Genomic DNA, 72,089 nt, shown 5'->3' with positions numbered 1-72,089 from the left:
CCCCGAGTATCAATCGGACGAGGCTCGGACCAAGTTGGAAGTTGGGAGTCAAAGCTTAAGCTCCCAACTACTGTCAGAATCGCACCTGCGCTTGGCCAGTCGCAGGTGCGACATTCGCAGATGCGACAGAAGCTCGCATGCGTGGCACTCGCAGATGCGAGATTTCTTCGCAGAAGCGAAAAAGGGAAAAGGGAGGCCATCGTCGCATATGAGGAATTTTGGCGCACCTGCGATCGCGCATGTGCGAAGCAGTGTGCGCAAATGCGAGTTGGCCAAGGCTAGTGAGACTCGCACCTGCGAGGATTTTTCTGCAGATGTGGTACCTCTTCCGCAGGTGCGAAAATCACTGTTGGGCATAATGGTTAAAAATCGGGGCTCAGACATTTTGAGCCCATTTTTCCTCGATTTCCGGGCGATTTCAGTGCTTTTGAGAGGGGGATTTTAACTAGCAATTGGAAGGTAAGTTAATTCTACACCCCTTGAGTTAAATACATAGATTATAGGTAGATTATAACTAGTAAATCTTAGAAATCAAGGGTTTAAGTGAAAAACTTAGATTTTTATAAAAATGAGATTTTAACCACGAAAATAGTTATGGAATTGGATAGAAATTATATGTTTGAATTCTTGAGATTATGGGTAACGTTTTCATCTAAAAATTTCCGGAATCCGGGCACGTGGGCCCATGGTGAATTTTAAATTTTTTTACCATTTTGGATAAGGTAATTTATTTAATAAATAAATTTCGAATCATTTAGCATATATTAATTATTTTGTATAATATTTGGATAGTTTTGGATTTTTCGGCGTCGAATCGAGAATTCAACGCGACGTGGTAATCGGAAAGTGGACTTTGAGACGAGGTAAGTCTCTTGTCTAATCTTGTGAGGAGAAAATTACCCCATAGGGATTAAATTGAATAATTATTGCTAATTGCGGGGGCTACGTACGCACGAGGTGACGAGAGTCTGTGCGTAGCTACTATTAATGCTAAAGTCCGGGTAGTTTAGGACTCAAAATATGAATTACTTGTGTAAATTGTATTCTTTTGTTTAATTAATATTAATTGATATATATGAATATATTGTGAATTGTCAGATAAAGATATTAAAGGATGGAAATCTCATATGCTTGATTTTCTGTTTTAAATTAATTAATTGTTAAAAAAAATTGTTCTTCCTCCCGAATTTATCTTATAATAAATATACTCTCCTTCCGGAGGTATATAATAAAATGTCCTCCTTTCTTGTGGAGCGGGCCGAATGCCTCGGCAGGATAGATGCATCTATGGATCGTGCTACACGTCCCTCGACAGTGTACACGATACTCTGGATCGGGTCGTACGTCCTCGGCAGAAATCGTGCGTAATAATAATAATCACACGATACCTTAATAGCTTATTATATCTTGTGAAGACAATTCATAAATTTGAGAATCCTTGAAATTTAATGAATTATTATGCCTGCTTGTTAAGGAATTAATTATTATTCCTGTAAATGAGATTTAATTGTTAAATTGGAAATTATTTGAATTGAAGGGATTTAATTAATATATTGAGAATTGTTGCATTTGAAGGAATTTGATTATTTCTGCTGGTTAAATAAATTATTGTAAATTCTGTGAATCGTGCTGATTTAAATATTTCACTTGTATTTCAATTATTATTATTGACCCATAGTGAGTGTCAAAGTTGGCCATCTCGTCTCTACCACTTCGAGATTAGGCTTGATACTTATTGGGTACACGTTGTATACGTAGTCATACTACACTTGCTGCACTTAGGCTTCAGCCATTCCTCTAAGTCCAAAACTTGTTCCGCGCCTCGTCCGATTAACACCCGGCCCCCTGGGGCCCCGCCCAAATATACCAACAAGTTTGAATTCATAAAACGGTCTCGCTCGCACCCTCAGAACGCATAAAACAACATCAAAACTAAGAATCACACCCCAAACCAAATTGAATTAACTTATGAACTTCAAGTTCTTCCAACTTACTCCGAACGTGCCAAAACATACTTAAACTACTCGGAATGACACCAAATTTTGCGTGCAGATCTTAAATCACCATACAGAACTATTCACAGGCTCGGAATCCCAAACGGACCTCGATAACACAAAAAATCTAGTCCAAACCAAATTTAAAGAACTTTAAAACCTTCGATGCGTCAACTTCCAATATGAAGCGCCAAAACGCTCCCGGATCATCCAAAACTCGATCCGAACATATGCCCAAGTCCAAAAATATTATACAAACCTATTGGAACCATCAAATCCCGGTTTCGAGGTTGTTTGCTCAAAATGTTGACTCAAGTCAAACTTAACTGTTTTGCCAACTTTAAGAAACCAAGTGTTCCGATTTCAACCTGAACCCTTCCAAATACCGAACTAACTATCCCCGCAAGTCATAAAACAGTAAAAATACATACGGAAAGTCTTATTTAGGGGGACGAGGATCTAGAAGGCAAAACAACCAGTCGGGTCATTACAATTGCGGTGAGAATAAGGAACTTTTCAGACAATTTAACATGAGTACTTCATTTGGATAGTCATTTTTTTGTAAAATGAAGAAACATCTCAACTTATAAGCTCAAAACTGAAAATCCAAAGTATCCAAACCGATTAATCCGAAAATCGAACTTAAAAAATCTGATCCAATCCGAACTTATTTGGATTGGATTTGGATTGTCATTTCTTCGATCCAAAAACCAAAAATCCAAACCGAAATTTTTATATGCAATCTGAATTTCCCAAACGCCCACTCCTAATCTTCTTAATTTGTAATTTTGATAAGAACTTTATGGATATATTAGTCGTGCTAATAGAAAATTTGCTTATCATTAACTTTTTTACTTAACACCTCAACTGTTTAAAACTAATTGTAGCTTTTCTATCAAACCACGTAACTGTTTATTTTAAAATCAGTTTCTATATTTAAAAGTGTTTTTTAACATTTAATGTTTACTTTGAATTAATCCAAGTGACTCCATTATCATGCTTTATTGCAAACTGGTTTTTAATCTCAGCCCATAGGTCTTTGAGTAAACAACAACAACAACCCAGTATAATCCCACTAGTGAGATATGGGGAGGGTAGTGTGTATGCAGACCTTACCCCTACTCTGGGGTAGAGAGGTTGTTTCCGATAGACTCTCGGCTCCCTCCCTCCAAGAATTTCCCACCTTGCTCTTGGGGTGACTCGAACTCACAACCTTTTGGTTGGAAGTGGAGGGTGCTGACCACTAGAGCAACCCACTCTTGTCCCCATAAGTCTTTGAATTATTTATATAGAAAAGAGAAGTCGGTCGACCAGGGGTATATTTGTAATTGTAGCTGATCTTAATTGAATTTTTATTGCTCATAACAGGTAACCTTTCTGACATTCTTCATCTAGAATCCTCCACAGCTAAGTCCTCCAACTTTCTCTCACCTTTACTTTGTCCAATCGTCTTTCATCTTTGCATCTATTTGTTTTCTAATTATTTCACTGCGGTATCCTAATGGTTAATATTTTCTTACCCATAGTTGAAGACAAAGGTGAATTGGTGAGGTATCTGCCAATTTTTTATGTTTACTTGTAATTTTAATTCTTTTCAGTTCTTTCCACTCTTTATGCTTTGACTGATGCAAAGGGACTTGTTCAACATTTTGGACTAACTTTTCTCATTACGTAAATAAAATAGAAGATTGAAGTTTGATTAAATATGGTGAAATCGATGACAGGTTGTGCTCTTGACATCAGTGGTTTAATGAATTAAGAAGTAATTAGACTTCGAATGCAACTGTGTTTCACAATAATGATAAAGTTATGTGCTATTGCTTTCTATATACTTGTGCCGATCAAAGAAAACGCTCAGCTTCGTTCTTGCGGGATGGAGCACTTTTGGAGCTTTCAAACTGCTGAATTAAAATATTAAGGTATAACTCATCAATTGCTGTTTTTTTGAAGTGCTTCTGTGTTTTTATTTCTTTTCTTTATTTATTATATTTAATAAGATAAAGATCGATTCTCTACTAATATTGAAGTGTAGTTCTTTTGAAACTTTGATTTCTTTTGAGGTGTAAAACCGGTGAAGATTTTGATGATCGCTGATTGAAAACTTTAATATATAATCCCCTTTTAGATTTTTGTTTACATTGCTCGATTGCTTTGCACATTGATTTCTCACCTATGCTCTTATAGTCTTGTTCTTTCCCAGACCAAATTTTGTCTTTTCTGTTGTTTCTCTTTTAATTCTTCTTCCTAACCTCCTCTTGAATGAGGTTTGAAGTTGATCCATTGATCCGAAATGATAACTTTTTATTCTTACTTCCTTTATTTTGGTATTTCTATTATTAAAATATTATCCGGAGTTGCATATATAATGTGCTTAATTTGTTGTTATAATCGATGTGGAGTATGTGATTTTAAGATCATATAGGTGATAAATTGATAATTAGTTTTTGAATTATTTTATAGTTTAATCGAAAATAATAATAAGAAAGGGTATTTTCAGCTTGCACCTTTAATGTAATAACATACGTTAACTCTTGTTGATTAAGGCAACATGAAAAGACTATGTAGAAGGTTGTGAGCTTATAAAATACTCACGATATGATTTTTTTAAACTAGATATAGTAGCCCGATCACAGCACGAGCCACATCAGGAATGCCTTTAAAGAAGGATTCTATTATGTCGTGTCCGCATTCATATTGCATATGCTTAAAATTCTTTACTACTAACTTACTAGAAAGGAATCTGCTGCCTCAAGCAAAAGTGGGGAAGAAAATATATATGTTCTTAATATATTGAGTAAGGATTTTAGATTCAAATAATATGTCAAATCGTATGTGCTCAAAACATAAGACTTATCAATTTGGATATATCTTTCTAAATAAGATATCAACTAGGATATTTTTTTCTGTCATTTTTTTCATTCAATTGAAATATATTTCCAAAAATTTTAAGAAAAATACTATAAAGGGCATAGAATTTGGGAAAGTGGACAGTTGACAATTACAATGGTGACAATTATAAGGAATGTATCTGAAAGTTCATGTAGCAAAAGCATGGAGGAAGTCACAGTTCTGGTGCTTTTTATGGACATGGATGAATATGATTCTCTCTTTGAGGTGAATTGCTGCATCTAATAAGAAAAGTTAATATTGATTTATATAAAAGAGCCATATTTCACCGTCTCTTACAAAAGATCATTCAATTCTCTACTTGCTGATTTTTGTTTCTGATGCATTCTAAATTCTTAGGTGTGCAATGATGAAAATGTGTGTCTGGTTTATATGAACAAAAAAACCTTAGGTCAGTCAATATATTCAAGATTTTTATTATGAGATTAATATCGTTACTTTCTGTATTTTAATTGCTCATGCACAAAGATGAAAGGACAAACTTTTTTAGATCAATTGATAGGTTGTGATCAAGTTGAAAGAGTAAACACGTTGGTGGAGCTTTTTCTAAAATGATAAATATAAATTCTCTCCCTACAATATTGTGGTAGTTAACAACCGGAGTTGTTTATAAAGTATGCGATAGAAGTGAGGCATAACTATTCAAGAAAGATTTGAACGCCTAGATTTGTACCTTGGGCAAAGATTGCTCGGGATCTTCTGAGCAAGAACAAAAGCCATAAACAAAAATGAGTTGATAGAAATTAAAAACTTCCTGATCGAGCCAAGTGAGGGCTCACGGAGAGTGTTGAACATTAAGAAGATTTTTTTACTAACTTATTAATTTTTATTTTTTTGTTTTTATGTTATATTATGTATAAAAATATTTATGACATAAATTGGTTTGACTATTGATAATTTTTACCTTAATATGTAAGTTATACTTCAAATGAGAAAATAATAATCTTTTCAGCGAGAACTTTGAAGATTTGATTGTAAGGCCACGAGAAGGAGGAATTTTAGATTTTCTTGGAAATCTTGGACCTTCCGAGTGCCTCATAATGTTTCTAAGTTGATTTTGGTAAATAGTACATGTTGATAAGTGTGAAGGTCAATCTTTTATTTGTCACATTCAGTGCTATATATATATTCATTAGTTTTATCCGCACTTATTTTCATAATTATGACCAATATATGCCTTTTCTTTTGTATGTCGATTCCTTTCAAAGGTTAGTCATAATAAATTATATTTCATCATATTCTATTCGTGATTTATTTGTAGGTTGTGTTTGAGACTTCACTTCAAAAATTGGTGGCTCGATTGAGTTGTTTTTTAGAAAAATACTGGGATGCCTGTGTGTAGGAAATTTAATCAAGTGAGTTTAGAGTGATATTAGAGACACAATATGATATTGTTTATTAGTTAAGTGATTTTGTTTGCAAAAACTTGTTCCTCTTGTGAAAAGTGAATAGTATGACTTTTCACATTTTTGTCTTTGCTCAAATAGAACAAGTTGTATCAAGATGGTATGAATGATACTGATATTATTATCAAGTATATGTATCACTAAAACTGTTGAAACTTTCTAGAACCATAGTCATCTTGCTAATCCAGCGGATTGCAGATTTTTAATTTTGTCAGTGTTAATTTTTGCTGGCCAATTTTTCTTTTTTGATAGAAGGTGTCGTCTTTGGTACTACTATTATTTTACACGATCCAGAAACTTCGATAACGTTTGCATGATTCGATTTGAACAACAGATCCTGACGTGATACATCTTCGTAATGACAATAGAGTGGAAACATGAGTTGATCCATAATGAGTATTAGATTGAAGTTCTCTTAAAGAAGACCGCCAACTCCTATCCTGAAGATAGAAAGCGCCCAGTCCTCTTCTCTTATGTCGAAGTTTAGTGTAGTGTGGTGAGATTTTGCCTCACAGAAAAAGCGGGAGAAAAAAAGGAAGAATTTAGAATCTAAAAATCAAAAGAGATTTTTTACATATTCTCTATCCTTTGTTTCTCATTTAGTCAGTTCGCCAAATAAATATATATTTATCCCAAATTATTGACGTCTTCAATATCATCCATCAATTTATCTTTACCCAGAGCATGAAAACTAATTGCTTAAATTTGTGTTATTTAGTTTTATAGTTTGAGGCAAACTTAGAATATAATATTGACTTTCATGTCGGGCTCGGACTTTGCACGGGCATACCTAACTAGTGTCAAGAATAAATTAAAAAACGTTCTTCAGTAAGATAGATATAAACAAGTGCAACAAGTATAATTATTACAAAAATGGTCACAAAGTAATGAAAACACAAAGTCACAAACTAAAACTAATCCAATAAGGGCCCAATAAACATTTTTTTGTCTATTTGTTGGTTTCACTTATATTTGGAACAAATGATTTTATTGCATCTTATTGATTTACTGAAGTAGTATTAAGGCCAAATACATGTGCGACCCCTTAAATTTGGCTCCAGTTTTTATTTTGACACTTCAACTAAGGCCAGTACCTATTGAACACTCCAACTTATTTAAAAGTGTACCTATTAAACACCTCACTTACTTCCAGTCAAAAAAATAAAGTGTGTGTTAGTCACACATGGATGAGGTGGCAAAGTGACGAATGAGACAAAGACACGTCGCATATGGGTCCAAATAATCTTAAGAATTTTTTTTTTTATTTCCACATAAAATCCCCTCCCCCACCTATGTAGTTCCATCGTCTCTCTGCCCTCCTCTTCCTAGTTCCTCCTCCTTCTTCACCATTCATTGTCAGGTAATGCTCACCTATGTACAGATAAAAACTACTCAATCATTTTCGACCGTAGCTACCATCGACACTGTCTTCACCAAAAATGATGTCGATTTGATATTTGGACGAGGCAGAAAGATAAGAGGACTCACTCAAATATACTGATTTTCCCCCAAATCTATGGTTCTCTTTCCCTTTGAAAACGTAAATGGATATCCCAAGCTTTTCTCAAATTTCTTGGGGTTTTCTCTCTTTTTTTCTTTTCTTTTTCTTTTATGGGTTTTAATTATTTTACGATTTAATTTTTTTTTGTTAACAAAAAATTAAAATCTTATTTTTTGATTGAAATTTGAGAAAAATTCAAGTTCCAATGACTTTTATTGAGGGGAAGAATGTGCATTGTTTAAAATCATTGTGTGTACCTTTGATTCCTCTGTTTATGTTTGACAAAATTGAAGAATCTGGAAGGGAGGTTTTTGTTCTGTGTTAATGGTGATTTTCTCTGTGTATGAGATTTTTTGGTAAAGGTGAGGTGAGACGATTTTTGAGTTTTGGTGAAGCTGGTGGTGCAGCTGTATGTGTTTTGTGTTGTTGAAGATAGTTGTGATTTTTTTAAAAGAAAGACACAGACATTAAAGCTGATGGTTATGGCGTTTTGGGTTCACGCTATTATGTCTTGGTTTTGGTATAAAGAAAAAAATATAATTTTGGTATGAGTTCACTCGCTTTGAGAAAGTGAGAAACACTTGTTTTTGCCATGTCATACTTTGTGTTTAATAGGTACACTTTCAAATAAGTTGGAGTGTTCAATAGGTACTGACCTTAGTTAAAGTGTCAAAGTGGAAATTGGAACCAAGTTTAAAGGCCACACAGCTATTTGGCCTAGTATTAATTTATCATTGTTGCTCCAAAAGTCTGGGCATGCCAGATATATTATCTAATTGAGGTTATTAGTTTATCAAGAATTTAAAGTAAGTTGAAAAAATGTCAATTGATATTCCCCATCGGAGTAGAGATTCAAGCTCATGGTTCATCCATTGATAGTAGTGAATATGCTATTTAATACCATGAATGGGCAAGAAGTCTCTTGTTTGAGCTATGGAAATAAAAAGTTCTAGTAAGAATGGTTTTCCTCTTTATAACTCTTACGCAACATCAATCTGAATTACGGTGCTTTAATGCAGATATTGGACTTTGGGCAGAAAATCAAAAAGAAAATGGTGATATGGAGCTATCAGAACGCTACCGACACCCCAGCCCTTTGGACATGGACTCGCACGCATACACAACATTCATTATGATTAATGGAAAACGAAAGTTGCATTACACTCATCAAAGAAATTGAGTGATGTTGGAGCGAGAAATTTTACTAAGGGATATTAAAATATAAATAAATAAATTACGAAAAAATCAAAGTGATTCAATATATAATATATATAAATAAAAATAAATTTTTGACGTAGTTGAATAGTATAATTTTCTGGCAAATAAATAAAAATCGATACCCCTTAGCTTAAGGCGGCTCCGTCATTGGATCGCCGCATCATGCTTGTCTACGAGGACAACAAGGTGGTAAATTCTAGTTGGGAGTTTATGCTTCAAGATTATGTGACATTTTACTCTCATGCTACATTATTTTCAATTACTAGTAGTTTTTTTTCTGGAACAAACAATAAAAAGAAAAAGAAAAACTAAAAGGTCAAGACGAAAAAGGAAGGAGAAAAAGAGGTTGTTGTGATCTTATGCTCTCAATATAATTAAATTGTTATGTTATGCTAGTCAGTCGTAAATAATCTTTATTGTTTTAATGTTATGGAGTCATAAATGTTTTATTAACAAGCGTGACAATTCGAAATATGCAAGATTCACTTTACAACTAGCCACTATTTTTTTTTTTTTTTTTTTTATAATCTACTTTTTTCTCGTATAATAAAAACAAAATATTTATTTGGTTCTATTTTATGTGATTGAATTTGACTGAAAGTTGTTATATAATATTATTTTAACTAATACTATAATTTATTAGTAATAGTGGAAATTGTAATAAATAATAAATTAGTTTGACAAAAAATTGTGGATTATATATAATAAAGTATATAAGTATTATGATGATGGAAGTAGTTTACCAACAAAAAAAAAACGAAAAAGAGAGTCAACCTGTCTGTTTTGTCCTTCTTAGGAAAATTATTGCTATTGTATGACTTAATACTAAAAACAAACAAGTGACACAAAAATAATTTACAATTCTCCAAATATTTTTCAAGTAAGGCAAATTAAGAAATTTAATTTTTCATTTTTAGATATTTGGGAATGAAAAGGTTGGCCCTGTAATTCCTAAAAGAAAGTGATGTAAAGTCTACAAATGACCAAAATGTTTTACAAAAAGTAACTCAATATAAAAAAAATATAGGAACTTATTATTTGTCGGACGCATGCAAACAAAAAATAAAATAATTAATTATAACATATTTGGAATACATTTTATCTTCTACTATTTTATTCTTATTATTTTAAGTTTGCATTTTAACAACTTGATTCTCAATATTATACTGTAATTGAGTTTGCTCTATTTTCTTTATTTCTTTCACATTCAATGCTCTTCTTATGAAAAAAATATTTATGTACACTAAAACTTTTGTGATTACTTATAGATGAATTTGTAAAAACTTGAATTTGATTCTTTAACAAATTAATCGATTCAAAGACTTATCTTGTTAAGTTAGTTCAAAAAATAATAATTTATCTCAGTATTAGAGAAAATAATTTTTCTTGGTTCAAATTTTTAATATTAGCTCATCCCAATTTTTTAATGTTTGAATATAATAATGTTTTTATCCAATAAAATTCAATATTCGAAGGATTTAGAAAAAGCAATATGAAATTTCAGATAGAAAATTTTTGTTAATTTTAAAGTCTTGAATATTTAAATATAATTAAATTATAACATTTTTGCAACATAATATTTTTAAATAATTAAAAATTGACCATCATGTCATTACAATAAATTTTAAAATTTAGTTATTTTTTATGGCCTTGTTAGAGTGTAAAAGTTTAAATCCCTCGATATGTTTAAGGAAAATGCAAAACATAAAATTTTTAGTATGTAATATATAGGGTTCATATTGGATGCTTACAAATATTCATATCATTTTATTAAAGTTAATGTTATAAAATTATAAAAAATGTATATAAAATATTATCTCCTCCATACCAATTCATGACACATTTTATAGTTGTAGAAAGGGATAATATATACATAATTAATAAAATTAAATAAATATTTAATGCGATTTGATTTTAGTCTTTTATATTAAATATGTAGATTTCGACTTGGGACTTTAAATAAGTTTGATAGAGGGTTTTAATTTTCTGAGCTAGGCAACTATCTTTTTCGCGTAATGTCATGCGTAACGGTTTAAATCACCAATTAAAAGAAACTGAATTTTTTTCTGCTTCTCTCTTTTATGTCAAATAAAATTTACTGCCTTCAAATATTAGAAAATGTCATTCCATCAACCAGATTTAGACAAATCAAGCTAAATTAATTTTCTTGCAAACTTTGTGTGTTCGTTGATTAGTGCAATTTCAGTACTAATAAATCTATAATTATAGTCGTCTATTGTCATTTACCAATTTCTGTATTTTTTGAGATGACCAATAATTGTTTGGTTTGAGTTGTTGTTGTTAAAATAAATATTTTATATCACTAATGAATTCATCATCTTTCAACCCATAAAAAGGCTATTGATTATTAATAAATAGAAATTAATTCTCTTATATATATATATATATATATATATATATATATATATATATATATATATATATATATCGCATATAAACTTATTTTAATCCCGATTCCTCGTCTATCTTCACTTTTAGAATAATAAATAGTACTTGACCAAAAATAAAAAGAAGAATAAATAGTAGTAGTTCTTTTCGTCAAAAAAAGAAGAAGGTAGTTGTTATTCAATTTTTTTCCTTTAATGATTTGAATCCAAATCTAATGCTTAGTGGTAAGATATTAAAACCTGCAAATTTGAATTCCTAAAAAGTAATTTAACGTCTAAATATTAGGACTTCTTACAAAATAGTTTAAATATCAAAGTTTTAATTAATTTTAATATTTAAAATATCAGAAAATTAATTAAATAACTTTTTTTTTCGTATCATGAAATCTACATTTAAAGGGTAAAACGGTGAACGATGTTTTCATAAAGTAAGGTACGCGCTTTGCGCGTGTACTCTATAATAATAAGTGTATAATATTTAAAATTACATAAATATTATTAAACAATGTGTTTAAGTTATGAATTAAATATTACCAGAAAAGAAAAAGAAAATTAAAAAAAAGACCTGAAAATGATGAATATTGATCCTATTTAATAAATAGCTAGCTCAATAAGGAAGAAATCTGGCCCTTTAGAAGTAAGCATATGCCTTATTATGATTACTTAGGAGTTCTTTGGGAATATCTTATGACAATTATTATTATTTGTGTAAATTAATACCGAAAACAAAATATCGAGTTATTTTTTGCGCCAAATAACTTTGTGTGTGTATGTGTGTGTGTGTATATATATATATATATATATATATATAATAGAACCTATCATTTGTTGGGATAATGCAAAAATAAAAAAATTAATTAATGAAAATTTATTCATTATACATTTGTCTTCTACTATTTCATCCTTATTACTTTAAATTTGTATTTTTACCAACTTAACTCTTAATATAATATATAATCGATTTTGCTCTATTTTTAATTACTTTACCATCAATGCTTTTCTTTTGGAAATAAATTTATGTATCCTAGGAATTTTACCAGCTTAACTCTTAATATAGTATATAATCGATTTTGCTCTATTTTTAATTACTTTACCATCAATGCTTTTCTTTTGGAAATAAATTTATGTATCCTAGGAATTTTATCAACCTAAAAACACAATTCTACTTATGTGATGAATTCAAAAAAGAATTAAATTGGATTTTAAGTAGTTAGTTAATTCAAAGACTTAATTATTTATTCTCAATATTAAGAAAAATATTTTTTGATGATTCAAATTCTTAATATTAGCTAATCTCAAGTTTTAAACATTTAATTGTAACTAAAATAATGTTTAAGTGTAACTATATTTTTAAAAGAAGAATCTTATGCTTAAAGGATAGAAGAAATTGATCTAATATTTCACGAAATTCTTTAGTTAATCTTAAAGTTCTAAATAATAGAAAGATAATTAAGGAAGTTGTTAATGTAAAATATATATTTAAAAGGTTAATCAACCAATTATTCATAATAATTAATTCTAAAATTTATACCCATTAAATATTTTCAACTGATATGCCATAATGGAGATTGCATCGAGTCAAAATGTAACCATATGCACACGTTTGGAAAATTTTAGTTGGGGTGGGACTAATAATTCTAAATAATATTTTTTTTACATAGTTTGAATAAGGAAAAATTTGATAATCAAAATTTTAATTAATTTCAAATTCCTAAATATTAGGAGAACACTTATTTTATAATTTTGTCCAATGTGAAATCTACTTTAAAAGGGTAAAAAAGGCGAACGACATTTCGCTAAGGGCCTTCGTACTTTTAATAGAGTACTAGTTTTTGGACACGTGCATATCAATCTGTACAAAATTTTGAAATTGTATAAGTAATAGTAAAAACCCGTGTACAGGGGCGGATGCACTCTTAGTGAAGCGGTATTACGCGACACCGCTTCGTCGAATTTTTTTACTAAATATATATATTAGTACTGTGAGAAACCGGATAAGTAGGAAAAAATGATACCACTTGACATAAATTGTCTCTTGGTGCATTTGTATATGCTTTATTTTGCTCTAATAGGTCAGAGTTTCAAACCTGAACTAGCACATTTTTTTGCAAATATTTGAAAGAGAATATTTTTTGTCTAGAAGTTTAATAATTGAAGTTATTGTTTTTGTACTTCTATAAATTTTGACACCGCTTATAAAAATTCTTGCGTACGCCCCTGCTTGTGTATGATAATTTCCTGAAATTTGAAGGAGAACAAAATACAAATCCAACCTAATGAATGACGAGCCTATTCAACTGATTTACATGTCAAATGAAAAATGAACACATTAAATAATTTATAAGTGACAACTTCAAAAATAAAAAAGCAGTGTAGGTGCAGCACGAATCCATGTGGAAGAATAATGGTAGCGTAATACTGGAATTGAAATTTCTGGTTACTGCCAAAGGGAAATACCAAAGATAGCAATATTTCCCACTAAAACCTTGTAAGGATTGTATTAGTATGTATAAAATGTCTTTTTAAAATACTGTGTCAATATAAAATGAAATGAAGGGAATTCCAAAAAATCTCACTCGTTTAAGAGGCAGTAAATTTCTACGTAGTATAAAACAACAAATGAATCCAACTTTCAAACATCACTGAACTAAAAAACCGTACTAAAACAGCTATAAAACAAGAAATAAAACAACTTTAATTAACCCCGGTCAATGAATATAATTATATGAAGGGACATGATGTACAACATGATCACCTTGTTGACGCCTTAAGAGAAACCACTACTGCTGAAATTGAGAAAAGGATCAATAGGAATTAGCAGGTTCGAGGGTAAATGTTCTTGCTAAATTTACAGGTTAAAATAGGTTTTGATCAATTGCATATGTATTTTGCAATTGTTATTGCTAAAAGATAAATTGAGGAATGAATGAAAGAGACACAAATAAATTAAGTAACCTCAAGCATAACGCACTGCGCAACCTTTGATCTTCGTCAAATTTATAATGAACTCCGTACGTTTATAATAATTATAAAACTCAATTAGCTTTTAGAGCGTGATACATATATAAAAATCTGATGAGATTAGCTTTGGAAAACGTAAAGCCTTCAATTAAATGCATGTACGTACATAGTAAATAAATTGAAAATTCTTATATATTATATTTACTTTAGATCTCCAGAGTCAAGACAAACTATATAGTTTATTTACACACATTAACGTTGAAACAATAATTTAGTTATTAAAGGGTAAAATAGTCTTTCAACTTTTAGTGGGTATTTTCGTAATTCAATCTTGACTTAAAAGTTTCACGCTTATAATATAATACTAATTTTAGTATATGTACGTTGCACGTGTTTACCACGTCAATCAATAAAAATTATATACCCAACACATGAAGTACATAAGTTAAAGAAATTACATAAATAGTTATAAAATAAATATCATAGAAAAAAGAGTAAATTCTTAAAAATGATCACTATTGATCTGATTTAGCTACGCTTAATAAAGATTTCAAAGGATGAGGAGAATTTATTTTATATTTGTTCTAGTATAAAGATATCTTCTTTTTAAAGTCAGTACATTCCGATTTCCTCAATAGTTTAACTAAAAGAATTAAGGAATTAGTAAAGAAAATTTTAACTGAATTCAAAGTTATAATGTTAAGATTTAATTTATCTTTAAGCATAATATTTTGTATCGAAAACTGCCGATGACCAAGGAGAAAGAAGGAAGATATCAAACATATTTAGAACGCAAGAATTGAATCAAACACGAAAAAAGAAATAAAAAACTCACCTAAATATTAACTGTTGGCTTTTGAAAACCAAGTAGGCTATCCTCCCTATAATAACCGATAAAGAATGCAATAGTTGTCCCATAATATGCGTACAAACAAACCCTACATTTTCTTAAAAGACAGAAACTCTATTACGTAATATGAAACGAAGAAACACACCCAAATGCTTAATCAATCATGTCAATACATATAAAAGTTTAAGAAAAATAGAGCTTATTTTGTATTTTAATTAGATATAATACTTGAGCGTCTCTTTTGAAGGAAGTATGCATCGTTTTTTAAGGATAGACAGATGGAGTATTCTGAGTTCATGAGAGTTTAGAAAGGGTATGGGAAGTAGAATTCACTTAGTATTAGAAGGTGAAAACTAAAAGTTAGAGTTTAATTCGGATATTAATGCTGTAAATTTATTCAGCTTATTATTAAAAGAACAAAATTGAAGAAAAAAACAACATCACGACTAAGACTGCCCACTAGAAACCAAAAAATCATGTTGTCTTTGATTTAAAATAGACATTTGAACGTTATTCTTGAGATTTTAGCCTATCACCTATAAAAAATAAAGTGACCTCGAAAATAAATATTCATCTTAATCATAATCAAGATAACAATTCAATTTTTGTCCGCCTAGAACTCTTTTTTTCTTCACTTCCAAGTCGGACACTTTTTCATTCTAGTTTATAGTTCTCCCTCAACCATAAATTTGGCTTCACTTGAAGTTGCAGCAAAGTTATTCAATATAACAAAATGTCTTCTTCTCATTTACTTATGCATAGTTATTCAATATCTCTATGCTGATGGGAGATAACAAATTCAATAAATAGTTGAGATGCGCGAACAAAACATATATATTAGATCGATCAATAAATTTTCTATAGAATCGATCACATGTATGACTTGAAGAAAATCATCAGTATTAACATGATAAAAATCTGGCGTTAATACTTCTCAAATAAATAAACAGCCTTAGAGCTAGACTTACCATAATAATTTGGACTAATTGAACTCAAACTTCCTTGTGAAAGCAAAAAGACGGGCTCGCTCCAATATTTTCTCCAAAAAAGAAAAACTCCATGAATTAATTACAAATATATTATTGAAGTACAAAATTATAAACTTGATCCATTGTTGAAATACATACAAAAATATGGAATAAGTTTGTACAAAGAATTATGGAAGGATATAAATAATTTCAAACTTGGTCCATTCTTGAAATACTGTAATCAATCTCTGCGACAGAATTTATGTGAAACCTCCTTGATTTGTTGGTGTAAGAAAATAAACAAAATTAAAGAATACACCTAAAACTGCAAGAAATTCAAAGTGTCGAAATAGAATTGATTGGTAAAATTTAATAGCAAACAAAGAGCCTCCTAAGCATAAACCTAAAATTTTATAACAAAAAAAAAAATTACTCCTAAACCTAAAAGGAATTCAAAGTTCACGAAATAGGTTGTTTAGTTAAAGTTCAATTACAAATTTGTTATATTATGTAGTTTAAATAAGGAAGAATTTGATACACAAAATATAAGTGATTTTAAAGGTCTAAATATTAGGAAAATATTTAAATAAAGTCCTAAATATTAGTAAAGTAGCTTAAATTATAATTTTGCTTAATGTGAAATATATTTTTAAAGGATAAAAAAAGCGAATAACATTTCGATAGGGGATTCGTGCTTTTAATATAGTATAGATGAATGATAAATTTGATTTAGCATGAAGCTAAACTAATAAGTAAAGACTTTTAAAATTTATTATTTTAAATATATCATAATATTAATATGGTTGTAAATTTCTTAAGACTTATAATGAAAATATATTGTAATATTTGTGTGCCTATAAAAATTTTTTATTAAAGAAAAAACTATATTATTATTTTTGAAATGTACTAGCAAAACTCAATAATGTCAAACAAAGTAATAGGAGTAATAGAATCTATATGGTCAATTGCTCACTTCTATATCAAGAGATATGATGAAATAATAAGATTTCTATCTCGAATTTTGAATAGAAAAACTTTTGGTATAAATAAAAAAATTCAAATTACTCGAGTCAATAAATTAAAAATTTATATAATGGTTAAACCCAATAATATTCAATAAATAGTGAGTTCATTCCGTCTAAAATAAGCCTCTTCACCAACTACTTCCACTAACCTACGCCTTTATGCGTATTATTATTACAATTTTACACACCATGCTCGTGGGGCTCAAACTCACCGCTAATTTCGCCTCTATTTATGGCCAGAAGCCCTACACTTTCTTCCCCACCTTCACTTCCACCACAACCTCCACCTCCACCGCCGTAAATACAAATCATCAGGCGGTGCCGCCGACACTCATCTACCGTTGCCGGAGGATCGCAACTCCGGCGCCGGCGTATCCATTTCCGGCGAAAGTCTTAGGTTTTTCCTGTCTTAGCATGGGCTCTGCATTTCGGCCGTCGTCAGCTCCGTCAAAGTCTGCTAAGTTACTTACATTGCCTACAATTTTGACGATCGGCCGGGTTGCCGCAATCCCTATTCTCGTAACCAGTAAGTTCTGCTGAACGAAACAAAAAGTTATTTTTATTAACCCTAGCTAATGAGAGCGTGCAATGTGGTAAATTTAGTTGTGATATTTGAAATTGCAGTTTAATTGAAGTTGATTTTTTCTCCTTTTCAGTGAGTTCTTATGTTATTGAGCTTTGATTAGTAGAATTGATGCATTTAGATTGACTATTCAACTAAGTACGTATACATCTCACATTAAAGTTACTAAATTTGGCCCTAGGGGCTTTGGTCTAGCGGTAGTGGATTTTCACTAATCAGAGTCAAAATATAAGGAAGTAAATACACGAAAAAGCCAAGGGTATTCAACATATAGTATATATACATTAAGATTGATCTATCAACACAGTGTAATTTCCAGCTTCAGGGTGTCAATTGACTCCCCTTGGACAAGGGTAACTCCGTCCCTGTGACTAGCGGTCAGGCACGGTTAGGCACACATCAGGGCCTCTAACAAAAGCCTGTTTGAAGTGGAGAAGGATAGAGGGTCGGGGCCCATTATCCAGTTTTTAACCTTGCGCCATTGGCTCATTTGTCGATTATAAAAAAAGAGTTACTCAATTTGGTGATATGATTGATTTAGTAACTAATAGAATCTGGTCTTTAGTCTTATTGTATTTAGCTATGGAGAGGAGAGGCACTGATATCCTGCAAATATTCCGTGCGCTAAAAAAATCTAGTTATATCTTTGTGTAATATAATGGTTTAGGAAATTGAATAAGGAAAGAAGACTCTATTTTTCATTTCCCTTTTCTTTGTTGAACTGCTAACTTGCGGAACATGGTGCATACTGCTTAGAGACAAGAGACAAATGATACATCACGAGGGAAACTGTCCCAGACTCTTGATCCAAGCGTTGTATAAAACTTCCCAACATTTGAATAAAGAGAGTGAGAGTTTCAGACATCTGATCATTTAGCATAGTTGTCTTGTTATTAGTCTATTGTATGCTTTTATGTAATGTTTTCTAATGAGGGGCTCATTAGTTTGCTGATCTGTTTCATTACTTAATATAAGAAATTCCTGGATTTTAGTTTCAGTTATTTCCCTTTACACAGCTATTTTACAAATGATGCCATAGCATTCTGTGATTCTTTTTTGTGGGATAGCATAATTTGTTTTCAAATTGATACTCTGTAAAACAAAACTGATTTTGTAAAGCCTTTTCAATATAGCATTCTATGTTGATAGCTGGTGGGGACCAACCGCTACAACAGGTATATTTATTGCTGCAGCAATAACTGATTGGCTTGATGGATACCTTGCTCGCAAGGTACATGCTTGTGCTATTTAATATAATTGTCTCTTCTCGAATTATAAATACTTATATCTCAACTTACAAATTTGGATGGTTTGCCACGTCCAGATGAACTTAGGAACTGCCTTTGGTGCATTTTTAGATCCAGTGGCTGATAAGGTATTTTCTCTTTATTCTTTGGTCCTCATGCATATTGCCTGGAATTTTTACCAGTTTGCTAGCAAAGTTGTTTCGATTATCTATAATGTTTGAGTCACTTCAGCATAATTGCTTGTAATGAAGGTGCAAATGTTCCTGATACAGTTCTTCTTGACTGCAACAGCTAATGGTTGCTGCCACCTTGATCTTGTTGTGCACTAGACCTTTGGAGGCTAGTGTGTTTGGGCCATTGCCATGGTTACTAACTGTACCTTCAATTGCGATAATAGGCAGGGAGGTGAGTGATCAACTGTACTTTTGTTTATTGTTGTATTTCCTTGCACCTGGTATACTTTCACAAAGAAAACTTTAACTCTATGATATTAATACTCATGGGATCAGGAACATTGACATAGTTTGTTTATCTTATAGTAGATAACACCACAATGGAATTGTATTTTCCCTTTTTTACATGGTTTTAGTTGTTGCAATGCACCAGAGAAACATTTTGGATACTGAGTTTCTGGGAGAGTCTTTAAATGCTCCACAAGGTGTTACTAAGATTATATTTATGTTAAAAGTAAGGTACCCTGGCCTTTAGGGAAATTGAAGATGTTAGATGGCCATGAAAACAGTAAGGATCACATGAAGACTTTGATCCTTTTAGCATTCTATGCACCCTATCTGTGGCATCCGATTACGTCGCATGGAAGCATGTCTCATGGTGGTTGTTTTCCACTGCACATTTTAGTTTTTATTTATTTGTTGTTTCTGAGGATGTGGGGAGGCTGGGCGGAGTAGCAGGGGCCATCAGGATGCTCTGAAAGAATAGGAGGTATCTTAGAAAACAAGTTCAAGGCATATAGTGTAAATTTTGATTAGCAATTTCAGCATCTAGTATTGTATAAGTACAAGTTTGAAACCTGAATTCTTAGCTTCTGTAAAAAAAAGTATAGTAGTAACTACAAATCAGTGTTATAACTTATAAGGAAGGGAAAGGAAAATGTTGTCTATCATGAGGTAAATTGTATTAAGTAGTTAATATTACTTTTGAAACTTACTGAAGTAATAGCTTATTTTCAGTCGTACATTCGCCACATATAAGTTTTAGTTGTTCAAAAGATGATATCTTTGCTATAGTTTCCCACATAATTTGGGATCACAGTCCACTATTTTTCAAGAGTTCCATGAAGCTATGGCTCATATCCTTCCGCTGAAATGAAATTTTGGTTATAACTGTGTTTTCCTTTCCTATCTCATTTCTGTTAAGTAAAGTAGGAAATATCATATTCTTAAGTAATGCCGGTGGGTGGATAAATTTCTCTGAATTGCACTAGCGCTAATCAACTTAGATTGGAAAGAGGGGAGGACTTTGTGGAATTTTTTTTTGGGGGGGGGGGGAATATGGAGCCAAATATTAAATAAATTAATTTAATAATTTAATTGATGTTACATATACTTAACACATTTTAAGTCGGTTATGTTTCCTAATGTAATTCTTTTTTTGTTAATGGGAAATATGAGCATAAGCAACAAGAGGGACATTGAGTAACATAATGGAAACTAAACATACTATAATATTGCCATCAACAGAAGTACATTAAAATACCATTACCCAAACAGAACAACAAATAAACAAGAACTAAATATAAACTAGTCAACACTTGGTGCAAGGGATCTAGGAGAAGTGTAGAACTAGCCTGCATTGTCGAGGTGGAGAAGGATGCTACACAACATATTCTTGCTCCTGCAAGGTTTCATTGTTGACACACTGATTGTGATCAAAGAGGAATTCCATGGTTTCGTCCACTATGTTCCTAATAACACCGAGGCATGGAGCTATCTCGCTGATGCCTTAAGCGTCGCTTCTTCTAGGAGGTATTTTTTAGGGTTTAGGGTGATGTGATGGAGAGTGACTTGATCCAATCTCCTTTTTATAGGAGAATGACAGAATTTGAAAAGCTATCACTAATTAATACAAGCGTGTTAGCCATGGGGGTAGATAAGAAGTGCCAGTTAAATTCCCGGTAAAAAGAAAGTTTGGGAAAATATCTCCAAAATAAAAAGAAAGTTTCCACGTCAAAAATTTTCATTTGTTCATGAAAGAAAAAGTTTCCATATTGTTTCTTTGGGTGGAAGAAATTAAATTACCTAATTAATTTTCTAAAACAGACGGAGAAAACTTGAAAATCTATCTAGAAATTCTCATAAACAACTTATTTCACCTAATGAAATTGTAAATTTTAATTTTATTGATTTATCCTAATGAAATATTATGAGGGATAGGAAAGCTATTCTATCTTTTTTGATTCAAAGTTGTGCGAACTATCGTGTCATTAAACACATGAGTCATACAATGTAACTCTAGGAAAGAGTGATAGAGTGTAGACTTAGGAACACGATAAGAGTGACAGAGAATCAATTTGGATTTATGCCAGGTAAATCTACAACAGAGGCTATGTTCTTGCTAAGAGGATTAATGAAAATTTATCGCGAAAGGAAGAAAGATTCACCTAGTATTCATTGACCTAGAGAAAGCATATGATAAAGTACCTGGAAAAGTCCTTTGGTAGGTGATGGAGAAGAAAGAAATTCATATTAAATATATAATTGTCATAAAGGACATGTATGAAGGAGCAGTTACTAGCACGCAAATAGTAGTAGGAGATACAAAAGAGTTTCCTATAACAGTAGGTTTACACCAGGGTTCTGCATTGAGCCCCTATTTATTAACCCCAGTTATGGACGAGCTAACCAACAAAATACAAGAATAGGTCCCATGGTGTATGCTATTTGCTAATGATATTATGCTAATTGACGAAACTAGCGAGGGCGTCAACCAAAAGCTTGAGTTAGGGAGAAACACCTTAAAGAGTAAGGGTTTTAAGATAAGTAGAAGTAAAAACTGAGTACATGCCGTGCAAGTTTAGTTACCATGAGAAAAGCGAAGTTGCGGTTAGACTAGATGGAATGGTAGTGCCAAAATGTATAACAATTTATATATCTAGGCTCGTTATTTCAAGAGAATGAAATGATAGATGAAGATGTTACTCATAGGATTAAAACCGGATGGTTGAAATAGAGAAGTGCTACTGGGGTGTTATGTGATGCAAGGATGCCTACCAAGGTGAAAAGTTAGTTCTCAACTATAAGACCATATATGTTATATGGTAATGTTGGGCGGCTAAAGTTCAACATATCCACAAGATGTGTGTTATAGAAATGCGAATGCTAAGATGGATGTGTGGTCACACAAGATTAGATAAGATTAAAAATGATCACTTCCGCTAGAAGGTGCAAGTAGAACACATGGAGGATAGAATAAGATAGGGTCACTTGAGATGGTTTGGTCATGTCATGCGTTGACTTACAGATGCACCGGTCCGTAGGTGTAAAATCATGGTGGAGGAAGGTGTGAAAAGGGGACGGGGTAGACCTAAAATCACATAGAAGGAAGTTGTTTAGAAAGACCTACAAATCCTTGGAATCAATGCAGACTTTGCTAAAGATAGGGCACAATGGAAGAGAAAAATCCATATAGGTTACCTACTAGTTGGGAATAGGTTTTAGACTTGGTAGAGAACTTTTATTATTATTATAATAATAATAATAATAATAATGATAATAATAATAATAATAATAATAATAATAATTATTATAATAATAAGAAACTAACTAAATAATTTGTTTTATATATATATCTTTTATTTGTATTTTTTTGTTTTATTTTGGTAATGATGATGATGAGTTGAGCTAAATGAAAGGAATGGAGATTCATATACGGCGTAGTTGTAGACTTGTAGTACAATATTTTCCATCCCCTATTAAGTCTTCTTCTTGTTTCGCTGTTAAGAGACGTTGTTCATTGATTCCCATCACAACATAGAACATAAATTTCATTTGAGAATATGAATTTAAACCTTGGGTACTTTTGATGAACCTAATTAATAGTTCACTAGAGATATATTCACCTAGACATTGTTGTTTAGAAAGACCTACAAATCCTTGGAATCAATGCAGACTTTGCTAAAGATAGGGCACAATGGAAGAGAAAAATCCATATAGGTTACCTACTAGTTGGGAATAGGTTTTAGACTTGGTAGAGAACTTTTATTATTATTATTATTATAATAATAATAATAATAATAATAATAATAATAATAATAATTATAATAATAATAATAATATACCTTTTGTTTTTATATATATATATATATATATATATATATATATATATATATATATATCTTTTATTTGTATTTTTTTGTTTTATTTTGGTAATGATGATGATGAGTTGAGCTAAATGAAAGGAATGGAGATTCATATACGGCGTAGTTGTAGACTTGTAGTACAATATTTTCCATCCCCTATTAAGTCTTCTTCTTGTTTCGCTGTTAAGAGACGTTGTTCATTGATTCCCATCACAACATAGAACATAAATTTCATTTGAGAATATGAATTTAAACCTTGGGTACTTTTGATGAACCTAATTAATAGTTCACTAGAGATATATTCACCTAGACATTGTTATCTGGATTTTAGCTTATTAATTTTTTGCGTAGCATACGGCATTCTGATACTCTTTGAGATATATGGGTCCAGATTTAACATGGAGTTTTGCAATAATAATGTAGGACTTATATTGAAGATTCATTTCTTCTTTCTTTTCCAATAAATATATATCATATGATGCTCTTCCTTGTGCGGCTAAAATCTTTTTTAACTGAATTTTGGTTCATTCTCCATCATGGACAAGCGATGAACACTGATCTTTTATTCATTTTGCACATCTTTTTGTAGATAACTATGTCTGCAGTTAGAGAATGGGCAGCTTCTCAGGGTGGTAAACTTTCAGAGGTTCACGATTAACCTATTATTGTTTACTTTAGAGTAATCCACTTCATGATTTAATTACCACAGCAATAAGTAATGAATTTTCCAGGCTGTTGCCGTGAATAACTTGGGGAAGTGGAAAACAGCCACTCAGATGATTGCACTGACCATCCTCCTGGTTACCAGAGATAGCAGGTATCTTTTGTGTTCTAAACTCATGCTAATGTTTGAAGTAACAGGGAATGCTTATTGGAAATTCATCTGATTGTGATTTGACCTCGGTAACTGTCCTCCCTGTAGTTTATCAGGGGCTGAAACTTTCGTTGCTTCCGGTGTGATCTTGCTATATGTTTCAGCATGGCTTGCTGTTTGGTCTCTGGTCGTGTATATGAGAAAGATATGGAAAGTATTGTTGATGTAGAAATTATGGCCATTAATTGCATTTTGGCTCGTGCTACTAGCTGTGGAGGAGCAGGTTGTACACAAGCAGATCCATGATTAGTGCAAGAGGAAGCCGCCTTTTTGGAGCCCTTTGCAGTCACATGTTGAGTGCAACCAAAGTTGCTAACTCAATTCTGACATCCCTCACTTCATAATTCTCCGGTGCATTTGGTTGTGACAGGAAGAGAAATGAAAATGTTGGCTGTGCTCAATGTTTGGTTTTCCACTTCATTCTTTAACCATATTCTTTAGCGAACTTGGAGGCTCAACAGGAATTAGGATCATCAAACTTGTAGAATTTGCTATATGTATAATCTATTCAGGAAAAATAAAATATCAAGTGTTTGTTTGGGTTGAACAGGCATTTCACCGTTCTTTTTGTGAATGCGAAGTTGGGTTCTTATGTCTCCTTTGTGTCAATATTGCCGATGCCATAAAGCACACTACCCATTAAAATATGTATATTATCGCCATGGTGTTTGTTTAGAATAGGTGGGCAGTGTCACTTGAAGTAGACACCTTTATCTTTTTTTTTTAGGTCATTATCCCCGGCAACGACGCAGAATTTTCACTCGTGGGATTACACTGGGTTTGTTGTCGTTTTTATCTCTCTTATCAGAGAGGAAACATTCATGAATCTGGCCGAGTAGGCAGCTGTGGCAGTTGAAATCACTATGCAGTGACTTTTAATTTGTCTAGGTGATTATGATGAGAAGGGAATTCCACTCGACTATACATTTTACACAAGGTTATAGTAGTGGAAGTTACTATATTTTAGTATGAGTAATCCAAGTTTATGAATTAACGAAATAAGCTAAAGTAGGCATAAATGTAAAGAAAGCTTAAAAAGAAGAGGTAAATGCTCGAACGTAAAGTGAAAGTAGTAAATCAATTGAATTGAACTGATAAAAGGGAAAGGGAAAACCAAAATATATTGATGTGCTGTATTTGAGTTCTTCTCACGTTACTGGATTTAAATTCAGCACGTTCTAGATAGATAGATATTCTATCCGGTCCACAATAAGTGACAATTTTACCTTTGACACACCCATTAAGGAAATACGAACTTCTAGAGAAAAAAAGATGTATTCACTAAATTAACCTTAATTAATTGTTATTTCGACATATTGGAATATGTAAATAAGGGTAAATTTTGAAAAAATAAAATTAATTCCTTCTTGATTATGTAAATAAACACTTATTTTGGATCAAAATAAAAATGTAAAATGATCACTTATTGTGGACATGAGGGAGTAGTATTTGAGTAGTTTTATGCTTGATTGATTGTCTTTTTCTGCTTAAGAGGCACGTCCACTAATCAGTATTTATCACATTCGATTGATGTTCATCGTATTTATATACTATTAAACAAGGTATGAGTATTAACTTAATGCAACTCATTGAAAGTAACATTTAGAGAGTAAAGCACAAAGATCCCTAGAATGTTAGATCTCACTATCTCAGACATGATTGAGAAGGCAAATTTATCGTTATCACTATAAATAAGAACCATAATTTCAATTGTGGTAATTAATATTGACATAATAGAAGTAAATGAGTCGATAACATATCTAAATTTTAAACATAGAACATAAAAATACTGTAGTTGTTCCACAACTCCATATGCTGCATACTCTACAGAGAATAACAATATATTATAACATATTAAATTACAATGACAACATATAAAATTATTTATATATAATTTAAATCTCCATTATAATATTCCACCAACAACCCATAGATCTGGTTTGATTTTCGAGTCATAGCCGTCCATGCACGCACTATCATCTTCAATGCATCGATCACTGGTGCACTCTTGTCTGGTTTTAATTTAATTTGTCTGCTTTTAAACGTATAAATTAACCTTATATTATGTCGGAGTTAATTTTCATTAATGCTTAGTTTTGCGCTGTCACGTGATTACTCCTCTGAACACTAAAACTTTAGTCAGCCAGACAGTCAGCCAGTCAGTCTGTGTTCGAAACGAGGTCGTTTGGTTTACATACTACTTATGCGAAAATTATATATAATGAAGGATTATTTATACGGGATTATAATGAAGAGAGATTTTGTGAGGTGATTAATAATTAACGAAGGGATTATTGTGCCGTGATTACTATTATTAAAATTATTATATATGAATTACTAATTTTGAAAGGGTATTTTAATCTTTAAATATCTTAACCCTGCAATACTAATACACATATTCTTGTTTCACATTTTATCATGCATAAAAATTCTCGTATAACTTGATGTATATATGTAATATTTAATACTGCAAACCAAATGCTACATTTGAGTTATGGGGCAATTATTTATGTGGCCAATCGAACACTGCTTTATTTATGCGGAATTTTATGCTGGAATTACGTATGTCGTCATACACCAATGAAACGACCCAAATGAAGATTATTTAGGCCTATCCTTTGTTAAGTCGCTTATAAAACGGAGTCGGTTCAAATCCATAACCCTAATAAAAAATATATATTGGAGAAAACATAAAATATTTTATGAGTAAACAGTTTTTCAAATTAAAGTGCGACAATATAGCGATTTGTACAACTACATTTGTTGTCTAGTGATATCTTCTTATTGTTGTTGTTGGGGTAATATCAGTCAGAAAATATAATCACACTTCAAACATATATTCTTTTACTTATAACTGTGTGAGGTAGGATTAGGTGAAAACCAAATGTAAGACTCTAGAAATAACATAAGAAAAATAAATTATTCAATGTGTGATGTTCTCTCAAGATTTGAGAATCAAATAAAATGGAGAAGAGAATTAAAAAGAAATAATAGTATGATGTTTCTTCACTTCGTTTAAGTGTGGCACACTGGCGAAAGAACACAAATTGAAAGCATCGTTTCGTCATTTGTGAAAGGATTTAAGTTACATATATAAACTTACAATGTAAATATTTTTGACACCAGTAGTTTAGTTTAATTTGTGAAAGTATGTTGTCACCCATTCAGTTTTATCAAATTATCGATTAATACTTATTATAAACATTTATTTTATAATTAACTTATAAGTGATTAAATTGTGTTATTCTGCATATATTTTGTCAAGGACGATAGACAAATAAAATTTCAAATTATGTGCACAAAATGATAGTAACACCATGCACTTTCATCTTTTCGAGGTTGCGTAAAAGAGCTCTCTTTTTGTCTCTTTGCTTAAAAGAGATGGCATTAAATAATCTAAAGAATAAATTTGTCTCTTTTTTTTTCTGTTTTTTTTTAAACTACACGAGGACAGTAACATTATGCCACTGCTGCTTCCATTTCTCTATTTATAGTGATCTCCATTTGTCTTAAGAGTCACATCCGAATAATTCGAAGAGATCAGTGTGAGTTTATTTACAGAGTTAGTGAAAAAAGGATAACAAAATATGGAGAGGAAAATTTCTGGTCTTTTGTTTTGCCTTCTCATTTTGTTCGCCTCACGTAAGTCTTTTCTTTTCGCCTTTCTTTTTTATATGAACTGATATTTAGGAACATACATAGGAACAATGCTTATAATCTTACTTTAAAATGCTTATAATCCTTCGTTTTTTATCTCGACTTAAAGACTAAATTCTGGTCACAGCTTTTTATATCTAATAACACTTCTAATAGAAGAAATTACGTATAGTTTTAGTTTTGAGTTTAAGTTCCGGACATTGACAATGTATAGATTTTTAGGATATGTAATCCTAAAAATAAGACAATTTATCTACTACAATAGATAAATGTGATGTGATGTGTAAAAATTATATACAATGACGATGTATATTACATAAACTCTAAATTGTTTATGCTATCATGCATGTTAAGTTGACGTATAATAACATATAACTATTCGTAACAAATCTTATACGACGACATGAAAAATAAAGTAACAACCGTCTATAACTGGTTAAATATAGTGTAAAATATGAGTACACTGTCTTCGGCGTATAAAATTTAAATCTTTATTTGTATGGGTGCAGAAATGGCGATCCCACGAGTGGAGGGAAGAGTGTGCATCTCGCAAAGCCATAAGTACAAAGGGCCTTGCCTAGGTGACCATAACTGCGCTGAGGTGTGCCGTGGCGAAGGTTTCACCGGCGGGGACTGCATTGGCTGGCAAAGAAAGTGCTTTTGCACTAGGTCTTGTTAATTAATTAAGTGCCATTTTCATGGCACTTAATTAGTTCACTATCCTTAATTCTCTGCCTTTTGTTTTTTGGTAATAAAAAAGTAGTAGGTGTTTCAGAGGGCATTTTATTTATGATGCTTGCACTGTAGCGTTCTTAGGGTTTATTTTATTTGGTACGATATGATATGAGTTGAGCTTAAATGGATTAGTGAAGATTTATGTAGCCGATCTCAACTTGTTTGGGATTATTCTTGTTGCATTGTACCGTTCTTCGTTTAGTAATTCATGGGTTCTTTATTTCACAGTACTTGGTGTTCTATGCTTTCAAACAAACAATATTATATTGTTGTAATATGCTAGCATTGTCTTTATTTTATGTTTATGATTTTCCATTTAAGTTACTATTGCCTCTTTTATTACTTGGGAATCATATTTGCATATTTAGAGAGGCATCACACCAAACATAGAGGTTAGAGTCCGAGACTTTTGGTTATATATTATCAATAAAAGTAACAGAATACATTTTTGAAGAATTAATTAACATGCAATCTCTTATTATTTGCGCAAAAAGAATGGTATAGTATTAACCGAAAATGAAGGTTTAAAAAATATGACAAATTGAGGGTGCAATTACCCATTACCGACAGTTTTCTATTGATTTCTTCCCTCGGAAAAGACTGTTTCTTGTAGTGTATTATATTACAAATTTGCATTTGTACTTACAATAACTAAATATCCAGATGATGCGGTAGGAATGAGGAATTATTAAAGCAATATGACATGAATAATTTATTTAAAGATTCTTTTTTTCTTTTCATTGTAAGAAGAAGAAACCCAACTCATCAAATTGAAAATTCAAATAATCAAACTGATTAATCGAAACCAAACTCTAAATACCCAAACCAAACCGAGCTTATTTGGTTTGAATTTATAAAACCAAATTGAAGTTTTCATAATTCAAACCGAACTGCCCATCGCTGTTTCCCATAAACAAAACGGAAAAGAAAAGGGCTAAAAATGTCCCTAATGAATTGAATATGGCTCACCAACGCACTCCGTTAACCTTTTGGTTTATAAATGCTCTTAACGTTAATTAGGAGTATTTTTGACCCTTTTTCGTAAAAAAAAAAAAAAAGTAGTTTAACCATATCCTTTCAAATGTGTAGGAAATAGTAACTCTTAAGAAACTTGAGGCCCGGAACAAAATTGTCTCTACTTTTCACCTTAACGGTTATAGCCAACTGAAACAATAAAAAACAGGCGATCCACAAGATTTCGAGGTATTCAATCTTTTACTATCTATGTTTTTTTTCCAACAAAATTTGTTGTCCTTACTTCACATTTTTAATGCCTTTCTGTTTGCATTTTAGCTTTTCATGAAAGTAATTTGAGCTCGTTTTTGGAATCTGAATTGACACCGATTTAATGGATTCCAAGATTTTCACGTCCGATCCAATCTTACAAACAAGAGGCTAGAGGTGATCTCTTTGTTCCTTTCTCTCTGTGTGATTGTCACTTCCTATTGAGCAATATTGTACTCCATTACAAATGTTATTTTAGCTATATGACATTTTTTATAGGAGATCAATAAAAAATAACACATGATATATGTCAAAATAACACAACATATCTTTTGTGGGGACATTTTCTTTTATTCAAATTGTAAGTGGACACGGGAGATCATTTCCTCCTTCCTGTATGTTCTAGAATACATGTTATATGTTTCGATTTAATGGCGTGATTTTAATATGTTCAGTTTGTGATTGCTTGCAAAATTTTGATGGCGTGCTGTCGGATTCTCTTGTTAAAGAGAACTCTCATATAAATGGTATCACTAGTTTGGAATCTGAGGCCGATCCAGGATTTAAATTTGATGCGTTTGAAATTATGGTTCAGAATCTAATATTTGTTGAAATTTTAGGAGTGTTTCATATAGTTATATATCTATGTTTCGTCTCAAAAATACTGATTCAGTTGAACCCAGTGAATATGACTGCATCCGTCTATATTTGCTGATGGTTAATATCCATTTCGCCAGCCGAGATCACTATGTCATGCTTTTGGATTCTTATTTTTGTTTTAAGGGTGTTTCTCTTATATACATTATCAGTGTCTGTGGTACTAATCATAATATGTTATCGATAGTGCAGTTTATTGTCTCATTGAACATGTCCGAAGCTTCTTTTAACATGGATCGCCCTATAGATGAAGAGAAAATCAAAATAGCAGCACTTAAAGATGTGAAATTAGAGGAAGTGGAGGAAATTAAACCAGCAGAAATTGAGGAAGTGAAAGAGGATAGTCACCTCTTCTGCTGTGATCTATTTGATGCGGAAATGGTTCAAAAGGTAGCAGACGAATTCCTTCCAGGATTAGCCTCTGCCTGTATTGACAACACGACTGGCGGTCTATTGAATAGCCCAGCTTCTGTTGCTGTTAATATTAGAAGAGAAATGGTGGACTATCTTGTTCAGAGAAGCGAGATGTTTGTCGCTGAGTCTGTTGTCTTAGAAGGTGATGCGGTTACTGAAGTATTGTCGGATAATCCTCATGATATTATATCAGATTTTATTGATGATTTTGCACAGTCTAAGAGGAACTTTTTCAGCAGAGTATCAGCGTGGCTACTAAGCGAGAGGAGAGAGGAAAGGATAGACGATTTCGTGCAAGAAATGGAAGTAAACGGCTTTTGGTTGATGGGAAGGCGGATAGCAGTGGCGCAAACGTTGATCAGAAATATCGACTTCAAGAACACTTATCACTGCAATATGAAGTTTAAATCTGAAGAAGAGCTCTCTGAACATATCGCCTCGTGCAGTTTCAGGGAATTGAACTGTGAAAATGAGGGATGTAACGCGCGATTTAGTGCAGCTCAGCTGAAACAGCACGACTCGACTTGTCCTTTTAAAATACTTCAATGTGAGCAGAAATGCCCGGAAACGCTTATGAGGCGCGAAATGGACAGGCATTGTATTACTGTATGTCCAATGAAGCTTGTTAACTGCCCTTTCTATCCAGTAGGATGTGTATCTACTATTCCTCAATGCACAACGGACCAACATCGTCTCGAGAATCTGCAGTCGCACTTAATTTGCATCTTAAAACTTATTCACAAGGAAGCATCTTTTGAGGCTTTGAAAAAAAGGACTGAACAGTTGTTGGAGGTCAGTTATTTAATGGTGCCCCTATTGTCTTTCTCTGGATATAGTAATATTTTACTGCTGCTTATCTTTGGAACTTAAATCTTCAACGACGCATAGGAAATGTATAGCTCTTGACGTGGTTGTCAGACCTCTTTATAACAAGATCGCTAGATAACAACCATTCACTATAAAAGCCAAGTTTCTTTTGGAACTAATTTATATGCTATGTTATAATATGTGTTCTCTATAACAGCACTTCGTTATAACAACCAAAACATTCTGGAACAAACGAGACTGTTATAGAGAGGTTTGACAGTATCTTCTTTTCTTCAAAAACAGGCATCATCACCTGGACGGCTGGCAACTGCTCGTGATGCAAGATCACTAACTGTTGCGATCAAGAGTATTGATGCAAAGCTTGGACCCTTAGAAGTTGAGGAAGATGCAGAGGGCAATGAGTTGAACGACGAAAAAGAGGACAACACTGATCTATCTACCAAGAAAGATTGTTCAATGGACTTGTCTCATAATGAAGAGCGGTCTTCTGACATATCGAAGAGTCAGAATGATTCCACAGCTTCAGACAACAAAATAGTGTCACCTGACAAACCAGAGAATGTTGTGGAACCGACAGTTAAAACGGATTCATCAACTAATGAACACTGTGAGAATGCAGTTAAAAATAGGAGCCCGGGACCTCTAACAGAAAATAAGGTCTCGAAATCACCTGAAAAAAGTGAAGTCTCTCTGAGCACATCCAAAGAACATCAGGATTTCACAACTTCAGCGCACAAATTGGAGTCATCCAAAAGTGAAGAGACTCCCAAATCGCCCGAGAAGCATCAGGTCTTAACAGCTTCTGAAGACAAAAAAGAGTGATTCGCCAAAACTAAGGACTTCGCGGAACAAATGAATCTCAGGCAGTGATAAACAATAAATTGGCACCTGGCTAAGGAAGATTTAAGAGAAGCATTGTTTTGGAAAAGGAAAAGAGCCAAAAAAGTCACATATTAAAAGTGAATACATGTGTAGCCACTGAATATTCGTACGATAGCCTTATGACTTTGTCATCTTTTAGGCCTTTTTAAGTGTTATTTATTGACAGATATAAACATTTTCTTGTATAAATAGTTGATAACTAGCAAGTTTTCGCTTGCTTGTAATTTAGACAGATTTATGTTTTTCATTGATATTGATTGGCATCGTGGAAACAGCCTCTTGCAAAAATGAAAGGTAAGACTGTGTACAATAGACCCTTGTGATCTGGCCCTTCCCCGGACCCCGTGCATAGCGGGAGCTTAGTGCACCGGGCCGAAATAAGTTTCACTAAATATCTAACCTAGTCAGAATTGGATATATTGTCAAAGTGGCATTCTTGTAACAAAATGGCTAAAGTTATATATCTATGTTTCGTCTCAAAAATAGCCACTGAAAATCAGCGTGGCTACTAAGCGAGAGGAGAGAGGAAAGGATAGACGATTTCGTGCAAGAAATGGAAGTAAACGGTTTTTGGTTGATGGGAAGGCGGATAGCAGTGGCGCAAACGTTGATCAGAAATATCGACTTCAAGAACACTTATCACTGCAATATGAAGTTTAAATCTGAAGAAGAGCTCTCTGAACATATCGCCTCGTGCAGTTTCAGGGAATTGAACTGTGAAAATGAGGGATGTAACGCGCGATTTAGTGCAGCTCAGCTGAAACAGCACGACTCGACTTGTCCTTTTAAAATACTTCAATGTGAGCAGAAATGCCTGGAAACGCTTATGAGGCGCGAAATGGACAGGCATTGTATTACTGTATGTCCAATGAAGCTTGTTAACTGCCCTTTCTATCCAGTAGGATGTGTATCTACTATTCCTCAATGCACAACGGACCCAACATCGTCTCGAGAATCTGCAGTCGCACCTAATCTGCATCTTAAAACTTATTCACAAGGAAGCATCTTTTGAGGCTTTAAAGAAAAGGACTGAACAATTGTTGGAGGTCAGTTATTTAACTGTGTCCCCATTAGTATTATATTACAATATATGTCTGTTGAGGTTTTTGTTTTAAGATGAAATAGTCTTAAAATGAGGGTGAATGGGAAATGGAGGGAAAATAAAATTTTTGAGTAAAATTTTAAGTTTTCCCCTCTTGACAATGAGACATTGTCCCATATTAGAAGAGGAAAAGATTTTTGGTGGGTATATATATAATTGCTCTTCTTGTAGCTCTTAAAGAGTTAAGAAGAAAGCAAGCCTCGCGCCGTCGTCGTCGCTCGCTCGGCTCGGCTCCGGCTACGGCTACGGCTACGGCTACGGCTACGGATTCATTGATTGCACTCCTTCCTCTCAGCATTTCCATACGATTTTCTGAGTTTCTACTCCCTCGTTCTGCATTGTTTTTAACTTCAAACAAAGCAACTGTAAGTGTGATTTGCTACCGAACTTTGTGTTCGCTTAAACACTGGGGTTTGAAGTACCGCTACACCAGTGTGTGATTCGTTCTATCCTGGGAGGAAATAATCCATTACCTTGGGTACTAGGAGGGGATTAAATTCCTTAAGGAAACACTGTGAATTCAGTGGGCTCGAATTATTTATTGTTTCATTACGATAACTTATATTTTGCAGAATTATTATTTACAAATACAGCAATATTGGCGGGACTAACAATCTTAAGGAATTTAATATTTATTTCTGTATTTGTGTTATTCTTATTATTCTGCAAACTAAAACCTTTGTGGTTTTGTGTACTCCCGTTTTGGAGAGTAAAGCCTTTGTGGCAATTTGTTGGAGATTAAAATCTACGTGATTTTTACTCCTGTTTGAAAACGTGTATTAAACGTTTGTTTGTGTCATTTTTTTTAACAGAAAAAATGACGACTGAAAGCGAAAAATCAAAATGTCAAATATGTGTGGAATGTAAGTATGTTAAACATCCTTATAAGTCAGTTGAAAGGAATTCAAATCCTTTAGACTTAATTCACACAGATATTTGTGACATGAAGTCAATACCATCTCGCGGTGGAAAGAAGTATTTCATAACTTTTATTGACGATGGTACTCGATATTGCTATGTTTACTTACTGAATAGTAAAGATGAAGCAATAGACGCATTAAGGCAATACAAAAATAAAGTTGAAATGCAACTTAACAAGAAAGTAAAAATGATAAGAAGTGATAGGGGTGGTGAATATGACTCTCCTTTTGAAGAAATATGTTTAGAATATGGAATTATTCATCAAACAACAGCCCCTTATACGCCCCAATCTAATGGGATTGCGGAAAGAAAGAATCGCACATTAAAGGAGATGATGAATGCGTTGTTGATAAGTTCTGGTTTGCCACAGAACTTATGGGGGAAGCCATTCTTACGGCTAATCGAATATTAAATCGAGTGCCCCATAGCAAAACACAATCCATTCCATATGAAAAATGGAAAGGAAGGAAGCCCAACTTGAATTATTTTAAAGTGTGAGGGTGTTTGGTAAAAGTGCAAGTTCCTAAACCCAAAAGGGTAAAGATAGGACCGAAAACCGTTGATTGTGTTTTCATAGGATATGCGACAAATAGTAAAGCATATTGATTTCTAGTTCATAAATCAGAAAATCCCGACATTCATAATAATACGGTTATAGAATCAGATAATGCTGAGTTTTTTGAAAATATATATCCGTATAAAAAGGAATGTGAGTCGTTTGGTGAAGGATCTAAACGACATCGGGAAGAAACAAAAGAAAGTACATGTAATCAGGAGGATCCAAGACGTAGTAAACGTCAAAGAACGTCTACTTCATTTGGACCAGATTTTGTGACTTTCTTATTGGAGAATGAGCCTCAAACATTTAAAGAAGTTATGATTTCTTCGGAATTATTGTTTTGGAAAGAGGCAGTCAATAGTGAAATAGAATCCATATTGAACAACCATACATGGGAATTGGTTGATCTTCCTCCTGGAAATAAACCTTTGGGTTCTAAATGGATTTTTAAGAGAAAAATCAAAGATGATGGCACTATTGATAAATTCAAGGCAAGACTCATAGTCAAAGGGTATAGACAACGAGAAGGTCTAGACTACTTTGATACATACTCTCCAGTTACAAGAATTACGTCCATACGGATGTTAGTAGCATTAGCTGCAGTGTATGGTCTTGAAATTCATCATAAATTAAGAAAATATGAAAGATGGCTAGGGTATAGATCCATCAACTACTCTACAACAACATAAAAGAAACTAAGCAAATACAAAGAAAAGATAAATTACACGAGTAGAAAGATATTAACCAAGTTGGGACTCAAAAATAAAGTCTATAGAAGATTAAATATTCAAAAAGATAAATCTAAATCATACGAAAGGAAACATGTTCAATACATTATAGTTTGCTACTCATAATCGCTAAAATACTTTGTGTCTTGCTAGTGAATATGCTGGAAATAATTTAGTTTCAGTAGGAGTAGCAAAATAGGCTTGGGAATTAGGATTTTGATTTTAATTACTTGTTTGCTTGTAGCCATATTCATAATTCCAATTCGAAAGAAAAATTTAATGCATTATTATTTTTAAACTTAATATATAAATATATTTTCCACATGTAAATTTATTTGGTACGGTTCGATATTTTTTCATTTTATTTTCATAAAATTAAAAAGCCTAACCTAATTATCGGTACGATGATAGATTTATATAAAACCTACGGTTTTATTGAAAAAAACTAAAAATCGGTTCGGTATGGTACGGTTCGGTCGGTTTAGTCGATTTTTAAATACCCGTTGACACCCCTAATAGATACAATGTCTATTTTTTTTCTATTTTTCTGATACATAGGAAAATACTAAGTAATTTCTAAAAATAATAATTCATAAGTACATGACTTAGCTTAAGTACGTCAGGAATAAAAACTCTTGATTGCATCTTCCCAGATTAATAGCCTGTTTGACCAAGCTTCTCAAGAGGTCAAAATTACTTTTTTTTTTTCTTTCTCAAAAGTACTTTTTCCCCCTAACTTGATGTTTGGCCAAGCTTTTTTGGTGGAAAAAAGTGCTTTTGGGAAGAAGCAAAAACAATTTCTAAGAAGCAGAAAAAGTAGCTTCTTCCCAAAAGCAGAAGCAGAAGCAGTTTTGACTTTTCTTCTTACCAAAAATACCCTTAACAAAATATAGTATATACCAAAATAACTGTTAAACATAATACTTAGGATATTAATGTATAAATATTTCTTATTATTTTTAGGATAACTTTCTAATATATAGTGACTTTAGGGGTGAATGCTTTTATATTTGTTGAATGATTTTTAATATATTTAACTTATATTAAAAGAAATAAGTACTTTTAAATTTTATTTTTATATTTTACTTAAATAAAATAAAAAGATTTAATTATTGCCTATCATAACAAATTTTTAAATATTATTTATTTACTTTTAATATTAACTATTAAGTAAATCTATTCATGTCTTTATTCGTAATTTGATACTTAAAAGCACTTTCTGAAAAGTGGCCAAACACAAATTATTGCTCAAAAGTGCTTTTCAAGTGATTAGCCAAACATAAACTGTTTTTCTCCAAAAGTTCTTTTTTCAAAAGCACTTCTCAAAATAAGTTGATTTCTCCGATTTGGCCAAACATGCTATAAGTCCTGCATCATGCTTTAGCCATAGATATCTATGATTAAAGAAGGCAGAATATATCGACAACCTCTTAAACTTGTCCACACTTTTCACTTAGACACTCCATTTTAAGTCTGTCCCATTTGAACACTCCAACCACATCTTAAATGTGTCATTTAGACACAAAATTGATAGGCAACCAAAATACAAAGATGTGTGCCATTCACACGCTTGTACGTGTCAAATGAACAAATAAATGACTGACACGTGTAACTTTCTTAATAAATGACAATTGTAATTAAAAAAGAAAACAAAAATAGCAGAAAACCCTCTCCCCTCCTCGATACAATTCTTCTCCGACAAATCCTATCCCTCCCCTCCCCTCCCCATGCTGCTGCTTCTTCTCCCCCATCCCACCCGTTTTTGCTATATTAATTCTTTAAAACTTGTCCTAATGGCAGTTTTCTGAAAATAGCAAAGAAATTATTATGACTTTTACTGTGTGTTGCAAAAACTTGAAAGAATTCTGTTTTCCCACTTGTTCTTCCAAAACATATTTTTAGGTTGAGTTTGTTTTTCAAGTTCAAAAGGAAACTTGTGATTGGAAGACATGGCAAGGAACAAAGTTTCACGGAGGTCGAGGGAAGTGAAGATGGAGGAATTTGAATTTGTGCGCACCTATGAATTCTAAAGAAGTCCATGTTCTTACCATCGATGATAATCTCAGACAGGAAAGTTCTTGAATGGCTGCTCAAAATCACCTTTTGTAAAGGTTGAATGAAAATTCACACCCGATAATCTTAACCCAGTTCTTTTGCTTTTGTTCAAAATTACAAAGAGAAATCTTGATGTTAATTTTCAATCTGGATTTGCTGATTTTGTTTTGAAAAAACTTGTTGGCCACAATTTCAATAGATAGTTTGGTTGGATTGGTCGGCGTTTGGGTGTGAAAATATTGAAGGAGTTTGAGGAAGAAGGTGAAGATATGGGGCCACAGATCTGAAAAATGAAAAAGAAAAGTTCAACGGAAAATTTTCAGGCAAGAAGTATGTGGAGTATGCTTTTTGGATGATTTTCACGCGCGACAGAAATGTGAGAAACACTTGCTTTGCCATGTCAGCACATTGTGTTTAAATGACACATTTGAGATGTTATTGAAGTGTTCAAATGGAACAGACTTAAGATAGAGTATCGAAGTAAAAAGTGTGGATAAATTTAAAGAGTTGTCGATGTATTCTGCCATTAAAGAAAGATGCAGATTTCAAGTGACATACACAGGTAGTGGTGATAAAATGGTTAAAAGAAAAAAGTTATTCACCCATATTATCCATTAGAAAATGGGTTGGATAATAAATTTTTTAAAAACGGGTCAAATATGAATAAGAACCATATTATCTACTTAGAAAATGGATAATCAATGGATAACTAATGAGTTTAACTTAAGGATTTTTACGTTCCTATACACTATTTGAAACTTTATTACCCTCCCTACTTAAGTTTTAAATTAATTACATGGTCATATATAATTTACCAATTATATACAAATAAGTTTTAAATGAGTATCCCTTTATATTAGGAATTGAATAAGAAATATCAGTTATTTACTTATCCCTTTATACTTGCCCACTCTCTCTCTCTCTCTCTCTCTCTCTCTCTCTCTCTCTCTCTCTCTCTCTCTCTCTCCGTCTATCTACTCTCCTTATCTGTTTTTTTCCCCCATTTTTTCTTCATTTGATGTTCACTGTTTTTATGCTTTCTTATTGTATAGAGTTTTAATGGAATTCATCAATGGATTTCAATCGTTTTAACTTAGCAATTTCCTTTCATGTTGCACAATTGGTGTTCAAATTGAAATTGTCAATCAATAAATTTTGAAGGTGTTTGACTCTCCACCATTGACAGTCAATAAAAAGCTTTGAAATCGAATTTGGGTTTTTAAAAACCGTTATTTGTTTGGAATGTGTGTTATTACAAACAATTGAGAATATTATTTGGAGTTTATATCTCAATTTTGAGGTTGTTTTGGTGAAGATTAGACTTGATTTTGGCTGAATTTCAGATTGAAACTCGAAGAAGAAGAAGAAGAACACATGACATACAATATACTTACGAAATTGTAGTAAAGTTGTATTATAATTGTATTCTGTTGTAGTTATATATATATTTTTTATTTGAATATTGTATGAAAATTGAAAAATAATTATATAATGTATGAATCGTTGTATAAAATTTGTATTTAAGTTATCAATACTGTCTTTTTACATAAAGTTATTGATATGTATCAAAATTGTATTAAGAGAGTAAGTTTTGATTGGAATTTTAGAGAGGAAAAAGCACACACCACGGACAAAATATATACAAATCAGATACCAAATATATACAAAAGACATATTGTATAAAATTCATATAAAAATTATTTTTAACTTGTATGATATTGCAGTTGTATTTAATTGGGTAGAAATAATGTATGAAAGTTGTAGATAAGTTGTATAATATATAATTAGTTGTATGAATACTATGTATGTTGTTGTAGATATTCAAATTTGTATTAAATTTGTACGAAATTTATTTTTAATTTATATTTTGATGTACCATATATTGTTCTTTTCTCAGTTGATTTTATCAACTCTGAAGTCCGAGGAGATACTAAATTTTGTTCAGCAGCAACATTCGATGTAGGTTTTCCGTCGCCTGCTTTTAGAGTATTACCTTCTTACTATGCTTACTATGCCTCGTTTATACTATGTTCATGTGTGACAATGCCCGTTATTTCTGATAAAATTATTGACTAAATTGATGGTTCATCTTATTCCCATATTGACAGTCGTTTGTTGAAGACATTTAAACTTATGCGAATTAGTGTATTCTGTCAATATATGAACATAATATTCCCTTTTTGATGGTGATCGGCAGATCTGCACCCGATTAATCAAATTTAGAACAATCTTTAATTGACGAGACATGCCTTTTCTGTTCAATAGTATGTATGTGAAACTATTTTGATGTTATAGCCTTTGTTTTCAATCAAATTGAATTAGATCCTAAATTTTTTACAAGTTTAACGATCGATATTTGTTTGCAAAAGAGGCCTTACTAATCTCTGGGTTTTTGGATTTATTTATCCTTGCATGGGCAATATATAATAATTATGTTCTATTTATGTAACTAGGCCGTTTTCATAATTGAATATAGAGGGGAGAGAGGAGAAGAAAAATAAAAAGGGTGTAACTAAATCCCTTGATTGAAGGCACTAATAATGGATTGCGAGCCTTTTAAGGTAGAATGTATATAATTTGTAAGTAATTCTTGTTTATGGCGGATAATATACAAAATTAGAACAATTTTGATAAATAAGTTTCAAATAGTGTATAGGAACGAAAACATTTGTAAAGCCTCAAATTTGGGGGTTCCTCAAGCTTGAGAGACTAGGAATGCTTTCAAAAGTGATCATATTCAAGAAGTCATGGATAATATGAATATTCATATTATCTGCCGGTTAACCTTTATGAGTCGGGTCAGATAATTTATCCTCTTTTGCATTACCCTTTTCAACCCGCCCATATCCAATCTGACCCGCCAGTTTGCCACCCCTATTTGAAACTATATTGAGAATGTAGAAGAAATAAAGCTTTATATTAAGGGAAGACTATTTGACCCTCCGTTCTACTTTAGTGGAGCTAAATGATGCTAAATATTTCATAATTATTTGATAGCATGATAAAAATGGTAATTTAAACTACTTGACCCGTCTATATCCGATCTGACCCGTCCGTTTGCAATCCCTATTTGAAACTATATTGAGAATGTAGAAGAAATAAAACTTTGTATTAAGGGAAGACTATTTGATCTTCCGTTCTACTTTAGTGGAGTTAAATGATCAGCTTTTCACCTATAGTATTAGTTTAAGTTTTATGCACTAACGGGATAAAAGTTTTATTCAATTACTTATAAAGTAACTAAAGCTAAATTTTCATAATTATTTGATAGCATGATAAAAATAGTAATCAACCTATTATAATAGGTTAAACTAGGCTGATAGTGTGAAAAATCTTTAAACTTTATGAGTATATAGCTTAAATCTTTGCCCAAACTTTGCTTAGATAAAAATAGAAGGTTCAAAATGAGTCGAATAGCGGGTTATAACTTAACCTTCCCAACATGACCTATCCCCCCTCCTCTTTTATTTAGTTACTATTTCTTTTGAAAATGAAGAAGTGAAAATTAATATATTTTTTCTTAAATTTCTCTGCTTAAGTTCTTCCAAAGTTCACATCATTTTCAATTTCCAAATTTGATTTTGTATGATTGGATTTGGATTGCATTTTGACTGTTAAGTCACACTGTTGTGCCCATTTTGACCCAATAATTTGATAAATTATTTTGAACTCAACCCGTTAAATCAAGTCAACATGTAAACAGAAAAAATTAAAATTTTGTAAAACAATTAGAGATTTTTAGTAGTTCTCATCAAATATGAACAATAAAAGAAATAGAAAAGAAAATGAGGAAGATAGAACAAGACAAAGCGAAAAAAGATCCAAACAAACATGCGGGTTTGTAGCAAGACCTTTTCACTTTAAATACGTGGATTTGAGTTATATTCACGTTATAAATAGTTTTATACATTACTGTTGTACTTTTAAAGTGTCACAGTAGATTAGTTACTATCTTGTGGAAAAAAGAAAAGATTTAGTTACCATCTATAAGACTTTAACATGTTACAAATTAATATTTATTATAAATATTTACTCTTAAATTTCTTACTAGTAATTGATTGTGTAAATATTTTAAAATTTCTAATACTTAGAGTTAGGGCCGGCTCTAACCTTATCACAAGTCAGGCTAGTGCCTTAGCCCCCAAATTTAGGGGACTCCATTTTTTAGAAATAATAGGTTCATACGTATTTTAAAAAATAATAGGTTCATACGAATTTGACCCTCAAAATTCTTTAACAAATGAATGATAAATATTCTATTTTCATTTATAAAAATATGAAGATTGAGAATAACTCAAATAACGAGGCATAATATTATAAATTTACTAATTGAAATCATCATCATGGTGAATATCATTAATTTCTTTTATGAAGTTTGTATTTTCACTTGCTATTGATTTTCATATCTTAGTTCTATGTCTCTCAAGCTTATCGGTCTTTTATTATTTTTCTATTTGAAAGCAAATTTATAGTTATTTACGAAGGACTAATATTTTAAATTATAATATTGATATAGTTATTGGTTATTTACTTTTAGGGAGGTAAACTGTATATTTTGATAATATATTTACAGAATTGCAGTTTTTAATTGTTTGACAATTAAGACATTATAGTTTATACACCTCTCCTTGTGCCTCCGCCTATTAAAACAATGGTCATAACATTTACGTGGAAATGGTAAAAGGTATATATTACGTAATCAATTACCAATATATATATATATTACGTAATCAAGTAGAGATTATGATGATTGGAGGTCAGTCAATGACTAGGCATATCTTCCAAATTCTAAGGCCCAATCATTTTTTTTCATTTCCCATATATAATATCACAGCAAAACTGGATATTTTATTCATCTCATCACTATCTTTTCTACTACACACAATGAATAAAACAAAACAAACTCAGACACAATTTGTTCTGTATAATTGTCTGTTGTTGTTCTTCATTTTGTTGGTATTAACAAAAGCTGAACCAGTTGGATATGGATATACTGTCCGATCAGTAGGCGTTGACTCCTCTGGAAAGACATTGACTGCTCATCTTCAACTCATCAAAAGTTCTTCTGTTTTTGGACCTGACATTCAAAATCTCACACTTACTGCCTGGTAATTTTGAAACTCTCTGTTTATAATTACATCTTTATTAATGAAATTTCATCACTTTAAGTCTTAAGTTCTTTGGGATTGAAATTTGGAAGTTGATGTTTTGAGTGGTGGACTCGGTTGAGTTGGTTCTTGATTAGGTGGACTCTTTTGGGGTTCAAAGTAAAGTCAATGGTTTAACATGTTGAATTGTGTGTACTTGTTATTTATATTATGCTTCAATATGCCCCTTACGTGACTTGAGCAGAGTCTATCTAAAACAACATCTCTATCTTCACAAAATAAGTGTAAGGTTTGCGTATACATTATACTCCTCAGATCCCACTTGTGGGATTACACTCGGATTGTTGTTGTTGTTGTACGTCCCTTACATGTTGGCTTGATTCTTTTTTCAAGGATCCACTACGTGGAAATACATTTTTGCGTTTTGGGTAGCGGTGAGATTTGAACCCAAGACGTCTGTTTGCCTGATATCATGTTGAAGCGTGTGAGCACCTCATCTAAAAATTAAGCTATTAGAGACAGTAAATTGCCATTTCTCAGTTCTAAATAACTGCTCCTTTTTGTTGTTTTTTTTGTGTTAGAATTTTTTACACCATGAGTCTTTTTAGTATCAAAAAATCTTTGTGATTTTGATTTAGATACTAGTTGTGGTCTGACAATTTGGATTCTCACCTAACTAGTACAATATCTATGATTGAATATAGAAATGTGCAGAATCAGACTGAACTGCATTGGGCATTCAGTTTCAGTAATGTTATGAGGTTAGCCTTTTCTGTAATATAAAAGATGATTAATGGACTGTCTTGTTTTACATGTTGATCGATTCTTCAGCTTTGAGACAAAAGATCGTTTAAGAGTCAGGATTACGGATGCAGATCATGAAAGATGGGAAGTTCCACAAGAATTTATCCCCCGCGAAACTCATTCTTTCCCCCGCAGCTCCCTTTTGGAGAAACATTCTTATTTCTCACTTCCATTATCAGAGGACACACATTATTTCCATACAGATACCATTTCAGACCTTATTTTCACTCTCTACAACACCACCCCTTTTGGCTTTACTATCAAACGTCGCTCCTCAGGTGACATTCTTTTTGACACCTCGCCTAAAAGTAACTCTCCGGACACGTTCCTTATCTTCAAGGACCAGTACCTTCAACTGTCCTCTTCATTGCCCGCCAATAGGTCATCTATATATGGCCTCGGTGAGCATACCAAGAGAACGTTTAAGCTCAAACATAATCAGACATTAACTCTTTGGGATGCTGATATTGCTAGTGCCAATGTTGATCTCAACTTGTATGGCTCCCATCCTTTTTACATGGACGTCAGGTCTAATCCTGGCGCGGGGAGTACTCACGGAGTCTTGTTATTCAATAGCAATGGGATGGATATCGTATATGCTGGTGATCGAATTACCTACAAAGTGATTGGAGGGGTCATTGACCTGTATTTCTTTGCTGGTCCTGTGCCGGAGAAGGTCATGGAGCAGTACACGGAGCTCATTGGCCGCCCTGCACCCATGCCTTACTGGTCTTTTGGTGAGTAATTTATACGTGTGAATTACCTTGTCTTGTTGAGTTTATTCTTGTTATGTTGGTTTCCATTGGTTGCTGCGATTAGTTCTTGATTCTGTGGTGGTGGTTTCGGTCTATGACTAATTATAAAATTGTTAAGCTAGGCTTCATTTCTACTCAGGAAAAAACTAGATGCTTCTTTTCTACTGTTGAAAGCTATAATCCTGCCACCATTTTGTGTTGTTTTATTTCTTTCTTCTTTTGTTTGTAGCTTGACATGAGTTCTTGACATTGTTTCTTCATGCATCTATTGCAATCTTTATTCACAGGCTTTCACCAATGCCGATATGGCTATAAAAGTATTACTGAAGTTGAGAATGTGGTAGCGCGCTATGCAAAATCTCAGATCCCTCTTGAGGTCATGTGGACAGATATTGATTATATGGACGGCTATAAGGATTTCACAGTTGATCCGATTAATTTCCCACTTGACCGGATGAAGAAATTTGTTGATAAACTTCATCAAGATGGCCAGAAATTTGTTCTCATATTGGATCCAGGTGAGTTTTGACATATTGAATTTTCTTGTTTCTGTTGATATTTATACTTAAATTGGGGTAGAAGTTGAGAAAATTCCAAAGGCGTTGGGACAAATGACTTAATCAAAGCACTCTTGTTTCTTTATTGATCCCAACACTTTGGTCACAGGGATCAGTATAAATAGCTCGTATGAGACTTATAAGAGAGGTATGGAAGCAGATGTTTTCATCAAACGCGATGGTGTCCCTTATCTTGGCGAAGTTTGGCCTGGAAAAGTCTACTTTCCTGATTTCATAAATCCCAAAGCCAGAGTCTTCTGGAGTACTGAAATCAAAATTTTCCATGAAAGTCTCCCCGTTGACGGGCTCTGGCTTGATATGAACGAGTTATCTAACTTCATTTCTTCTCCTCCAAGCCCATCTTCTACTCTTGACAATCCTCCTTATAAGATCAATAACTCGGGAAGCTTACGTCCAATCAACGAGAAGACTGTCCCAGCAACATCAGTACATTATGGGAACACCTTAGAGTACAATGTTCATAACCTCTATGGATTCCTCGAAGCTAAAACGACCAATGCTGCTTTAGTCGACATTACTGGTAAAAGGCCATTTATACTTAGCAGATCTACATTTGTGGGTGCTGGAAAGTACACAGCGCATTGGACTGGAGATAATGCTGCAACTTGGGATGACTTGGCTTATAGTATTCCTAGCATTTTAAATTCTGGATTGTTTGGAATTCCCATGGTTGGAGCTGATATATGTGGCTTTGGTAAAAATACAACTGAGGAACTTTGCCGCCGTTGGATTCAGGTACATGTTCTGTTTTCTTTAAAGAAGTTTTTTGCATATATCAGGAGTTTATTATTTCTGTTTGACAGTTCAAAAGTCATGCACAATTCATTACCCATCACTGCATACGATATCTTATTCTTCTACTTTGTGCCTCCTGCTCCAATGTATAATCTAAGGCAGAGATGGATTCAGGATTTAAGCTCTATGGCTTCAACCTTTAAGGTTCTTGTTATTGAATCACTGTAGGTTCATACCTACTATGTTTTGCAATTTTAGTGAGTTTTTATACATAAGTACTGGGTCCAGATAAACCCGACAATGCAACACTGCATCCGCCTCTAATCCAGGGAGTCTGCTATTTCCACTAATAGTGTTGGCATATTAGTGCAGAGTGCTATGCAGTCTGTTGGTTTTCATAAGTATCACTTTACTTGTAATGCTATTTCCTTAAAATACTCTTATAGAAGCTGATGTTCATATGTTAATATCAACGTCTCGTCAAATGTAGCTAGGTGCATTTTATCCCTTTTCAAGGGATCACTCTGAAAAGTTTAGTATCCATCAAGAGTTATATATCTGGGATTCAGTAGCTGCAACAGCTAGAAAGGTTCTTGGACTTCGCTATCGGCTCTTACCATACTTCTACACGCTAATGTTTGAGGCGCATTCTAGAGGCGTTCCTATAGCACGGCCAATTTTCTTTTCATTTCCTGAGGATGCAAACACTTATGATATTGACTCTCAGTTTCTCATTGGTAAGGGGTTAATGATATCGCCAGTGCTAATATCTGGAGCGGTTTCAGTTAATGCATATTTTCCGTCTGGAACCTGGTTCAACCTCTTTAACTATTCAAACTACGTGAATATGAAGTCCGGTAACTACATCAACCTTGCTGCACCTTCTGATCATATCAACGTACACCTTCGAGAAGGAAATATTCTGGCAATGCAAGGAGAAGCAATGACAACAAGGGCAGCTCGGGACACTCCATTCGAACTTCTTGTTGCCATCAGCGACAAGGGAAATAGTTCAGGCGAAGTTTACTTGGACGATGGAGAAGAAGTTGAAATGGGAGGAAAGGGTGGAAAGTGGAGCTTAGTGAGATTTCACAGTGGTATTGTAAACAGTAAGTTATATCTCAAATCAGAGGTTGTGAATGAAGAGTTTGCTATGAGTAAGAATTGGACAATACACAAAGTGACTTTTCTTGGACTGAAGAAAAGGGTGACTAGAATAAGTGCAAATAAGTTGACCTCTAAAATGGTAGGCAAGAGACATATATACTCAAGAACTAGAACAAACTTTGACAGAAGTACATCTGGTGTTTTAGAGATGTCAGGTCTATCAGTTCTGATTGGCAAAGAATTTAGTCTTGAGCTAACACTTGCCAAATAAGAACAGCAATGAGTGAATCTTCCTAATGTAGAAACATGGAAAATAAAGCATAGTTTTTATCTGTTCTCATTTCCTGATGAAATGATAAATCATGTAATAGTTGAAACTGAGAAATCAATAAATATTTGGTGAAGATGTCAGCTGTCTGATTGTTTGAAAATGTATACTGTTTGACAATAAGTTCACCACCTATTGTTTTTTCTTGACAAAATGAAGATCGATTTCTTTAACATGGCGCGAGCATGCTGAACATGAACCACATGATCAATATTCAATAGTCATATAGATTCTGCTAATTTTATCACAATGAATGATATAATGGGTCAGCCCGGTGCACAAAGTATTTCGCGTTCACGCAGGGTCTGGGGAAGGGTCGCACCCCAAGGGGTGTAATGTACGCTTGAACCCGTGACGTATAGGTCACACAAAGACAATTTTACCGTTGCTCCAAGCTCCCCTTCATCACGATCAATGATATTTAGATAACAAAATGATAGGCCAAGTTCCTGGAACAATGGCTAAAACCATAAAGTCTCAGCTATGGCAGTAGAAAAAAGCCCAATATTCAGCTTTAGAAGTAGAACAAGAAACAGTGGATTGTTTCATAGCTACCTAAGAATTAAATAGAGCAATTGAAACAACACTAAGTGATCGCAGAACGATGAGTATCCGGACAACTAGGACAATACAATATTTGAATTGTTGATAGATCCAATATTTACAATAGATTAGGGAATATTAGTAACTTATAAGTTGTACAATACAGTCAAATCGAACAAGAGAAATATTATTAAACAACACCAAACAATAAACTCATTCGAAATATATAACAGAATATAATATGGTATGAAATAATACATTATGAAATGACGAAAAAATAATATCAGTCCGAATAGGTTGTAAAAAAAAAGGTATGATATTTTGCCATTTTTCTTCCTAAATTTAATCCCTTGGCTAGATGTGAATAAGCTTGTATGTGTAGTACACGGGATGGTGAGCACGAGCAGCATTAAATTGCATAAAATATTAGTAATTACTGGTGGCCTGGATTTCCTTCAAACTTGTACCTACAATTATTTTGTTCAGCAACTGTCACAGAACACTGGACTCCAAAATATCAATTATTGGGTTGAACATTAATATATACCTTTAATCTATTTTGTAGTGAGTTTAATTGCTATTGTTATTAAATTAAGTGATTGTTGTTATTATACAAGATAAATTTGTTGGCTTTGAACCAATACTTTAATGCTATTTTGATTAATATGAAAGATATTATTTGGAAAACTTTCTTGAGAGGAGAAATGTAATTACATTATTTGACCACTTGAGTAGTGGTTCTTTTCTTCATCGTCTTGTAACTTGTCTTCAAATAAATCCAATAAGGTTGTGTTTGGTATGAACAAAAATATAGAAACTTTCTCTCAGTATTCAACACTATCTAAAAAGTATAAACAATTTCAAATGGACTATTGGAGAAAAACATAAGCAAAAAAGGTCGGTTTTCCCTTTTTAATGAAAAATGTTTTTTATTTGATTCCAGGAAATGACTGAAAGAAGCAAAATTGAGGACTCTTAATGCATTCAACAAAGAAATGAGTACACAACAATTTCCACTGAAGAATAAGTAAACTGAACTACAAACAACAGCTTTTGAATTCAAAGTTCATCTCTACTGAAACCATTTTAAAAATAGCAGCCTCCATTTTTTCTCTTTAGGGCAAGAGGCTGTAATAGGTAGAACTCGGGACTCTGTTTAGGCCTGATCATTCAACAGAATATTATAAGCAAAAGTACGGCACCTCACTTGGGCAACCCGGTATCAGGGTTGAGAAGAGCTTGACTTTCGTCGCTTATCAAAACTGGACCTCTACCAGGTCTTGTGCATATGAAGTAGCTAATTTCGCCCTTACATTTCTGAACTGGAACCTTGTCCTTAATTTCTGGAGGTGGAGGCAATGCTTCCACATCCTTTATCTCCGGAATTCCAGCATCCTTCAGTATTGATTTATCACCTATGACGTAGCTGGAGAGAAAAGAAAGAAGAAGAAGGGAGAAGCAGTGAATATCATCGGTACCATAGGGTCCAAATCATATTCTTTCTATGATTACGCAAAAACTATCAAAATTTTGATAGCGGCTGTACCTGTTTAAATCCGTTTCTGAATTTGGAGGGAAGTGGAAGAGCAGCCTCTGGAGTAGAAGTGCAGCAGACGTTCTGTTACGTGCAATTAGAACTGCATTTGGCCCCGCATCAAAAGTATATGCAACCTGGCAACATTTTTATACTTAGTAACGAACAACAAGACCATATCATTGTATGTAAACCTACTTTAAAAGTCAAACTAGGAAGGCAATAGGTCTTCCAGATGCAATATGTAAACTGAAAAATTAGACTCCAAAAATACAACTTAGCCAAACACTCAATTGTCACTCGGAGCGGAAAAAGGCTTGGAGCGGAGAGATGTTCTTGTATTGCTTGATATAGTGTCAAGATCTCAGTGGTAATTGATATTATGAAGTAACTGAAAAGCAGTAATCTCAAACTAGCTCAAGACCAGGGAGAAATCAGTTGGAACATAACACAGTTTGCAAAGTCGTCAAAGTAGATTGAATTGAGGAGAGGATGCAATATACTTCAGAAAATGAAACAAAAATTCCAGTTCAGAAGGATAATCACTATTCTGTCTCAAGTATCGTTGGGTGTGGGAACAAAGTCTCACATTGGTAGCTGAACACATTGGGAGTCTACATATAAGGTGTACGGATCTCTTAATAGTGTGAGGCCTTTTGAGGAAAACCGTGTGGGCTTGGCCCAAAGCAGACAATATCATATCATGTTAAGAGTGTCATTGGGCCGTTTTAGCCCAACAAATGGTTTCAGAGCCTAGGATTAGCGAGACGAGTATGGTGATGGCAGGATGATGGCGTGCGGCTCGGTTTCTTTACCCTTACGAGCTTAGAGACATGCACACAAAAAGAAGCTAGTTGCGGGCTTCGGTTGCCATAAATACTCCGGGGATGTGGGTGGCACATAGTGAATCTCGGAAATTGACTTGTGGATCGTGATAATGGGCCACGTGGAACTTAGTTCGAGGGGAAACCCGTGAATCGTGGTAGTGGGCCATGTGGAACTTAGTTCGAGGGGAGATTGTTGGGTGTGTGAACAAAGCCCCACATTGGTAGCTGAAAAGATTGGGCGTCCACATATAAGGTCTATGGATCTCTTAATGATGAGAGGCCTTTTAGGGAAAACTGTGCGGGCTTGGCCCAAAGCGGACAATATCATACCATGTTAAGAGTATCATTAGGCGTTTTAGCCCAACAAGTATCTAATATCCAAAATTCTAGCTCAAGTATTTAATTCTATGACAAATTTCTCGGGCAAAATAAATAGAAGGTAACAACTCTTGCACTTGTGTTCTTTTACACGGTTAATAGAGAATTTTTCATGGATGAACACAATCATGCAACTATGCATTCAAAAAAGATTATGGTAAAGTAGAAAAACCTGTGGAGTTCCTTCTGAACGGTTCCATTTCTCAACACAGCTGATTATCCTGAAAATTGAACACACCATTAAGACTTACTTTCTCCTATTCTCGACATTATTAAAAAAATATCAGGTTCAACTTTTTTTTTTTAAAGAAAAGAAGTTCCGCAAACACCTCATTTTAGTAGCTTGACGTTTAGAACTTACCTATGAGATGTGTCATTCATGTAAAATATAGGAGGGCTAGTATCCAGGCAGACTGCATGAAACTGATTGCTGTCTGCACAAGTCAAGTGAGTGAAAGTTGCAAAATCACGTTTTTGTATGGCTTCTTCCATCTGAATTATTCGCTTTGGCACTACTTCCTGAAAAATCCCAATACAAGAATGAAAAGTCATACTTCTATTAAAACTCTCACCAATTGGGAGGTTAACTTAAAGAACTACGTGAAAATGCCTGAAAGATTTTCAGGACACTATTTGAAGATGCAGAACCCAAATGCAAACAAGAGAAATACCTTTGCCCTGTGTTCTATCAGCGCACTGGTTTCAACAGTCTCAAGCATTCCCGAGGTGCTACTTGTTTCCTTCTGCCGTGAGCTCACCTGAAAATACAGCCAAAACATTCAAAAAGAATCAAATTTTTTGACATGCTTTGGAAGAAAAATAAACACAAAACTGTCCCAATGGTCAAATTTATATGATCGATTTCAGTGAACTTCAAAAATCCATAGTGAAGAATGTGCAGATGAGTTAAGAGGGGGTTGGCATAAAATTGTGAAGAAATGAAATAAAAAGTAAAAGTTGAAACTGGACAGAGGGGAAACTGTAAGATGACTACTAGAAATGAGAAGAAAATAAATTAAGGAGCAGGTAAAAGTAATTGGTCCGAGTATACAAATTGGTGACCTTATAGTTTAAGTGTTAGTTGTCATGACAAAAACAGCAGAAAACTAGGTTTTCCTTGCTTTCTATATCCAGTATAGCACAATGGGTCTGGTTACGGCAGCTCTGAGAAAACAATTTCTAAAACAAGGATCTTCCAAGATGTCAAACATCAAGATTTTCTTTTTGTTTTTGCTAAGTCCCAATGAGTGCAGTTCCAATAGGATAGATTGACATCACTTCTCCATATTATTATCTCTGAAAAAATCTCAGATACACAAAAGTAATGCTTAGACAAGATTTCAGAGAAAAAGAAAGATGACACCAAAAGGAACAAGAAACAGGAAGTGTTACTATGAATTTCCCTTTTCATATTGTGAATACGCAGGAGGAAGATGAGAGAGATGTTTTCTTTCCCCGAAAGTCTAGCAGCGATATAAATTGCTTAACTTTTTGACAAACAATGATAATGTGGATGGAGAAGTACATACCACGGCAATGATGATGACAAGCTCATCCCAGTGTTTCTCATCTACAAGTTGAATAGCAACGCTATCGCTTCCATTTTCCTCCTGCACATATCAACAATAGTGAGAAGATAAGATATTTGTTGAGAGAAGCACAAGACAGGGACTTATAAACCAGACGTACTTTTCCCATAACCCACTTAACAAATCCTCCATATAAGCTTCGACAAGCACTTCCTGAACCTTGCCTGAAGTGAATAAACAAAGTTGTCATTTTGACCTATTTATGTGAGCTATGAGCTATAACATCTCAGTTATCATAGGGTAACCTAATAAACAAGACCAATGGAATAGAGAAAGTAAGAAAATATGAGTAGAATTCACTATAGTCCTATCTAGTTAATTGGACTAAATAGGATTAACAAAATACAACCCAACAAGCTAATTACAACTGACATAATCTACCTGGCTATGGCAGAAAGCTTCCCGTTGTCCTCTTGCACATTCATTAACTTTGCAAGGGAATAAACTACATAGAGAAAGTAGAAATTAGTTGTATCCATCTCAGAAGCCTTAGAAGAATAAGATTGAAGAAAGCAAAGATTCAGGAAAAAGGAGAGAATTAGGTAAAAAAAAAAAACAATAGCACTTGAAGAAAAAACTAATTCCACAAGTAATGTAGTATATTATATACTTATCAACACAAAAATCAAAATATGGGCTCACTTAGATCAATTGTTTACTCATTGTCGTCGTAATTTCGTTACATATTTAAATAAGGAATGAATTTAAAATGAAAATATGCAAACAAAAGATAAATGGAATATAGACAAAATATTTACCAACTCTTACACACTTATATACCATAGGTGGAATCTAGTACCACTAACTCATCCAATACATGAACTAAAAAGGGGGTTGGAACCCAAACAAGCTCAAATGCACAGATAGGATGCGCTAAAGAATTTATAAGAAAGGGAAAGGTATCCTATTAGTAGAAATTAGCAAGTATCTCTATAGTTCCACTAACAAGTCCATTCTTTTGATGACCACATACAAGATATCACAGCTAAAATAATAAGTTACCAGAAAAACCAGTTGCAAGAAAAAGGAAATGGTAAAAGGAAGCTCCAATCGATTTGAATTAGCATCACGGGAGCCAACATTACTCGACTAAATTGTACTATATGTGCGGTGAGAAAATTAGAAAACCATAAGGCATTACATAATGGACAGCATATGATCAAATAAAAGCTTGCAATTTTCAATTAACTAAATAGTTCTGTCACTTAAAAACTATTTTCTTCTCAAGAAACATGGAACACTACAGATAGGTCCAAAGGCATTCCAAGAGAGGAACACCCAGAAAAGAGAAATGCAGAACTTGAACAAAAGAGCTAGAAAACGTACTTAACTTTCTGAACTAGAAAGAATGAATTACTTTTTGTTTGCTTTGAAGTCAAATCACAGATTGAGATTCAGGCAAGCCTTAAAAAATCCATTTCAGATATTGTGAACTCCAATACAGCTCATATTATAACAAATAAGGTAAAATCAAACAATTCCAAAAGCTTCCATCCCACACAAGTTATGACGCATATATACAAGAACATTTATACAAATATTTGTCAGATAAGGTCGATATCTTCATCTCCTGCAGCCACTGTTTTCATAGAGGACTAAATTCTAAAACAGGAAAGTAATCATTCCTTTTCAATATTCATCATGATCCTTGGTCTTTAAACTCAACAGCCAATAGAATATCAAACAAACGAAATAGTGAAGCGACAAAAAGAATTTAGAATTTAAGTAACAAAGAAATGGTTAGCAGTACCTAGGCAGGCAAAGCCAGCAGCTGAGGAGGCCAAACCCGCAGCAGTAGGAAAATTATTATAAGAAGCAATATGTACATGCAGGTTCTCCCAATCGTTTTTCGTGATCTTGATACCCCTCTTCTCATCCTCAACATCATTAGCACGAGCACGAATTTCCCTAAGACAGTTTTGGTATCTGCCACCAGAGAGGGATATTTCCTAAAGCGACCGACAAAAGCAAAATTAGAAAGGATCAAAGGATTCCTAGAAATAAAATGGATGAAGGAGGAATCCCCACGAGCTCAGTTTTCTAAAACTAAGATAGTATGATTGCACTTTCGAGGATCTTAATTTTCCTTACTGCTATATTTACTATGTTGTAGCAAAAAACGAAGAAGATGATCAAAGATTTGACCAACGGTGGAACTAATAAGGCATATTGGATCACTAAATCTGTGCATAGGTAAAAGAATAATCATACATTCACTACTCTCAACCCCAAAGGGGAAAATAGGTAAATTAGCAAATAAATTCAAGCAACAATGAAGACTCAGTATGAAATGGAGCCCAGTTCCCTACTCCTTATTAAAACCTCCTTGATTCTACTACATGTAATCACACAAATAGACACTCAAAAGGTTGCACTATTACAGCATAACAGCCTAGAATCTAGCATGTAGCAGCTAAAAGCGAATCCTGACCAATATTTACACTCTTAAGTACTACTATTCTTTTCCATATTACATGACAATCTTTCCTTTTTAGTGAGTTAAAAAAACCTCACCTTTCTATATATGGGAACTTTTTACCATTAAACTTTTCAATTTACCTTTAAAGGAATAACTTTACAACTATGGAAATGTCGTGCCATGTTTAAAACCACGAGTTCTAAGGGTACTTTTGGTATGTGCGAAAAATTCGTTCTTCCTTAAATTCCATGTCCAGTCAAAAAATACTACAAAAAATAAAATGGAGGGAGTAAGATTTTCCAATAGAGTTTAAATTCTATGTATTGACAATATAAAAAATATTTACGCAACTAAGTCACTTAAAAGACAATTTCATATAACTCTATTTAATAACGTCGACTAGTAACCTAGAACAAATGGCAACTTTTTTCTTTTTTATTACATCTGGGGATGCTACGCTACTATGATCCACCTCAAATATAAAAGGCGGAGAGCTCGCCAAGTAAGCTAACCTTCAACACGAATATATGGTAACTAAGCTGCTATAACATGTTAAATTACACTGATGGGTCATTACAAAAAAAAGGGCAGCCCGGTGCACTAAGCTCCCGCTATGCGCGGGGTCCGGGAAGGGCCGGACCACAAGGTCTATTGTAAGCAGCCTTACCTTGCATTTCTGCAAGATACTGTTTCAACGGCTCAAACCCGTGAACTCCCGATCACGTGACAACAACAATTTTACCAGTTACGCCAAGGCTCCCTTCACGCAATTCATTACACTATCACTATATATAACTTAAATCCTTTCCAAATCACAAAAACCAATTCACATTAGCTCACTAGAATAAATAATGACTAAAATTCACAAATTAAAATTAAAAAAGAGTGAAGTTATGTTTTACCTTGCCATTAAGCCACATGCGATCTTGATTAAAAGCAGGGCTAACAGCAACAGTGGTAGTGGTACAAAGGTGAGCAGGATCAAGGGTTACACTAATACTATCATTAATAGCAAGAATTAGATTCTCATCCCTTTTTCCCCAATACTTTATCACCGCTATGTTAGTGGGTGTCTGCGCCGTTACCATAAGCACCCATTTTTGGGATTCCTCCGCCATGCCAAAGAAAATGATTGCAAGAAAGTATTTAGGATTGGATTGGATCACACACAAAAAGGGAATTTATGTGGGGATTTCTGAAATTTATGGTATTGTGTTTGTTGTTTCTACATATTTATAAGTGAGCTGGAATGCAGAGGACAAAAATTCAAGACCACCTCTTATAGTGTTTATATTTATATTATTTTTTGACATTTTTGGGATTCGTTAGTCATGCCCAAAAAAAAGATTGAAAGACTGGTTATTTTTGAAATTAAATCTCTGATATTTTCTGCATTATTTCTACTCCTTTTTTTGGGTAACTAATTGTATTTTATTAATCACCAAAGAGTCAATTACAAAACCATAGCTAACAGGTAATTAGGCAATGTAACTCACTGCAACAGGTCACCAGAAGGATAAAAACAGGTAATTATCCATAAAAATGATTATTAACCTAAAAAATAAGGCAATGTCACTCATTACAACAAGTTAAAATATTAATAAATCATTAATTCTTTATCTTTTGTGAGGACCCTATGATAAAGTTGGATATTTCAATAAGTTGGATATTTCTATTCCATTCTTCGGCCATCCAAAATATATATCAAATCAAATGGAGGGCACAACATTAACCTAAGTTTATAAAAATATGGATTTAAATTATGACAGTGTGTAGATTGTTTTACTCTATCAGTGAGTTCTAACTTGTATTACCAGTCTAATTACCCTTTTACCATATTATTAATTAACATTTATTAAAAAGTTACTGTAATTATTTTAAAAATATCTTAATTATATTTTAAATTATTAATGCATAAAATTTAAACTCCTAAAATATGTAATCTTCATCACGTCATTCATACAGTGTAACAAGTCAAGGAAAGACAGCTTTCCTTTTTATTCTCACACGGTGAAACCCAAAAAAAACTCACCAGTACTTTCTCACTTTGGTGGGATGATATTCTAATAATTGTCTTTCTTTGATTGCACGAGAGCATAAGCTAAGGTTTTTTTTTTTTTTTGTCAAACATAAGCTAAGGTTGAAGAATATACTCCCCTTATGAATAAGAGAAACAAACGATTAAAAGAATAAAATAAAGACTTATTTTATACTGACAGTATAAGACTTATTACAATATTAATAAATTTTAATATATGATAGTAGATTAAATATTATTTTTATTAAATTATCAATTAATAGTATCTATAGAAAAATTTATTTATAATGTTTAATAGATAATCTAAATCATATAATATTTTATAAGTCATTGATGTATAGAACTTAAACCTTAAAGAAACAGTGAAAGATGTGCATATTTTTGGACTTAAGCTGAATAAGATAGACGAACGCCATATTTCAACAACTCCAACATCGTATTCGTCAAATAAAGGCAGCAGCAACACCCTTCCCCACTTATTTTAATTTATGGAATTATCTAAAAAAAATATTCTACTATTATTTGAAGACTTAGGTAATATTCTTTTTAACTAGGATATCTTAAAATATATGGAAATATTTAATTATAGCAAGTTATAATTTTAATATATTTTTGTAGTTTTTAAATAAATATAAATTTTATCTAAAATATTTGAAAATTGATATGTCCATTCAAATTAAAATCTAGAACCCGTCCTTTTTTTTGGTGGGAAGAAACAATAATACTTTTAATTTGACATCTCGGCCTTTTCCAATTTCTAAAAGGGAGCTAGTATTTGGCCACACTAATAATGGCCAAACGATGGCTACACCTGTGTAAAGCCCTTAAAACCCTTGATTTTATATTTGGCTTAACAGCCATTATTTTCCTCCAAAATATTTTCCTCCCAAACAAACTAATAACTATTGATTATCTCAAAACATTGATCCCATAAAATCATAATTCTCTCATGGGAAGATCAAAAGCCTTCGTATGTATACATATATTGTTATGTATTTTTTTTGTAAATAAAATTTATATAGATGGGAAGATCAAAAGCCTTCGCATGTATACGTATATTGTTAAATAAAATTTATACGGTATATAAATTCGAGTAACCTTGTTATACCATACACATATAATAAGAGAGCTTTCATTAAACACGTAATTCACCACCCTTCCATTCACCTAAATATGAATGCTAACCAAGAATCTAGTTCGGAGCCATTCAACTTGAATAACAACCTAAAAATTAGGTCGGAGCAACTAAGGAATGCATTACACATATCTTTAGGGTTGAATTCGTACGAAAATTTGATGAATGAAGATGAGTGAGTCAACATTGATTCACACGGCAACTTGAATGATGGAGAAGATCATGTTGATGATGGGGAGGATGTAATGACCCGGCTAGTCGTTTTGAGTATTACAACCCCGTTCCCCTACTTACTGCTTAATTTATGCTTTACAATTGTTATGTGACTTGTCGGGGTGATTAGCTCGGGTCCGATGAGGTTTTGGAATGAATTGAAACACTTAGTTCCAAGGTTTAAAGTTTAAGTTGAAATAGTGACCGAATATCGACTAATATGTAAATGACTCCGAAATAGAGTTTTGATGATTCCAATAGCTCCGTATGGTGATTTTGGACTTAGGAGCGTGTCTGATTTTTTTTTTGGAAGTATGTAGTGGAATTTGACTTGAAATGGCGAAAGAAGAATTTTTGGGAAGTTTGACAGTGGAGTTGACTTTTTGATATCGGGGTCGGAATCTAGTTCTGAAAATTTTTATAGCTCTGTTATATCATTTATGACTTGTGTGCAAAATTTAAGGTCAATCGGAATTGATTTGATTGGTTTCGGTATCGAATATGGAAGTTGGAAATTTTTAAATTTCATTAAGCCTGAATTGGGGTATGATTCGTGGTTTTAGCATTATTTTATATGATTTGAGATTTCGACTAAGTTCTTATGATGTTTTAGGACTTGTTTGTGTATTTAGTTGAGGTCTCGAGGGCCTCGGGTGAGTTTCGGATGGTTAACAGATCAAAATTTGGATTTAAACACAACCTGAATTGTTTTTTGCTGGAAATCGGGGGCAGAAATCGAGGCCAGGATCGAGGGCAGGATCGAAGCCATTATCGAGGGAAGGATTGAAGCCATGATCGAGACCAGGATCGAGGGCAGCGCCTCGACATAAACTTTAAGTTATAAAAAGGGGACGAATAAAAAGGGGACTTCGTCCCATTTTTCATTTTTGATAAATTGGAGCTTGGGGAGAGGCGATTTTTGAGAGATTTTTAAGGAAAAATATCGGGGTAAGTGATTCTAACTCGGATTTGGTCAATATACATGAATATATCATTATTTTCATCATTTAATTAGTGTTTTGAGATGAAATTTTGGTGAAAATTGTAGAAATCTCATAAAACGATTTTTTGAGATTTTGATGTCGATTCGAAGTTGGATTAAAGTGAAACTAGTATGGTTGAACTCGTAATTGAATGGGTTGTCGGATTTTGTGAGTTTCGTCAGATTCCGAGACATGGGCCCCACAGATGATTTTTGGGTTAAATTTCGAATTTTGTTAGAAAAAAATTATATTTTCTTATGGAATTTATTCCTATAATTTGTATTGATTGAATCAAATTAATTATGATTAGATTCGAGCCGATCAGAGTTGGAAAATCGAGGAAAAGATATACTACTTGACTGATTGAGCGTGGTTTGAGGTAAGTGACTTGTCTAACCTTGTGTGAGGGAAATTCTCTTAGGATTGGTATTGATATGAAAATGTTGATGTGTTGAAAGTCATGTACACGGGCTAAATATGAAAGATTATGTCTTTAAATTACGTAGAGCACTGTTGCATATTAATTAAATTATTTTATTCTGTTATATTCATCATCCTTAATATATTTTCGTATTTTAAATTTGTCTGACCTGTTCCTGCTAAGTGGTTTACCTGTTTAATTGAAACTCTGTGTCTTTTGTTCTGTGCATTATTTGAAGGATGAATTTCTTAAATTTAAATATTATTAAAAATGAAGTATTTTACATTTAAAAATTTGATATTTAGACAAGGTGTTAAATTTGTGAAATATTTTTTTTTTGCTGAATATTTTGTGAGATTTTTGTACTCATTGTGATTGAGTCGTAAGCTTCTTATTGGAAAAAATATTGTTGTTGATTTATTTTGGGCACTTGAGGTTCAAATTGTGATATATTGTGATATTGATATGCATGTGGTTGTATAAGGTCTGGGTGTTGAAATGCATGCGGTGAGATAAGGGTGGCTTGATACGCGTGGCTAGTAAGAAAACTACTAGAAGTCATGCGGTGTGATAAGGGTGGCAAAAACGCGGGATGCTATTTCGGGAAAAATATTTTCTTTAAAATTAAATATGAAGGCATCCGCGGTGGTATAAGGAAATGAGATGTTGTGAATTTATTTATGATTTGGGACTACAAGGCGGTACCTCGAGAGTGCCCTTGTTGATATTTATTTATGGCTGCATTTGCCTTTGGTTATTTTGGTGATTTCTTTAAAGTTGTAAATTTTTGTTTTCCTTCCGCGAGGTATTATTGTCCTTATTCTGTGAAGTTAAATTGTGACATACTACTTACTTGATTCATCCCCATTGTCATTACTATTATTATACTGTTAAACTTTTCTCCCTCTCTTTTATTATTCCAGTAGGGCCTGACCTGACCTCGCCACTACTCTACCGAGGTTAGGCTTGGCACTTACTGGGTACCGCTGTGGTGTACTCATAGTATGCTTTTGCAGATCTTTTTGTGTAGATCCAGGTACTTCCTATCAGACCAGACACCAGTGAATTAGCCGTACGCGGAGACTTTGAGGTATATCTGCCAGTGTTCGCAGACTCGGGAGTCCCCTTCTATTCTTATTATGTTGCTTCCTTATTTTCGTTAGACTCTGATATATAGAGACATTGAAGATAAATTCTTAGAAGCTTGTGACTTATTCCTACCGGGTTTTGGGAGTCAAATTTGTTAAATTTGCAGTTCTTATTTGTTCAACTGTTAAGGATTAAAATTTCAATTTATATGTTGAGATTTGAGTTTCAGTTTTGTATTCTGCATAATTGATATGCTCACATAGTCTTAGAGACTAGGCGCCATCACGACATCCTACGGAGGGAATTTGGGTCGTGACAAGTTGGTATCAGAGCTCTAGGTTCATAGGTGTTTTGAGTCACAAGCATGTTTAGTAGAGTCTCGTGGATCGGTACAGAGACGTCTGTACTTATCTTTGGGAGGCTATGGAACTGTTAGGAAAAATTTTCACTTCTTTGATTCCTTATCGTGCGCATTTGTTGACTTCAAAATTCTAAACTCTTATCTTTCTATTATTTCACAGATGGTGATGATACGCGCAACTGGATCCGATAATCAGACACCTACGCCCCATGTTGGAGTCGTAAGAGGCCGGGGCAGAGGTCGAGCCAGAGGCCGAGGAAGACCACGTGGTGTAGCCAGAGCACATACATGATCTGCTGCAAAGGAGCCACCAGTAGCTCCAGTTGGAGAGCAGGCACTTGAGACGCCTGTTACTACCCTTGCACTTCAGGAGACTCTTTCCCAGTGTTTGAGAATGTTTGGCACTCTAGCTCAGGCATGGCTAATTCCACTTGCTCCTGCCCCATCTCAGGCCGGGGAAGGAGAACATACTCCCGCCGCCCGTACCCTAGATCCACGGGCCCAGGTTGATCATGCCCCAAAGGTATTACCAGTACAACCAGTTGTCCCAGTTCGGCCCAAGATTAGAGCAGCAGTTTCAGAGGGTGCTTAGGGTTATCTTGAGGAATGTCACCGCATCCTCCGTACTATGGGTATTGTGGATTCTAGTGGGGTTTTTTTCACGACATTCCATCTTAGAGAGCGGCCTACCAGTGGTGGCGGGCATATGAGTTGGATAGTCCGGCTGAGGCAGCTTCACTCACTTAGACTCAATTTTCAGATATGTTTTTGAGGGAGTATGTTCCTCAAAGTCTTAGAGATGCATGGCGCACAAAGTTTGAGCAGCTGCGTCAGGGTTCTATGAATGTGTCATATTATATGGTCTGATTCAGTGATTTGGCTAGGCATGCACCATCCTTAGTTGCTATTGTTCGAGAGCAGGTTCATCGATTTATTGAGGGGCTCCACCCTAGTATCAGATTCACTATGGCCCGAGAACTGGAGATGGACATCAATTACCAACATGTGGTGTCAATTGCTAGGAGATTGGAGGGTATACAGACTCGGGAGAGAGAAGAGAGGGAAGCTAAGAGACCTCAGGATTCTGGCACATATAACAGTTCTCGTTCCCCAACTGCAGCCTGTCATGGTAGAGGTTATGTGAGTCGTCCTATTCATTCAGCACTTCCATCTTCCAGCGGTATTCCGGATAATCCCAGACCCCATGTTCCATATTATGCACCGCCAGTGTCTACTGTACCTCTTGTACGGGGTGCTTTCAGCGGGCAGTCCAGTCGACCAGGCCCGAGCCAGTCCCAAAAGCCACGTCCTCTAAGGACTTGTTTTGAGTGTGGTAACACTCGTCATATAATGAGGTATTGCCCCATAATTAGGAGGGGTGCACCTCCACATATTTCTCAGGCCCCACCCATTCCACAAGTCCCTTAGGCTTCTCAGGCCATGATTACTGCACCAATTGCCACCCCACCTGCACACCCAGTTAGAGGTGGAGGTCAGACATGTAGAGGTCGCCCTAGAGGGGGAGGCTAGGCCAGATATTATGCCCTTCCTACTAGGACGGAGGCAGTTGTATCCGATTCTGTTATCACAGGTATTGTTCCGGTCTATCATAGGGATGCATCAGTCTTATTTGATCTAGGTTCCACTTATTCTTATGTGTCATCTTATTTTACCCCGTATTTGGGAGTATCCCATAATTCTTTGAGTTCTTCTGTTTATGTATCTACACCCGTGAGTGAATATATTATTGTTGACCGCGTGTATCAGTCATGTTTAATTGTTATTAGTGGTTTTGAGACCAGAGCTGATTTATTATTGCTCAGTATGGTGGATTTCGATATTATTTTGGGCATGGACTGGTAGTCGCCCTATCACGCTATCCTTGATTGTTACGCCAAGACGGTGACATTGGATGTGCGAGGTCTACCGCTGCTAGAGTGGAGAGGTACCTTGGATCATGTTCCTAGCAGGGTTGTTTTATTTCTTAAACTCAACGAATGGTTGAGAAGGGGTGTGATGCGTATCTGGCCTATGTGAGAGATGTTAATGTTGATACTCCTACCGTGAAGTCAGTTCCTGTAGTAAGGGATTTTCCTGATGTATTTCTAGAAGATCTTCTAGGTATGCCACCTGATAGGGATATTAACTTTAGTATTTATTTGTTACCGGGAACTCAGCCCATTTCTATTCCACCATATCGTATGGCCCCAGTAGAATTGAAAGAACTAAAAGAGCAGTTATAGGAGTTACTTGAAAATTACTTCATTCGGCCCAGTATATCACCTTGGGGTGCTCCTATCTTATTTGTGAAGAAGAAGGATGGTTCTATGCGGATGTGTATTGATTACCGCCAGTTGAACAAGGTTACAGTGAAGAACATGTATACATTGCCACGTATTGATGACCTATTTGATCAGCTTCAGGGTGCCAGAGTGTTCTCGAAAATTGATTTGCGGTCAGGATAACATCAGTTGAAAATTTGAGAACCAGATATTCCAAAGACTACCTTCGGGACTCGGTATGGTAATTACGAGTTCCTTGTAATGTCATTTGGGCTGACCAACGCCCCAACAACATTTATGCATTTGATGAACAATGTATTTCAGCCCTATCTTGACTCCTTCTTCATTGTGTTTATTGACGACATTCCGGTGTACTCCCGGAGCCGGGAGGATCATGAATAACATATGAGGACTGTACTTCAGACTTTGAGAGAAAAGAAGTTATATGCAAAATTTTCAAAGTATGGATTCTGGCTTGATTCAGTAGGAATTTTGGGTCATGTAGTAACGAACAAGGGGATCCAGGTAGATCCGAAGAAAATTAAAGCAGTGCAGAGTTGGCCCAGACCGTCATCAGCTACTGAGATCAGGAGTTTTCTTGGCTTGGCGGGGTATTATCGCCGATTTGTAGAGGGTTTCTCTTCTATTGTTGCACCTATGACCAAATTAACCCAGAAGGGTGCTCTGTTCAGGTAAACCGAGGAATTGAGGAGAGCTTTCAAAAGCTCAAGATAGCTTTGACTACAACCCCAGTATTGGTATTGTCTACAGGTTCAAGGTCTTATATTGTGTATTGTGATGTTTCGCGTATTGGTCTCGGCACAGTATTGCTGCAAGACGGTAGGGTGATTGCCTATACGTCCAGGCAGTTAAAGGTACATGAGAAGAATTATCCGGTCCACGACCTTGAGTTAGCGGCTATTGTTCATGCCTTGAAGATTTGGCGGCATTATTTCTACGGTGTTCATTGTGAGGTCTACACCGATCACCGGAATCTACAACATCTGTTTAAATAGAAGGATCTTAACTTGCGGCAATGTAGGTGGTTGGAGTTGCTTAAGGATTATAATATCACCATTCTCTATCATCCTGGGAAGGCCAATGTAGTGGCCGATGCCTTGAGTCGTAAAGCGGAGAGTTTGGGCAGCTTAGCATATTTACCGGTAGCGGAGAGGCCATTAGCCTTGGATGTTCAGGCCTTGGCCAATCAGTTTGTTAGATTGAATATTTCTGAGCCGAGCAAAGTTTTGGCTTGTGTGGTTTCTCAGTCTTCTCTTTATGATCGTATCAAAGAACGTCAGTATGATGACCCTCATCTGCTTGTCCTTAAGGACACGGCTCAACACGGTGATGCCAAAGAAGTCACTATTGGGGATGACATTGTATTACGGATGCAGGGAAGGCTATATATGCCTACTGTAGATGGTTTGCGTGAGTTGATTCTCCAGGAGGCTCACAGTTCGTGGTAGTCCATTCATCCAGGTGCCTCGAAGATGTATCAGGATTTGAGGCGGCACTATTGGTGGAGGCGAATGAAGAAAGATATAGTTGAGTTTGTAGCTCGGTGTTTAAATTGTCAACAGGTGAAGTACGAGCATCAGAGACCGGGCGGATTGCTTCATATGTTAGAGATTCTAGAATGGAAATGGGAGTAGATCACTATGGAATTCATTGTTTGGCTCCCACGGACTTTGAGAAAGTTTGATGCTATTTGGATGATTGTAGATCAGTTGACCAAGTCAGTTCATTTCATTCCTGTGGTTACTACTTACTCTTCGGAGCAGCTGGCTCAGGTTTACATTCGCGAGTTTGTTAGGCTTCATGGCGTACCGGTATCTATCATCTCTGACCGGGGTACGCAGTTTACATCACAGTTTTGGAGAGCAGTACAACGAGAATTAGGTACACAGGTTCAGCTGAGTACAACATTTTACCCTCAGACGAACGGACAGTCTGAGCGCACTACTCAGATATTGGAAGATATGCTACACGCTTATGTTATAGATTTAGGGGGTTATTGGGATCAATTTCTGCCACTGGCAGAGTTTGCTTACACTAACAACTACCAATCGAGCATTCAGATGGCTCCATATGAGGCTTTAAATGGGAGACGGTGTCGGTCTCCGGTGGGTTGGTTTGAGCTAGGTGAGACTAGGCAGGGTGGCTTGATACACGTGGCTAGTAGGGGAACTACTAGAAGTCATGCAGTGTGATAAGGGTGGTTAAAACGCGAGATGCTATTTCGAAAAAAATATTTTCTTTAAAATTAAATGTGAAGGCCCTCGTGGTGATATAAAAAAATGAGATATTGTGAATTTATTTATAATTTGGGACTACGAGGCGGTATCTTGGGAGTTCCCTTGTTGATATTTCTTTATGGCTGCATTTTCCTTTGGTTATTTTTGTGATTTCTTTAAAGTTGTAAATTTCTGTTTTCCTTCCGCGAGGTATTACTTGTCCTTATTCTGTGAAGTTAAATTGTGGCATACTACTTACTTGATTTATCCCTATTGTCATTACTATTATTATATTATTAAACTTTTCTCCTTGTCTTTTATTATTCCAGTAGGGCCTGACCTGACTACTCGACGGAGGTTAGGCTTGGCACTTACTGGGTACCGCTGTGGTGTACTCATACTACTCTTCTGCACATCTTTTTGTGCAGATCCAGGTACTTCTTATCAGACCAGGCATCAGTGAATTAGCCGTACACGAAAACTTGAAGGTATATCTGCCAGCGTCCGCAGACTCCGGAATCCCCTTCTATTCTTATTATGTTGCTTCCTTATTTTCGTTAGACTCTGATATATAGAGACATTGAGGATAAATTCTTAGAATCTTGTGACTTATTACTACCGGGTTTTGGGAGTTGAATTTTGTTCAATTTGCAGTTCTTATTTGTTCAACTGTTAAGGATTAAAATTTCAGTTTATATGTTGAGATTTGAGTTTCAGTTTTGTATTATGCATAATTGATAGGCTTACCTAGTCTTAGAGACTAAGTGCCATCACGACATCCTACAGAAGGAATTTGGGGTCGTGACAGATGATGACGACCATTATTTTGAGGAAGAGGGAGAAGGTGGAAAGGAACAAGGAAATGTCTAATGAGTTTAATGAAGAAGATCTAGTAATAGGTCCAATTACTGAAATGTGGTTCAGTAATAAGGATGTTATGTTTGATTTTTACAAAGAACATGCAAGATTATTGTCACGACCCCAAAACCAACCGTCGTAATGGCGCTTATCGTGGAACTAGGCAAGCCAACTACTCAACCAGGTCACCAAGTAAAAACTTCAAAAATAAAACGGAAGCAGTTAATATTTAAGAAACCATTTAAAAACCAAAATAAAACCACAACGCAATACGAATCCCTCCTGAAAATTGAGGTGTCACCGAGTACATGAGCATCTATATCAGAATACGGTTTACTACAATGTCTAAGGAGTAAAACTGAAGTACAGATAAAGTTAATGAGGTAGAGTCAAGGCCTGCGAACACCATAAAGCTACCTCGATAGTCTTTGAGATCCAGTCTCCTTAATCAGCAGCCGCCGTAACCGGAAGTACCTAGATCTGCACATGAGGTACAGGGTATAGCGTGAGTACAACCAACTCAGTAAATAATAAACTTAAACTTGGGCTGAAAGTAGTGACGAACTCAACCGGCACAATTCCATACATAAAATAACAGTGCAGAAATGTAGACATGCTTTCAAGTTCGATAGATATCTTAAAACAACAAAATGGATCAATCTGAATGATATGAAAAATATAACTCATCTACTTCTACTATGCCAATGCACATGCTGTATGTGATGTACCATGCTGACAGCCTCATGTGCTCACATTTTCAAATGCTCAATCACTCGGTACTGTATATGGCCCAAAACGACCCAGGGAAGATCCATCCCGGAATATATACATCACTGACCATCAGTCACCCAGTACCGAGTAGGGAAAATTCAGCCCGTGGAGAAGATCCATCTCCAGGTATAAAATTTTTCGGACAAGATCCATGTCCAGGGAAGATCCATCCCTCAATGATATCAACCGCGCTCACTAGGTATGTGTGTAGACTCCGGAGCGGCTCCTTCAACCCAAGTGCTATCATAAATCAGTATAACCGCTGCGGCGTGCAGCCTGATCCCATAAATGTCACTCATAATCAGGCCCTCAGCCTCACTCAGTCATCAATCTCTCCAGTCTCTCTCACGGGCTCACAATGTCATGATACTAGCCCGAAAATAATGATATGATGTATCAATAATTAATGACAGATACTGAGATATGATATAAAATGAATGAATATGACTGAGTACGAAATATTAATGTAATCAGTAAGACAACAGCAAGAAACGACCACTATGGGTCCCAACAGTATCTGCATAAAGCCTAAATATGATATCTAGCATGAATGACAACTCAACTACTTTATCACACAATGAAAATACGGATAACAACAAGATAGAACCACTAGATAGTGCCATGGAATCTACCAAGTCACAATTCTCACGGTGCACGCCCGTCACTTTGCATGCGCGTCACCTCAATACCAATCATATAACACATAATTCGGGATTTCGAACCCTTAGAACCAAGTTTGAAAGTGTTACTTACCTCAATCCGGGCTACACTCTACTACAAAATGCTTTTGTTCTTCAAATCGGTCTCCAAACGTCCCGAATCTAGCCACAAGCAGTACAATACAATCAATATAGGCCAAAGGAATCAGTTCCACAAGAAAAATACAAAATTATAGCCAAAATCCAAAATCGACCCAAACCCGCCCCCCGGGCCCATGTTTCGAACCCGACAAAAGTCACAAAATCCTAAAGCCCATTCACTCACAAGTCTAACCATACCAAATTCATCAAAATCCGACATCAATTGATCATTCAAATCCTCAAAACCAACTCTCCAAATTCCTAACCTCAAAACCCCAATTTACACCTCAAAAACACACCATCTAGGTGTAAAATTAGTGGGGAAACATATTTATTGAAGAAAAATGAACTCAAGGAACTTACCTCAAGAATCCCCTTGAAAATCCTCTCAAAAACCTCCAAAATCCGAGCTCAAAATGTTATAAATGGTGAAAAATCTCGAAGTCCCGCATTTAAAGACTCTGCCCAGGCCTTCCGCACATGCGACAAATTTGTCGCTTTTGCGGTCTCATAGGCGTGTCCCTTGCTCACTTCTGCGCCAACCGCATGTGCAGAATAACCCTCCCACATGCGCTATTCTCCGCATTTGCGCCCAATGTCAGCTCATGTGCAAACCACTTCTGCGCGCGAATGGCCGCATCTGCGGCCTCTGACCAAAGCATCCCTGGCCGCTTCTGCGGTCTCTTTTCTCGCTTCTGCAAGCTCGCATCTGCGGTCCCCAATCCACAGATGTGATTACACCAGCAGCCCTCAAACTTCAAGAGTTCTTCAACTTTAAATCTTGAACCGTTAATCATCCGAAATCAACCTGAGCCCCCCGGGACCTCAACCAAATATACCAACATGTCTTAAAATATCATACGAACTTAGTCGAATCTTCAAATCACCCCAACAACATCGAAAACATGAATTACACACAGATTCAAGCCTAATGAACTTCGAAATTTCTAAATTCTACAAATGACGCCAAAACTTATCAAATCTCGTCCGATTGAACTCAAATTTTACATAAAAGTCACAAATGACCCCACGAACCTACTGCAACTTACGGAATCCGACCCCGATATTAAAAAGTCACCCCCTGTTCAAACTTCCCAAAAATTCGACTTTCACCATTGCAAACCTAATTCTACTCCCGACCTCCAAATCGCTATCCAGACACGTTCCTAAGTCCAGAATCACCCAACAGAGCTAACAGAACCATCAAAATTTCAATCCGAGGTCGTTTACATATAAGTCGACATCCGATCGACTTTTCTAGCTTAAGATTTTAATTAAGAGACTAAGTATGTCAATTCACTCTGAATTCACTCCGGACCCGAACAAACTAACCCGATAAGTCATATAACAACCATAAAGCACAAATGTAGCAGTACATAGAGGAACATGGCCACAACTCTCGAAACGACCGGCCGGGTCTATAATTATCATGATTTTGTATTGTCAAAAGAACATCAAACAAAAAAGGTGGTGATATTGTAAGGTGTGTGCAATATGGTTGTGATAGGTATAGGAAACCAAGGAATAAGCATGTTACCAAGAGGAGGAACTAACGCGCTAAATAAATGAAATTTTGGAGGAGAATGGTTCGTGGCGTGTTTCAAAGGTGGTTAAAAAGCATAATCATCATTTGGAATAGCTGAACACAGGTTTCTTAGTAATTCTCTTAAGAGAGCTCTTACAGCCAAAGATATTGCTGGCTTAAGACCATAAAAAAATATAAAGTCGTTGAAGTACTTGCTGGTGGCTCCGGAAATTTGGGTTGTACAACAAAGGACTGTAGAAATTATATTTTGAAAAGTAGAAAGATTCAATTGCAAGAAGGGGACACACTATCATTACTCAAGTTCTTTAGTGACATGTAACAAAAAGATAGGGAAATTTACTACTCAGTAGATGTGGATAGTTTTGGTCAACTTCGTAATATCGTATGGGTTCATTCACACTCTAAGGTTGCATATGAGGAGTTCCATGATGTAATATGCCTTGATACCACATACCTTGTGAATCGATACAATATGCCATTTGCTTCATTTATTGGTGTCAATCAGCACAGACAGTCCATATTTTTGGGATGCACTCTTATGTCTAGTGAGGATATAACAAGTTACAAAATGGTGCTCTATACATGGCTTGGGACTCTAACCAATGTTCATACATTAGCTATCATGACTAACTAATGTGATAGTATTAAGGCTGCCATCAATGCATTGATGCCAAATACAGTACATAGATATTGTATATGATACATATTCACAAAGTTGCCTATGAAGTTAAGCGGAGTTCTTGATGATAAGATTGCAAAGGAAGAATTTAAGGCTTTAATCCTTGATAGCATTAACGTTGCTGAGTTTGAGAGAAGATGGACTGATTATATTGCAAAATATAACTTAGATGTAAGGAATTGGTTTTATAAGCTTTATTTGGAGAAGGAAAAATGGGTTCATGTATACCTAAATGACCATTTTTGGGATGGGATATTGTCCACCAAAGAAGTGAAGGAATGCATGCTTTCTTTGATGAATTTATCACCCGCCAAAGCACTTTGAAGCTGTTTGTTCAGCAATATGAGTTATCCATAAGAGTTAAGTTCGAGAAAGAATTGGAAGCTGAATATAGGTCAAGGTGCTTTGAACCAAAATGTTTGTCTGAATTCGCATGGGAGAAAAAACTTCAAGCATGCTATACTCATGAAGTATTTGAATTTTTTTAAGTGCAGTTAAGGAAACTGTACCATTGTGAAATCAGCACCCTTGAAGATCATCAAGCAAACCCTGGAGTGGAGAAATATATTATAACTGATTATTCGCTCAGGAGTTCTAACACTAGAGATCCATTTATCTTCACGGTTGAATATACACCTATTGGCGAATATCTAAGTTGTAGTTGCAAGTGGTTTGAAACAAGAGGTATTCTATGCTACCATATGCTTAAGGTGTTGTCTTATAAGAGGATTGAAAACGTTAATGAGAGGTATATATTGAGAAGGCGGAGAAGAGATGTTGTTCGTCCACACTTGAAATGTTTCATTCTAGGAGGTTACCCACGCACGACTTCTGGATACATGATGTACATATAACTATTGAAGTATCTTGAACGGGTTTGTGATATTGCATTGGACACTGAAGTGATAAGATAATATATTAAGTATGATTTGAACAGATTGGAGCATGGCATTTGGAATTGGGATGATGATATGATAGTTCCAAACTGGGAATTGAAAGATATATATAATGGTGTGGGTGAGGGTGAAGGAAGAAATATAAGAGATCCTAGATACGTAGCTTCTCGTGGACGTCCTAGGTTGAATAGATATAGAGGGCGAATTGATTCATACTTTAGCAATTCACAAACAGGTGGTGGAAGTGGAGTTAGAGGTAATATGAGGTAGATGGTGGTAGAGGTGGTGGAACTCCTCGGCTAGCGGAAGGAATTGAGGTAACGTATAACAAATATAATTAATTTTTTTTTATGTAAATACATTGTTTATGCTTATTAGTCTTCTTTACTCTAATTATAGCAAGATGATGCAACAATAACACCACATAGTAGCTTGCCTGATCTAAATAATGAAGCAAACTGGGAAGTGAAAGACTTGACCGTTTAGTTTGAGAGGATTTAAGTTTGGAACTCATTTAATTTGATTTGAGATAGATTCGTTTTGAAGTTATTGACTTTGTTTTGTAATGATTTTAAATGTGTGGCATTATAATTGTCATTGTTAAATGATTCATTTTACTGTTACTTGCTTTGAATTTAGAGGACTAAACTAACAAAATGTGATTAGTTGCAACTAGTACAGAAGTGAAAGACTTGACAAGATTAAAACCAGTACAAAACTATGGACTAAAATACTCACATCTTGACATTAATAAAAAGGAAAGATCCAGTTTGCAACTTAAAATCCTACCTTCAACCCATATCTTGGTATTTAAAACCTACCTTCAACCCTTATATTTAACCACTTTTTCCCGAAAATATAGTTGCCCAGTTATACTGGATTGTGTTGTATTAACCAAAAGAGAAAATATTCAACCACTATCTTGTAACCCTACCTTGAACCCCTACCCTGGGTATTTATGTATTTTGAATTAATTCCCATGTAGTACACTTCATCCAGTGTTGCTCTATTAATTGTTCTACCTGCGATTCTTCTTCTTCCCAGTATATGTAG

The 72,089-nt window shown here is 34.4% G+C and overlaps 4 protein-coding genes across 5 annotated transcripts; 3 read left to right on the top strand and 1 right to left on the bottom strand.

Moving 5' to 3' along the window:
• Positions 1-17,407: 17,407 nt before the first annotated feature.
• On the top strand, positions 17,408-24,856 carry LOC107763451 (CDP-diacylglycerol--glycerol-3-phosphate 3-phosphatidyltransferase 2-like). The gene is made up of 7 exons (XM_016581937.2): positions 17,408-17,764; positions 18,955-19,052; positions 19,146-19,196; positions 19,360-19,473; positions 23,976-24,032; positions 24,118-24,203; positions 24,309-24,856. Exons 1-7 carry the CDS (start codon positions 17,428-17,430, stop codon positions 24,427-24,429), a joined length of 864 nt encoding a protein of 287 aa, XP_016437423.1. The 5' UTR covers positions 17,408-17,427; the 3' UTR covers positions 24,430-24,856.
• A 4,860-nt stretch (positions 24,857-29,716) lies between these two features.
• On the top strand, positions 29,717-32,908 carry LOC107763448 (uncharacterized). Of its 2 annotated transcripts, XM_075246412.1 has the most exons (4): positions 29,717-29,855; positions 29,946-30,053; positions 30,726-31,739; positions 32,058-32,908. In XM_075246412.1, the coding sequence occupies exons 3-4, from the start codon at positions 30,744-30,746 to the stop codon at positions 32,595-32,597; spliced, it is 1,536 nt and encodes a 511-aa protein (XP_075102513.1). In that variant the 5' UTR covers positions 29,717-29,855; positions 29,946-30,053; positions 30,726-30,743; the 3' UTR covers positions 32,598-32,908. The 2 variants fall into 2 exon arrangements, with proteins under 2 accessions (XP_075102513.1, XP_075102514.1); XM_075246413.1 differs by lacking the exon at positions 29,717-29,855 and having other exon boundaries at positions 29,868-30,053.
• A 9,916-nt stretch (positions 32,909-42,824) lies between these two features.
• LOC107763450 (alpha-glucosidase) lies at positions 42,825-47,540 on the top strand. Its single transcript, XM_016581936.2, has 5 exons — positions 42,825-43,130; positions 43,962-44,671; positions 44,977-45,207; positions 45,356-46,002; positions 46,493-47,540. Exons 1-5 carry the CDS (start codon positions 42,907-42,909, stop codon positions 47,378-47,380), a joined length of 2,700 nt encoding a protein of 899 aa, XP_016437422.2. The 5' UTR covers positions 42,825-42,906; the 3' UTR covers positions 47,381-47,540.
• Positions 47,541-48,945: 1,405 nt separating this feature from the next.
• Positions 48,946-55,980, bottom strand: LOC107763449 (diphosphomevalonate decarboxylase 2). The gene is made up of 10 exons (XM_016581935.2): positions 55,630-55,980; positions 54,059-54,257; positions 52,690-52,753; positions 52,409-52,472; positions 52,249-52,329; positions 51,391-51,477; positions 51,081-51,238; positions 50,892-50,940; positions 49,527-49,651; positions 48,946-49,406 (listed from the first exon to the last, which is right to left on the bottom strand). Exons 1-10 carry the CDS (start codon positions 55,843-55,845, stop codon positions 49,184-49,186), a joined length of 1,266 nt encoding a protein of 421 aa, XP_016437421.1. The 5' UTR covers positions 55,846-55,980; the 3' UTR covers positions 48,946-49,183.
• Positions 55,981-72,089: the final 16,109 nt, after the last annotated feature.

The sequence above is a fragment of the Nicotiana tabacum genome, chromosome 23 (genome assembly GCF_000715075.1).
Source record: "Nicotiana tabacum cultivar K326 chromosome 23, ASM71507v2, whole genome shotgun sequence".
In the NCBI taxonomy this organism is placed as follows: Eukaryota; Viridiplantae; Streptophyta; class Magnoliopsida; order Solanales; family Solanaceae; genus Nicotiana; species Nicotiana tabacum.
The sequence above is the reverse complement of the archived record's forward strand: the minus strand, read 5'-3'. Positions and strand labels throughout refer to the sequence as shown.

Coding starts and splice junctions, on each gene's coding strand:
- LOC107763451 (XM_016581937.2), top strand. CDS start 17,428: ATGCTCGTGGGGCTCAAACTCACCGCTAATTTCGCCTCTATTTATGGC. Junction 17,765..18,954: donor AATCCCTATTCTCGTAACCA/GTAAGTTCTGCT, acceptor TTTTCAATATAG/CATTCTATGTTGATAGCTGG. Junction 24,033..24,117: donor AGGGTGGTAAACTTTCAGAG/GTTCACGATTAA, acceptor TGAATTTTCCAG/GCTGTTGCCGTGAATAACTT.
- LOC107763448 (XM_075246412.1), top strand. CDS start 30,744: ATGTCCGAAGCTTCTTTTAACATGGATCGCCCTATAGATGAAGAGAAA. Junction 31,740..32,057: donor GGACTGAACAGTTGTTGGAG/GTCAGTTATTTA, acceptor CTTCAAAAACAG/GCATCATCACCTGGACGGCT.
- LOC107763450 (XM_016581936.2), top strand. CDS start 42,907: ATGAATAAAACAAAACAAACTCAGACACAATTTGTTCTGTATAATTGT. Junction 43,131..43,961: donor AATCTCACACTTACTGCCTG/GTAATTTTGAAA, acceptor TCGATTCTTCAG/CTTTGAGACAAAAGATCGTT. Junction 46,003..46,492: donor TTTGCCGCCGTTGGATTCAG/GTACATGTTCTG, acceptor CGTCAAATGTAG/CTAGGTGCATTTTATCCCTT.
- LOC107763449 (XM_016581935.2), bottom strand. CDS start 55,845: ATGGCGGAGGAATCCCAAAAATGGGTGCTTATGGTAACGGCGCAGACA. Junction 52,473..52,689: donor AAGCTTTCTGCCATAGCCAG/GTAGATTATGTC, acceptor TATTCACTTCAG/GCAAGGTTCAGGAAGTGCTT. Junction 50,941..51,080: donor ATGAATGACACATCTCATAG/GTAAGTTCTAAA, acceptor TTCAATTTTCAG/GATAATCAGCTGTGTTGAGA.